The sequence below is a fragment of the Pseudocercospora fijiensis genome, assembly GCF_000340215.1.
Source record: "Pseudocercospora fijiensis CIRAD86 unplaced genomic scaffold MYCFIscaffold_2, whole genome shotgun sequence".
In the NCBI taxonomy this organism is placed as follows: Eukaryota; Fungi; Ascomycota; class Dothideomycetes; order Mycosphaerellales; family Mycosphaerellaceae; genus Pseudocercospora; species Pseudocercospora fijiensis.
Window position 1 is genome coordinate 4,186,911 of NW_006921533.1, and position 72,089 is coordinate 4,258,999.

General features: G+C 41.4%; 3 protein-coding genes across 3 annotated transcripts; 1 reads left to right on the top strand and 2 right to left on the bottom strand.

Annotated features, from left to right (window-relative positions):
• Positions 1 to 20,767: 20,767 nt before the first annotated feature.
• On the bottom strand, positions 20,768 to 32,279 carry MYCFIDRAFT_172028 (uncharacterized protein; the record flags this gene model as incomplete). Its single annotated transcript, XM_007925403.1, has 14 exons — positions 20,768 to 20,785; positions 26,113 to 26,163; positions 26,194 to 26,224; positions 26,252 to 26,448; positions 26,485 to 26,525; positions 26,556 to 26,580; positions 26,644 to 26,650; positions 26,681 to 26,759; positions 26,788 to 26,960; positions 27,003 to 27,113; positions 27,145 to 27,199; positions 27,239 to 27,334; positions 27,363 to 27,378; positions 32,274 to 32,279. 14 exons carry the CDS (start codon positions 32,277 to 32,279, stop codon positions 20,768 to 20,770), a joined length of 906 nt encoding a protein of 301 aa, XP_007923594.1.
• An 8,583-nt stretch (positions 32,280 to 40,862) lies between these two features.
• On the top strand, positions 40,863 to 42,629 carry MYCFIDRAFT_107425 (uncharacterized protein; the record flags this gene model as incomplete). The annotated part of the gene is made up of 1 exon (XM_007925404.1): positions 40,863 to 42,629. A coding segment is annotated over one exon (1,767 nt), but the record flags the coding sequence as incomplete, so codon positions are not given.
• Positions 42,630 to 43,826: 1,197 nt separating this feature from the next.
• On the bottom strand, positions 43,827 to 44,462 carry MYCFIDRAFT_82178 (uncharacterized protein; the record flags this gene model as incomplete). Its single annotated transcript, XM_007924649.1, has 1 exon — positions 43,827 to 44,462. One exon carries the CDS (start codon positions 44,460 to 44,462, stop codon positions 43,827 to 43,829), a length of 636 nt encoding a protein of 211 aa, XP_007922840.1.
• Between the last annotated feature and the right edge of the window lie 27,627 nt (positions 44,463 to 72,089).

A 72,089-nucleotide genomic window follows, 5' to 3' on the forward strand; every position in this document is an offset into this window, starting at 1 on the left:
GATATATATAGGACTAACTATAAGACTAAGGTTATACTAGATCTAGGAAATTTAGTTAGTACCCTTATTAGCTATCGCCTAGCTAAGCAATTAGACCTTCAACAACTGCCTAGGACTAACCTACTAACCCTTGCTTAGTTTAATAACGCTCGGCACTTAACCTATAGGGCCTACTATGTCTATATAGCCCTAAAGGACGACCTCGGCAATAAGCGCCTACTGAACTTTACTGCCTACGCGGTAGACATAGACAGCCTCCTATCTAACATTGTTATTAGCAACCCTGTTCTCAAGTACTATACTATAGTTATAGACTTAGGCAGCTAGCAATAGCGATTTAGAATCGCTCGGAAAGAGGATATTAAACACATCGATATTAGCGAATGTCCTAATAATATTAGGGTCCTGTTTATTAGTAACCTAACACTAGCCTCCGCCTTAGCTAATCTAACTGCCGACCTGCTCGGTAGTAATAACGATGAACCTATGCCCCCTAATAGCATAGACCCTAAACAGCTTAAGCGTATACCGGAGCCTATTCGAGAGACCTATATTAATGTGTTTAAACACTACTTAGCATCGACGTTGCCTATGTTTAAGGAGACGGATTATAAGATTGACATTATAGAGGGCAAGGAGGTTCCTTTTAGCCCCCTCTACAACCTTAGTGAACGAGAGCTTGCTATATTGCGTAAGTACCTAGAGGAAAACCTAGCTAATGGCCGGATACGGTATAGTAACAGCCCTGCTAGTGCCCCTATCCTGTTCGTACTAAAGAAGGATAGTAGCCTACGCCTCTGTGTCGATTATTATAGGCTTAATGCTGTTACTATTAAAGATCGCTGTCTACTTCCTCTTATTAATAAGACCCTCGATTGCCTTTCTAGTACCTACTACTATACTATATTAGACATCAAGGATGTATACTATCGCATCCGTATCCGTAAGGGTAATAAATAGAAAACAGCCTTCCGTACCCGCTATAGCTATTTCGAGTATCTAGTTATGCCATTTGGGCTAGCAAACGCCTCTGCAACATTCTAGTCCTATATTAATCGGGCCCTATTAGGCCTATTAGACTATCTCTATATAGTTTACCTAGATAACATCCTAGTTTATATACACTTACCTAACATTGCGGAGCACTAGGCTACAGTCCGTAAGGTACTCGATCGCCTACGAGCCTATAGACTATATTGCAAGCCTTCTAAATACACCTTTACTACTAAAGAGGTGTCCTTCCTTGGCTTCCTCGTATTAACCGAGGGTGTTAAGGCTAATCCTAATCGGATTAAGACTATTACTAAGTAGCCGACGCCTACTAGTATTAAAGAGCTTCAATTATTCCTAGGTTTTACTAACTTCTACCGTCGATTTATCGAAGGTTACTCGCGGCACGTAATGCTACTAACTAAGCTTACTAAAACCAAGGCCAACCCGACTAGAGAATTCAAATAGACTAATAGAGCACAAGCCGCTTTTAACGGTCTAAAGCGACGCTTTACTAAAGTCCCCTTGTTATACTATTTCGTACTAAACAAGCAGATCCGAATTGAGACTAACGCTTCACAGTTCGCTATATCGGCTATTATGTCCTAGCAATTAGATAATAACTATTACTAGTACCCGATTGCCTTCTTCTCGAGGAAGATAATTAATACAGAGCGTCGCTACGAGATATATAAGCAAGAGCTCCTAGCTATTATCGAGGCCTTTAAGCACTAGCGCTACTATCTCGATAGTGCTTAGCATACTATTTAGGTCTACACAGACTATAACAACCTCCGTAGCATTACCAAGGTTACTAGGGTTATAGGTCGATAGGCTAGATAGGCCGTCTACCTCGCTAGGTTTGATTTTAATATATTATACCGGCTAGGCGTAAGTAACCCTGCCGATAGCCTATCGAGGCGACCTAATTACGACAGCGAAACCTAACACATTAATTCTTTATTTCCAACCCTGCAGTATAAGATTGCTATAGCCCGTGTTGTTAATAAGCAAGCGTAGGATAAGCGGCTTACCGGACTCCGCGACGGCTTGAAGCATATTAATACTCTTGCTATATTAATAGTGCGTATTAAGGCAAGAGCCAAGGATACAGATAGGAGAAGTTATAATAACTCCCTAGTCGATATCGCTATATACAGTAATAGCGATTAAAGTACTAATATAGTTGATCCAGCTACTAGTGCTATTAGATGTATATAATGCGTACCTCGTTCGATAGCGAGGGTACTATTAAATGACCTTGCAAATAGGGATAGTTAATCGTTTATAGATAAGCTATTACGGGCTTAGTAGAGGGACGCCTTTGCTGCTAAACGTATAGACAAGCTTATAAGTAGGCGAAAGACTCGATCTAGTAAGAGTAATTAGTCGATCGACGACAAAGGTTACTTAAGGTTTAAGGGCAGATACTATATCCCCGCTAAACAATCGATTAGACAAGAACTTCTCAAGCGACACTATAATAGTAAGCTTGCCGGTTACTATAGCATAGAGAGGTCGCACGAGCTACTATCGCGTATATACTACTAGCTAAATAGTAAGCGGGATATAAAGGACTACGTAAATACGTATGCCGTGTATCAACGTGTTAAGGCACTAAAGCATTAGCCTTTTAGCGAGTTGTCCTTATTGCTAATCCCTTATAAACCATTTATAGAGCTTATAATGGATTTCATTATAGGTCTTCCCCCTACTAAGCGAAGAGGAAGCAAAGACATCTTTAACGCTATCCTAGTCGTTGTAGACCGGTTTACTAAGGGCGCTCGATACATCCCGGCGCGGAAAGATTAGACTGCTATTAATATAGCAGAAGCGCTATAGAACAATATCTTCTGTACCTATTAGGGGACCCCTAAAGGGATAGTCTCCGACCGAGGCTCGACATTTATATCTTATTATTAGAGTGAGATTTGCCTACAGCTAAGACTCAAGCATCGCCTATCTATAGCATTCTATTTATAAACAGATAGTTAGACCGAAAGGCAGAATGCTACGCTGCAGCAGTACCTACGCAGCTACATTAATAAGAACCCTAATAACTAGGTCAATCTCCTATAACTAGCCGAATTCGTATACAATAACAGTGTCTACTCATCTACTAAGGTGTTACCTTATTTCGCTATAATAGGAAGCAACCCTGCGCTGCTATAAGACCCCCTATCGCTCGAGGCCGAGCGTAAGGAAAGGGAAGCGCGTTAAGTACCCGAAACACTAGCGGCTATTAAGAGGGTTCAAAAGATACGAGAGATTCACGCTAAGTTGGCTAACAAACTAGCAAAGGCCTAGGCATATTAGAAGGCCTACTATAACAAACACTACACGCTAATAACTTTCAAGCAAGGCGATATAGTTATACTAAGCACTAAGAACCTCCGTATCCGTAAACACCTATTACCTAATAGCAAAACACGCCCTAAACTAGCACTAAGGTACATTAGTCTATTCCGCATTCGAGAAGTTAAGGGCTCCTCCGCATAGGCCTATTAGTTGTAGCTTCCTCCTTATTATACTATCTATAATACCTTCTATATATCCCTCCTTAAGCTATATTACCTACGCAAGGGGGATGAAGCCCCTACTAAATACGAAGACATACTAGCGGATAGTAAAGAGCTATAGTCTGTAGAACGTATCCTAGATTATCGGACTAGGCGAGGTAAGAAGGAGTACCTCCTAAGATAGCAAGGCTATTTACCTAAATAGGACTCGTAGGAGGCCGAAGACTCGTTTAAGGATATAACTAAGTTGTTAGATAAGTATTAGACTAGTATAAAGAATAAGAAGAAGGCTAAGGGCCTATAATGTCGCCTAGGAACAATACTACCCCCGGGGTGCTATTAGCTAACTAATTAGAGGCCGACAAACTAGGACAATAAGACTATACTAGGCGCGCTACGACGCGTCTATTAATTAATCGTATGCTCTTTTAAGGACTCCACCTCTTCGCTAACGCGCCCTATAGGTCCCCCTCTTATTCCCTTATTCTATCGGGGCCTCGAGGCCTAGGCAATCGGCGAAGACGACACGGCCGGCGCGGCTATGTTAGTAACGGTGTTACGGAGTGTATTATTAGTCGAAGAAGGAAATCGAAAGCAAGGTAAAGTTAGCGCTAAGACGACTAGTGCTACTATTGTCAACATTACTTGCTATTGTCGCTGCGCCTATAGATATAACCTTACCTATACTACGAGCCTAAGGCACCTTTAATCAAAACTTTGATTAAAGCTTTAAGCCTATTAAAGGTTTAATCAAAACTTTGAGGCTAAGTCAAAACTTTAACCAAGTTAAAAGATTAAGCGACTAATAGACTAACTAAGGGCAAAACTATAGAGCTAAGCTAGCTAGGGTCGATCTTGCGGACAATAGGTTACTCCTCGATCTATCTAACCCTTTAAGCGAGGCGAACCTCTACTACTGTACTTATAATAGCCTTTACCTATAGAAACCAGACGAGCTATGTTTTTTAAAAAGATAAGATAAGATTAACACTTGAAGGCTACTAAACCTAGCTAATTAGGGCTAGCGAAACTACGAACAATAAGAACAATAACCCTCGGAAGCGAATAAACCCTCGGGAGCGGACATTGCTAGGTCTTTTAAGAGTAGACGCAAAGAACTCGGTACGACATTACTTAGAGCGGAGGTAGGGCTGCAATACCTCGTACGTCTATCTATTATAGTAGGGAAGACGCGCTCGTATTATAATTAGTCGATAGCCCTTAATTCTTATAGCTTTATATCCCTTACTTTATTATATATAAGGATAGCGCAGTTAGAGTTGTATATTGTATTGTTTAGAGGTGAGGTTTGACATAGTTACATAATTAGGTAGTTAAGTGTTCAATTTAGCGCGGGCTAAGTAGCTTATTAGATCTGCTAAGTTAGTAGCAATAGAGGTTGAGACTAGGACAAAGACCGGCTACGAGGGCGCGGCCTTTAGAAGGGAAGCGTATATTAGGGCTAAAGAGGCTATACGTGATTGGCATGTAACTAGGCCGAGTGAAGCTAGGGTCTTAATGCCTTAGGCAGGGCTTGGCGCTTAGCGTTAGGCCAACTCTCCTACCTTCCTCCCTCTCCTCCTAGCTCCTTATCGAATACTACTCGTACCTACTACTACCCTATCTACCTACTAACATACCCTTCTTACAGGAGTAAGGAGCAAACGGATACATTCTAGAAGTTCTTTATAGAGGGGGCATTATACCGTTATACGACTTCTCGACTTAAAGGTTAACTAGTAATTATCTACAACTTCTACGGTTTAATCTTAAAATATCCGAAACTAGGGAATAGGAACTTATCGCCTACGAACTATCTCTATTCTAAACGGTATCGGGAATCTTAAGGAGAGAGGAGAGTTAATATAGATATAGCGTTCTAGAAAGAGGTACGTCTTCTAAAATGCCGGCTATAGCTGCCGGCTATAGCTACCGGCTATAGCTACCGGCTATAGATTCCGGCTACTTTAATTAACCGTAGAGATCTAGCTAATTATTATAGGCTACGCTTAAGGAAGCTCTAGGATTAAAGGCTACCGATTTCTCCCCTAAAGACTTTAAGTAACTAGTAAACGAAATGCTAGCTATAAACGGTCTTCCGGAAGACTTCTACGAAAGGGAGTCTATATAGAAGATATACCTATATCTTATAAACTACCTTCCCCTATTTCTCGGCGCGATAACCTAGCGTATTATATTCGAAAAGAATAAAAAGGCTACGTTAGACGATATTCGGGAGATCCTCCGTAATACTCGCCGAGTAGCTATTACTATCGATAGCTAGTTAAGCCGGACTATAAGAGCCTCCTTCCTCTCGATTATACTATACTTTATTAATTCGGATTAGAAACTCTAGGAACTTATAATCGGATTCCCTAAAATTCTAGGTTCCTATACTAGTAAGGATATAGCGAAGCTTGTCTATACGGTAATAGATAGGGTTAGCGTAACAACGAAACTAATCTCGATTACTACGGACAACGCTAGTAATAATCGAATATTGTATAAGGCGTTATATATACAATTCACTCGTATATATCTTTAAAATTACTAATTATATCGATAGGGTCGAGTACGTAGAGGAGATTATAAGGTCTACAATCTAGCTTAATCTTCCGAATATTAAGCTCGCTACGATTCTAGATACGTACGATAATACGTACGACGATAACGATAAAGAGGAGCCTAGTAATAGCCCTAGCCCTATTAAATCGGAGCCGACGTCGTTACTAGTTATATCCCTATAGAAGTTTCCCTACCTCGCTTATATAGTTCAAATCGCGATCCGAGCCCTCTTTAAGACGCTTAAAATTGTACTATTAAACGACGACTAATAGAAGATCCTAGATAAGGATAAAGCAAAGTCGAAAGTCGAGAAACTCGTTATAGTAATAAGATAGGATAAGGCAGAGAGCCTCGCTCTCGTTTTATATAAGGTATAACTTTTGTCCGTAGCCGGCACCTATAGCCGGCAACCTAGTATAGTTCTAACTCTTTTTCTCTAGCTTCGTCGTCTAGTAATATATACGAACTCGAGCTTATAGAGATATAACCGATTCGAGGCTATTTAAAAGAACCTAATCGAGCGCCCTAAAACCGATGCCTAGAATATCGTATAGAATAAGCGATAGCAAAAGCGGCCTCCTTAGCGCCTACTCCGTTTTACCTAAGACGTTAAGACCCGGTTCGATTCGACTTTCTATATAGTTACGAGGGGATATACTTTATATACCGCTCTCGAGATCTATTAGAGTTCTAAGGGTATTAAGTAGCTCGGCCTTACTACCGCCGAATAGCGCTAAGCAGAGTATCTTGTCGATATTAGTAAGCATTACGCGTAGGTTACTACTACGATTAGAAGAATCCGAGGACCGACGATCTACCTTATCTTTACGTACTATAACTAGCTCTTTAACGAGCTCGAGGAAACCGTAGCTAAGCTAGCTAAGAAGAGCGTTCTCTAGAAAGTAGCTATAACGAAAGCTATAGACAGCTCCTATACTAAGTTGTATAAATATTATAGTACTACCTTTAAGTCGTTCGGGGATATCTATAGCGTTGCGTACTTGCTTAACCCGGTAGAAAAGGATATATACTAATAGAGGCCGGAATAGAAGGCGGACGAGGTATAGCCGAAGCATTACTAGACTATTCTAGAAAAGATATTCTACGAGCGTCGGAAAGAAACTAGTCTAAATACAGCTCCTATAAAGAAAAAGAAGGTTTAGAAGGCTCCGATATTATACCTATTTCGTAGGTAGGAAGTAGAGGTAGAAGAGGAAGCAACTACTAAAGGGAATAAAGAAGAGTTCGATCTCTATCGGCGCGCGAGTAAGTATAAATCCGTAGGCTCGGAAAGAGGGCTAATAATCTCTAGATCTTACCGGTCTTCTAAACGAATTCGGAGACGATATTCTCGCTATATAGTAGCGGTTAGAGCCTAAGTTTCTAACGATAGCGTCGGTCGCTTAGGACGTCCTCGCTATCCCGAGCGTAGGTATAGGCTATAAGAGGTCTTTTAGTATCGCTCGTTACTAGGGCCGCTTTAATCGAATATACTCGCCTACTACCTTCGAATCTATTATAGTATTCCGATACTATCTCCTCTACTAGAGTCGCTAAGGTAGGTTACTAAAGATTATACTAAAGGAGTTAATCGAGGAATTAGAAAACCTTAAGATCGAAGAAATCTAGGAGCGCGAAGAGAATACGAAATTTAGTCTAAGCGAAACCCTAATTAGCGATAACGAAAAGGAGGAGGGCGGAGGTAGAAGGCGATACCGGGTCGAGAAGCGGAAACGTATATAGGCTTAGAGTAGCTTTAAGGAGACGAAGCGTTTACGTATAAGGTAATATAGCCGGCGTATATAGCCGGTATATATCCGAAATGTGTTTCGAATTCCTAGGACCTAAACAGACTAGTTGCTATAGCAACCGACCCCGCTTACTTACGGACTATTTCTAATTCTCTATTCGCTCTTCCTCTCCTTCTTCTCTTTCCCTATATTCTTAAAAACAAATATGCCTTAAGGATTCGGCTCTTCGGGCCTTCCTAAGCCGGCTACTTCCCCTTCTTTAAGCTACTATCCTTTATACGAATCTAACGATAACCTACTAAGGCGGTTTAATAGAGGACTATTTGTTCTAAAAGGTAAGAAGCATTAATATCTTCTTACGATTATATACTTATTAATTTTCTAGGTCCTATCGATATACCCTTATCGCCTAAACGCGTAGATAAATATCTTTAGAGGCTAAAGGGTAAGGGTAAAGTAAGCTAAGTATAGGGAGACCGTAGCGAGAACGAGATATCGGAAGAGTAAGGCTCTCCGTAGTATATACGAAGGAAGGAGGTTCCTCGGAAAACAGTACCGAAAAATAAGAAGGCTTTAGGTAGATAGGAGAAAGCTAAAAAGAGTAGGCGGACGAAGACTATCGCGAAGAAAAGTTATCTTTCTATTAAAAAAAAGGGAATAAGGTAGGACTCGACGACAAAGAAGCGGCGCTTTAAACTAGATACTATTACCCTTCGCTAGATCCGGCTTTTCTAAAATAAAAGAGGGACCGAGCTTTTAATCCCTAAGACTCCCTTCTAGCGACTTGTCCGAGAAATTATATTAGATTTTCGGTCTAGTATACGATTTACGGCTAAGGCGATTAGTACTCTTTAGGAAGCTACGGAGGCATTTCTCGTAACCGAGCTTAAGCTTTTAAACCTCCTTACTATCTATACGAAGCGGGTTACTCTTTAAAATAAAGATATATAGCTTCTAGCTAAAATTCGGCGTCGGTTTATAGCGGATTAGTTAGAAATTGTATTTAGTCGTTAGATTAACCTAGGAGGAGGCCTATTTTCGTATCCTTTTGCCGGCTATAGGTGCTAGCTACATTTCTAATTTTATCTCCGCGCCGTCCCTAAATCTAAGGTACGAAGTAGAAACCTAGCGCTCTATATTTACCCGGCTGTTATAGAGACGAGCTATATTTAGATTAGTTTCTTCGTATATCGCGACCTAGCGGGTAGTAAGCGAAAGGGCGATAGAACGTTTATAATACGTCTCTATTTAGACCTAAAATAGTATTAAAAATACAAAGGTCCTAAGGAGCCCTAGCATCCTAACTATAAGGAGATTCTTTAGTATTAGCACTTTGATCCTCTATACTACGAGGTAGATAGCAAGCCTACGAAAGGGCGATAGAACGTTTATAATACGTCTCTATTTAGACCTAAAATACAAAGGTCCTAAGGAGCCCTAGTATCTTAACTATAAGGAGATTCTTTAGCATTAGCACTTTGATCCTCTATACTATAAGGCAGATAGCAAGCCTACGAGAGAGAAACTTTAACGAGAAATTCTCTATAATGCGTAGCGCTATTATATAGCTATAGATACGTACTAAGTCCGGCAACTCGAAGAAGAATTAAGATAGCGTATTAGCGACCGAGGAGGAGATCGATAGTATACTAGTAGAGTCGAGGTCTTATAAGCGAAGTATAAGATAATATAGGCTCTTAGTCGTATAGAGTAACGTACTATATAAATAAGTTAAAATAACTAGGCGTGCTACTCTTATTTACTTACGACCTATATCCTAGGATACTCTTCTCGTACTTTTTATACTCTTTTCTAATACCTTACCTATAAGCGCTCCGCGACAACCGAGTAAATATAAGCTATAGGGTTTCCGCTCGGTACCTTAGCCTCCGAGATAGGGCGGAGTTAAATTTAGAGCGATAGCCGGCACTCGTAGCCGGTATATAGAGACGGTAGTAGGCCTTTTCCTACTAAATAACTAGCTTGTTTAGTATAGCCTACCTAATATTTCTTATATTTACTAGCAATAGGCCTAGGTTACTTATAAGATTACTATAGCTAGTAAAGGCATTACTAAAGAATATCTATACTATAGTAGGATACTATTATTATACCGGCTATTTATTAAAAGGAGGCTTTCGCCTATTACTATACCGGCTATATATGCCGGCTATATTTCAAAGTCTACCGTACCTGCCTTTTTTAGCCGTACCTACCTTTTTTAGCCGTACCTGCCTTCTTTCCTTACTCTAACGTTACTATAATATAGGCTTGCGCGAAGCTTACTCTATTGCCTAGCGATACCGCGATACTACCTCTCTCGCTATATTTAACCTTCGTATCGATATCTATACCTCTACGCTCTATATCTACTACCTCTGTAATACCCTCGCTCCGCGCGCGCCTTCGTATACCTTCGTAACGCACTTTTTTCCTTAATTCGACGACTTTTATAATAGCGAGTCTACTTAACTAAGTTACGACGCCTCGTAAGAAGGGACCTGCTACTTCTACGGGTCGCAACAAGATCGGAAATAATAGAACGAGTATAGTATATTAACGTAAGAGGGCTGCTACTACTGCCGCTAGCTCCGGTACTAGAAAGGGCGTCGCGAGTAAGGCTCCGCGTAAGACAACGGCGGGCAAGGCTCTACGTAAGACAACAACTAGCGCTTCTACTACTAGTAGTAATCGTACGAAGCTTCGATAGCGCCTAGGAAGTAAGTCCTATTTATAGCCGGCAGCGTAGCCGGTAGCGTAGCCGGTAGCGTAGCCGGTATTCTTACTATCTTTTTACTAATCCTTCTTTAGCCGTAGCCCTCCGTAAGATTCGGTAGTATTAGAAGAGTTCTAAGCTCCTAATCTATAAAGCTCCTTTCTAACGACTTATTCGCGAAATTGCCTAGGATTATAGAACGGACCTTCGCTTCTAAGCCTCCGCGATAGGCGCCCTTTAAGAGGCTATAGAAGCCTACCTAGTTCGTATCTTCGAATATATGTTTCTCTTCTACCTCTTTTCGGACTATACTAATACTATTTTAGCGGTCAACCTTATAGCTATCTACGCGAAGCGTATAACGATTATAGATAAGGATTTTAAAGCACTCGATCAGATTCTAAAAGGCTAGAATGTCTATATTCGAAATAGTACTAGATAGGATAGATATACTAGTAGGAAGGATATTCGTAGTATCGTCTATAAGCTTTTCTATATACGAAATAAGCCGCTATTATATAGCGCTGTATACCGCGCTCTAAATACTCTCTAAGTATACCTATATAGTATAGTATGCTTTATTAGCCGTATAGAATAGAAGTCTTCGAAAAACCCGTTAGTACTTAGGAGTAAAAAGGCCGACTACGCTGCCGGCTACGCTACCGGCTACGCTGCTAGGTCTTATAAAGAACTAAAAGAAGATAGACATTCTAGTTAATTTGTATTAGTTTGGATTTTTATAAAAAGAAAACAAGGAAAAAAGGAGGAAGATTAAAGAACCTAATACTTATAGTTATAGGCATTATCCCTGTTCTCTAGACTATATTATATACCTACTTTCGCAACTCTACCTAATACTCCTACTAAATATCCTTATACTCTACCTACTAGAAATTCAACTAGGTACCTAGACCTATAGCTACCTCTACATCTTTTACTATCTTCTATAGGTTAAAGGACTCCTCTATAGCAGCCTCTACTTCCTTATATAATACGAAGTTACTGCCTACCCTATCCTTAATATCTGCTAAATAACCTAGAGTTCTAAGGAACGAACTAGCATTCGGCCGTAGTATAGCGAGTAACTAGTAGAACGCCCTAATAGTTCGAACTAGCTACTTATATAGTTGCTTAGCAAACCAACCTAAACCAAACTAGAGTTTCGGCTTAGCAAACCAAACTAAACTAACCCGAACTACTGCGGGGTCTAGATTTAAAGCGCAGCTACTTCTAGTACTAACTAGAGGTTGCCTAAGTTTCTAAGAATACGGTAGCTACGCGAGAACGTAAGCTATCCGAAAGCGAAGCGAGTATTTAAAGTATTCGAAGCCTACTTAAAAACTTCTTCTTTTTCTAAGCGCTTCGAATACTACCTACCTACTTTCCGCCTACTCTTCCCTCGCGCCCTCCTAGTATTACTTAAAGATTTTTTCTTTTTTAAACATCTATTAAAAAAACATTACTAGTATATCTACCTCTACGTATACCGTAGGTAAGCGCGCTATAGGCGCTAGCCCTACGATACCTACTACGCCTACCTAGCGCCTCCTAAAAGTCCTAGAGGGCTATATCTGTTACTTTAAGTATATAACGGCTAACGGTACGTTTTCTCGCTACTTGCTACGCGTATACGCTTCGCAACTAACTCGCTTTAGTAGACCTAGTCGAGGTTTGTATAGGTAGCAATATAGACCCTACTACTAAGCGTAACTATAATCGCTACTATAGTAGCTATTATATCTATACTCCTATTACGGCCCGCTCGCTCGTATTGCTACTAGCGCGTATTCGCGCTATACGCGCTACGCGCGACTTATACGACCTAGATAGCTACGACTCTATCGAGGAGTTAGACGAGACCTTAGAGATACTCTAGGCCGAGCTAGACTCTATAGTCGTACGTATATTCCTTATACGCTTCGCTTACGCTTCGTATACTAATCTCGATATTAGTTATCCTATTTACGCTTAATGTCTTTTATACTAATAAGAATAAAGTAACCCTAGGCGGCAAAGCCCTAGCCCGTAAGAGGGCCGCTAGCGGGTCCCTTATAGACTTTAACCTACTTAGTACCCTCGAGTATATCGGTACTAACCTAGCCGGTCTAGTAGAAATTAGCCGTTAGGTATAGTTTTTCCTATAGCCTCGTTTTACTTACGCTTTGTATACTAACTATACTAGAACCTCGCCTAGCGCGTTAGCGCTAAGGCTATCGCTACTATCGATACTACTATAGGTATCGAGGAGGAGGAAGAAGCCTTAGATTCTAAGGATAAGTAGAGTAGGCGGCCCGCCGTCGCCGCGCCTACGCGGCGCTACTTTTATATATACTAGGCCGATAGGCCTTTTTTAGTAGTAAAACGAGTACGTATCTACTATTTTTTCTTAAGTTTTATTTTCTTTTGTTTTAATTACTGCCTACGCTTACGCTTCGCTTAAGCTTCGAACTCGTCTAATACTATAGAATCTTTAATATAAATAGCTAGTTCCTAAGTGTTATATTCTTTAGGCTACCTTCGCTACTTAATAAGGTTATACGCCTTCTACTTCTTTATTTTCTTAGCTACGATTGTTTCTACCTACTACTCGTTACTTTTAGCGATAGGTATACTTATCTTATACTCCTTACTATCGCGCCTATACTAAGGCTCGAAGAGGGAAATATAGAAAATATTGTAGATTTTCGTACTTAACAGTAGCGCTAGGTAGTACGCCTACGCTCCGACTACGTCGATAATACGAAAAGGCCCTATATATTTTAGGCTAAGTTTCTTCTTTAGGACATCTAAGCTAATATTCTTTGTCGATAGTAAGACTAGGTTACTTATACTATATATCTTAGTAGTATAGTATATATTATATTACTTAGCCTAGTATTCTACTGCTTTCTACTAGCGTTCTATAAGCGTTTTATATACTTTCTATAGTCGCTCTATAGCGTTGATAGCTACTAGTGCCCTTCCCTTAGTTAGCTCGTCCTAAGCTAGGAGTTTATTCGCTCTTAGTATTAAATTAGGATTAAAGCCGTAGAGTATCCTAAAGGGGCTTATATATAACGTAGGATAAACGCTATTATTATAGGCAAACTCCGCCTAAGGCAACAATTTAGCCTAATTATCCTAGTTCTTAGAGTAATAGTATCGTAGGTATTACTCGAGGGTCTAGTTCGCGCGTTTAGTTTACCTATTAGTCTAAGGATAGAAGGCTATACTAAGTCTGCGCTTTATATACGCTTCGAAGTAGAAGTCGCTCTAAAACTAGCTAGTAAAAAGCAATCTACGATCGCTAATAATACCTAATAGCACTCTAAAACGCCTAATTACCTCCCTTTAAAGGATATCTGTAAGTTCTACTACTATATACTTCTTCGTCGTTAGGATAAAAAGGCTTATTTTTATATAGCGGTCGACTATTATAAGGATCGTAGTATATATATAGGTACTAAGCTTACTCGGCGGGAGATCGGTAATAAAGTCTATCGTTAATTCTTGCTATAGTCGAGTTAGTATAGGTAGCGTAGCAAGCTCGCTATATAGGCGATAGCGCTTCGCCTTCGACTATTAATAAATCCTATAGATACGGATATAGGCTATAATATCCTCGGCTATCTTTAGCTAGAAGTACTTTCGGCGTATTAGGTCTATAGTCTTAGCTATACTAAAGTGTCTAGCTAAAGGGTCGTCGTAGTATATACGTATTAGTTATATACGTAATATATAGTCCTTAGGGATATATAGCGTATCGCTATAGTAAATAAGGTTACTATAACGAGAATAGCTAGGCGGGAGGTTAGAACTACTTAATAAGGCTAAGCTACCCGACGGTAAGCTTATCTCGTATAAGTCTCCTCCTCTCGCTTACTCTAGCTATTATAAAGCTATTAGGGCTAAAGAGGCTATACGTAATTGGCATGTAACTAGGCTAAGTAAAGCTAGGGTCTTAGTGCCTTAGGCAGGGCTTAGCGCTTAGCAATAGGCTAACTTGCCTGCCTTCCTCCCTCTCCTCCTAGCTTCTTATCGAATACTACCTATACCGACTACTACCCTATCTACCTACTAATATACCCTTATTATACAGTATTCGATCTACCCTTTAAGGGCAGTAGCTAGATAGTCCTTATTTCAAGCTTTTAGCGGTATAGCTACGAACAAGACTAATCTAACTATATTACGCCCGAAGAACGGGACCTATATATACTATTCTATCGAAACAACCGTACTAATTATTAAGCAAGGCCTTCTATACGGCCTATTACACTGAGTTAATCGTACTAGACTAATATCTACTAATTCCGCTATATCCGTATCTTAGGAGCTAACAATATATTATTAGTATTATCCCCTATTATAATAGCCGGCTTATTACGAAGCAATAACAACCGTGCTACCGCTAGTAGCGCTAGCAATAACAACGCTAGTAGTATAGTGCCTACTAAAGTGCCTACTAAAGCACCTGCTAAAGTGCCTTCTACCGAAGAGCCTGCTATAGGGCCTGCTAAAGAAGAACCTATAATTCTAGGTAATAATCTAGAATTGCCTATTAACGACATTCTTAACAATATTGTTAATCGACGATATAGCTAACTAGCCTTTAGCCCCTAACTAGTAGGGAGACTTTAAGAAGCTACTTAAAACAGGCTTACTGCCCTACGTTAAGAATAATAGCTAAAGGATAATCTCCTCGAAATTCGCCGCCTATAGGAAGCCCTAATAACTACTACTAGACTAGGACTAGTAGTAGGACCTTCTATTTAAAAGAAGGATGCTAAGCTTAAAGACTATACCGTATTACTATTTAATAGCTCTAGCCGCAAACAGTATAATAATTACATACGCGATTGTGAATTAAACTAGCGAAATGTACTAAGGGCCCTACTAGACGACTATTCGCTAGTCGTCTATACTATGCAGTACATTAATAGAGACCTAAAGCGTACCTAGGATAACTACTTTAACTCCCTTACTAATTAGACCGCTGTTTAGTAGCAAACCTACAAAACCATTATACTAGACACCCTTAGAAACCCTATACTAAGGCAATAATATACTTAGGACTAGTACCTTCGAGCTAAGCAAAAGACTAATTAATCGGCCCGCTTATTCGAGGCCTATTTAAAAACCCTTAAAGACGACCTTCCGCCTAAGACTAATTCTATATAGATCTCCGAGATACGCCTAAAACTTAGATAGGAGCTTATCCTCGAATTGGACCGTCGCCGTATATTCGAATAAGCTAATCTAATACGTATTCAATTTATAGTCGAAGTGGAAACAGCCGAACGGGCTATTTAGCTCTAATAACGACTAGAATTAAGGATCCGACTAACTAGTACTAACCGTAGCAACCGTAGCCGCGGAGGAAACTAAGGTTCCTACTAGGATAATAATGCTAATAGTAGGAATAGTAACAACGACCGTAGAAGAGGCCGTAGCCGGCGGCTATATAGAGGAGGCCGCGATAGGGGTCGTAGAAGGGGCTCGTATCCCTATAATACTAACCGCTCTACTAACAATAACAATAGCTACGGCAGTCTACTAACCGGATTAAAGTGCTTTAACTGTAACAGCACTAACTATCTACTAGGCTAATGCGACAAACCTAAGGACTAGGCCCGAATTGACCGTGCTTCCGCTAAATACCGAAAGCACCTCTTAGCGGCTAACGCTACCCCTATAGGCTAACCTTCGAAAAAAGAGTAAGCGCCGCACTAACTGTTAGCCTTATACGGCGTAAGACTATCGATATTGTGCTAGCTATTACACGTACCTGTCTCGTATCGGACTCGTATAGTACTAATTATAAAACTAAGGTTATACTAGACCTAGGAAATTCAGTTAGTGCCCTTATTAGCTATCGCCTAGCTAAGCAATTAGACCTTCGACAATTGCCTAGGACTAACCTACTAACCCTTGCTTGGTTTAATAACGCTCGGCATTTGACCTATAGAGCTTACTATGTCTATATAGCCCTAAGAGATAACCTCGGCAATAAGCGCCTACTAAACTTTACTACCTACGCGGTAGATATAGACAGCCTCCTATCCGATATTGTTATTAGCAACCCTGTTCTTAAGTACTACGCTATAGCTATAGACTTAGGCATTTAGAAGTAGCGATTTAGAATCGCTAGAAAAGAGGACATTAAACACATTAATATTAGCGAGTGCCCTAACGATATTAGGGTCCTATTTATTAGTAACCTAACACCCGCCTTAGCTAATGCGACTGCCGACCTACTCGGTAGTAATAACGATAAATCTATGCCCCCTAATAGCATAGACCCTAATTAGCTTGCTCGTATACTAGAGCCTATTCGAGAGACCTATATTAATATATTCAAATACTACTTGGCATCGATATTGCCTATATTTAAGGAGACGGATTATAAGATTAACATTATAGAGAGCAAAGAGGTTCCTTTTAGACTACTCTACAACCTTAGTAAGCGCGAGCTTGCTATATTGCGTAAGTACCTAGAGGAAAACCTAGCTAATAGCCGCATTCGGTATAGTAACAGCCCTGCTAGTATACCTATCCTATTCGTACCGAAGAAGGACGGTAGCCTATACCTATATGTCGACTATCGTAGGCTTAATGCTGTTACTATTAAAGACCGCTGTCTACTTCCTCTTATTAATAAGACCCTCGATCGCCTTTCTAGGGCCTACTTCTATACTATACTAGACATTAAGGATGCGTACTATCGTATCTGTATCCGTAAGGGCGATAAATAGAAGACAGCCTTCCGTACTCGCTATAGCTATTTCGAGTACTTAGTTATGCTATTTGGCTTAGCTAATGCCCCTATAATATTCTAGTCCTATATTAATCGGGCCCTTTCGGGCCTATTAGATTACCTCTATGTAGTTTACCTAGATAATATCCTAGTTTATATATACTCTCCTAATATTACGGAATACTAGGCTATAGTCCGCAAGGTACTCGATCGCCTAAGGACCTATAGACTATATTACAAGCCTTCTAAATGCACCTTCGCTACTAAGGAGGTAGCCTTCCTTAGTTTTATCGTATTAACTAATAGTGTTAAGGCTAATCCTAATCGGATTAAAACAATTACTAAATAGCCTATTCCTACGTCTATTAAGGAGCTTTAATCGTTCCTCGGCTTCGCTAATTTCTACCGCCGTTTTATTAAGGGCTATTCGAGGTATATAATGCTATTAACTAAGCTTACTAAGACTAAGGCAAACCCTTCTAGAGAGTTTAGGTAGACTAACAAAACACAAGCCGCTTTTAACGGTCTAAAGAAGCAATTTACTAAAGTCCCTTTGTTATACTATTTCGTACTAAGTAAGCAGATCCGAATTGAGACTAACGCTTTATAGTTCGCTATATTAGCTATTATATTACAATAGGCTAATAACACCTATTAGTACCCGATTGCCTTCTTTTTACGAAAAATAATCGATATAAAGCGTCGATACGAGACCTACGAGCAAGAGCTCTTAGCAATCGTAGAAGCCTTTAAGTATTAGCGCTACTATCTCGATAGTGCTTAGCATACAATTTAGGTCTATACGGACTATAACAACCTCCGTAGAATTACGAAGGTTACTAGGGTTATAGGTCGATAGGCTAGATAGGCCGTCTACCTCGCCGGGTTCGATTTTAATATATTATATCGGCTAGGCGTAAGCAACCCTACTAATAGCCTATCGAGGCGACCTAATTACGATAGCGAGACTTAGTATATCAATTTATTGTTTCTAACCCTATAGTATAAGATTGCTATAGCCCGTATTGTTAATAAGTAAGCGTAGGATAAGCGGACTTCCGGACCCCGCGGCGGCAATAAATACTATAGCGGAGTTGTCGTTCTTCTAGTATGCGTTAGAAAGGACGTAGATCGCTCGAGCTATAATAACTCGATTAAAGACATTACTATCTATAGTAATAGCCTATATAGCGATAGCACTATAGAAGAGGTTGTAGTAGTTCCGGCTGCTAGTGCTATTAGATATATATAATACGTACCTCGTTTAATAGTAAGGGTGCTATTAAATAACCTTGCAAATAGGGATAGTTAATCGTTTATAGATAAGCTATTACGGGCTTAGTAGAGGGACGCCTTTGCTATTAACCGTATTAATAGGCTTATAAGTAGGCGAACGACTCGATCTAGTAAGAGTAATTAGTCGATCGACGACAAAGGTTACTTAAAGTTTAAGGGTAGATACTATATCCCCGCTAAACAATCGATTAGATAAGAGCTTTTAAAGAGGCACTATAATAGTAAGCTCGCTAGTTACTATAGTATAGAGAGGTCGCACGAGTTACTATCGCGTATATACTACTAGCTAAATAGTAAGCGGTATATAAAGGAGTATATACAGACCTGTATAGTATACTAGCGAGTTAAAGCACTAAAGCCTATTAGATTACCTCTATGTAGTTTACCTAGATAATATCCTAGTTTATATATACTCTCCTAATATTACGGAATACTAGGCTATAGTCCGTAAGGTACTCGATCGCCTAAGGACCTATAGACTATATTACAAGCCTTCTAAATGCACCTTCGCTACTAAGGAGGTAGCCTTCCTTAGTTTTATCGTATTAACTAATAGTGTTAAGGCTAATCCTAATCGGATTAAAACAATTACTAAATAGCCTATTCCTACGTCTATTAAGGAGCTTTAATCGTTCCTCGGCTTCGCGATTCCTTTAGGAACTTTCTATTACTTTTACGCTATCCGGAGCTATCTATTATATAGATAAAAGCAAGGTACTTTATAGTATTATATATCTCGTAGGCGATATATAGGAGCGATAGTATAACGAAAACAGCCTTAAGGACCTATAGAATTATACCTACTAGGACTTTAAAACCTTCTATTAGAACTACGTCGGGGACCCTATAAACTATATACTAGATATAACCCTCGAGTATAAGGTAGCTCGTTAGCGTAAGGGATAGTTAGTATAGGCCTTCCTCCTACTAAGCGTAGGGGTAGCAAGGATATATATAATGCTATCCTTATTATAGTAGATCGATTTACTAAAGGCGCTCGATATATCCCGGCGCGCAAAGATTAGACTGCTATTAATATAGCGGAAGCGCTATAGACTAATATCTTCTATACCTATTAGGGAACCCCTAAGGGGATAGTGTCTAATCGTAGATCGACACTAATATCTTACTATTAGAGCGAGATTTGCTTACAGCTAAGACTAAAGCATCGGCTATTAATAGCCTTCTATCTATAGACTAACGGTCAAACAGAGAGGCAGAATGCTACCCTATAGCAGTACCTACGTAGCTACATTAATAAAAACCCCGAGGATTAGGTTAATCTCCTATAGCCTACGGAATTCGTATACAATAATAGCGTACACTTATCTACTAAGGTTTCACTATATATAGCTATAATAGGCTAGAATGCTGCTATACTACAAGACCTATTATCGCTCGAGGCTAAGCGTAAGGAAAGGGAAGCGCGTTAAGTACTAGAGATACTAGCGGTAATAGAACGTATCTAGAAGATGCGAGAAATCTATGCTAAGATAGCTAAGAAGCTAACAAAGGCTTAAGAGTATTAAAAGACCTATTACGACAAGCATTATACGCTAATAACCTTTAAGCAAGGCGACATAGTTATGCTTAGTACTAAGAACCTCCGCATCCGTAAACACCTATCGCCTAATAGTAAAACAAGGCCTAAGCTCGCACTAAGATATATTAGCCTATTCCGCATCCGAGAACCGAAGGGCAATAGCTAGGCCTACTAGTTATAGCTTCTATCTTATTATACTATCTATAACACCTTCTATATCTCCCTCCTTAAACTATATTACTAGCGCGAAGGCGATAAAGCGCCTGCTAAGTTAGAAGAAGTCTTAGCTAATAGTAAAGAGCTATAGTCTATAGAACGTATCCTAAAGCACCGGACTAGGTAAGGCAAGAAGGAGTACCTCCTAAGATAGCAAGGCTATTTACCTAAATAGGACTTATAGGAGGCTGAAGACTCCTTCGAGGATATAGCCGAGTTATTAGATAAGTATTAGACTAGCGTAAAGAATAAGAAGAAGGCTAAAAGCTTATAATATTACTATTAAGGCCTAGGATTAATGCTACCCCTAGGGTGCTATTAGCTAACTAATTAGAAGCCGGCAAACTAGGACAATAAGACTATACTAGGCGCGCTACGACGCGTTAATTAATTAGTTACTACTCTTTTAAGGACTCTACCTCTTATTCCTTTATTCTATCGAGACCTCGAGGCCTAGGCAATCGACGAGGATGCGCGCGCGCGTACGAATAACGGCGTATTAGAAGATAGCGCGCGCGCCTATATTAGTAATAGTATTACGGAGTGTATTGTTAGTCGAAGAAGGAAATCGAAAGCAAGGTAAAGTTAGCGCTAAGACGACTAGCGCCGCTATTGTTAATATTACTTGCTATTATTACTACGCCTACGGATACAACCTTACCTATACTACGAGCCTAAGGCACCTTTAATCAAAACTTTGATTAAAACTTTAAGACGCCTAAAAGATTAAGCGACTAATAGACTAACTAAGGGCAAAAACTATAGAGCTAAGCTAGCTAGGGTCGATCTTGCGGACAATAGGTTACTCCTCGATCTTTCCGACCCTTTAAGCGAAGCGAACCTCTACTACTATACTTATAATAGCCTTTACCTATAGAAACTAAAAGAACTGAGTTTTTTAAAAAGATATAATTAGTTAACACTTAAAGGCTGCTAAACCTAACTAATTAGGGCTAGTAAAACTACGATAGTAAATAATAGCCCTCGTAATAATAAGAGCAACCCTCGGAACGGACAAACCCTCGGAAGCGGACATTTCTAGGTCTTTTAGAGTAGACGCAAAGAACTCGGAACGACATTACTTAGAGCGGAGGTAGGGCTGCAATACCTCGTACGTCTACCTATTATAGTAGGGAAGACGCGCCCGTATTATAATTAGTCGATAGCCCTTAATTCTTATAGCTTTATATCCCTTTACTTTATTGTATATAAGGATAGCGTAGTTAGAGTTAGACATTGTATTAGAGGTAAGGTTTGACATAGTTACATAATTAGGTAGTTAAGTGTTTAATTTAGCGCGGGCTAAGCAGCTTATTAGACTTGCTAAGTTAGCGGTAATAGAGGTCGTAGAATATAGACAGGCTACGAGGGCGCGGCCTTTAGAAGGGAAGCGTATATTAGGGCTAAAGAGGCTATACGTGATTAGTATATAACTAGGCTAAGTAAAGCTAGGGTCTTAGTGCCTTAGGTAGGGCTTAGCGCTTAGCAATTGGCTAACTTGCCTGCCTTCCTCCCTCTCTTTCTAGCTCCTTATCGAATACTACCTATACCGACTACTACCCTATCTACCTGCTAATATACCCTTCTTATAAAAGCGTATACAAAACTAAGGATTATATTAGGCGTCTCGTAGTAGGGCCCGTTATTCCTAATAATAGTAGCCGCTACCTTTACGGGACTAATAATAAAACTCTTACGTTCCGCTAGCGCTATACTAGCGTCTCGTATCCCTATATATATAATAGAGATGCGATTTATAATTAGCTCGATATCCTCAGGCAGATTTAACTATAAAGCTAGTTTCGACTATAATATAGAAAGAAGGTTGTTTACCGCCTACGACTCGCTCTTATAGTCGCTACGTCGCGAAGGTACGTTAGCTAGATTTCGTTTACTAGCCCGATACTTAATAGTAAAGTTAAAAGATATAAGGAAGGTTGCCTATCTTGCCTACCTTCTAACGAGCTACTTTATCTTTATAAAGCCCTTAAGATTAGCGTAGTCGATAACTATATAGATCGTATACTAGGCGCTATCGAGATACGGGCGCTAATACTTAAAGGACTCGATAACCGCTAGGAGTTCCTAGTTATAGGTCTTATAATTAATCTCTATAGGGATTATTTTTCGTAACTAGAAGGCTAGGGGGTACTAGTTCCTATCTTTACTTTATTATAATATAATCCCTACTAAGGCGAACGTAGAGGTATTAGTTTCGATATATAGGAGCTTCGTAGGATTATAGTATCGCAATATCGAAGCTAAGCTAAAGGCAGCCTTTAGCTAGTAGAACGCTTGCTCCTCGCTTTCGCCCTACGGGACCTACTCTAGCTTTTAGCTATTTACGGCTGCTTTTAATAGGGCGGTTAGTAGTATAACGATCCGGGAGTAATTAGGGATAAACCTCCGATAGAAGTTATAGAATCCGAGGAAGGATTAGACCTCCTTTAGCGTTAATAGGCGAGGCTATTCGTTAATAGCGTTTACCCTACGCTAATCTATCGATACGCCTTTAGTACTAACGATAAACCCTAGGAATTCGACTTCTTTCTTCTAGAAGGAACATTTCTTCCTATTTATATATAGTACAAACTTTCTAAGCCGCGTAAGGATAGCGCGTATATCTCGTACGTAGTCCTCTTACGTTTTGCTATAGATAAGGATATCGTTAAAGTAAACGATATAGCAAATATTAACTAGGCTAGCTAACGCCCTATTAATATATCCTTAAAACGTAGTAGGAGTATTAATATTAACTAGGCTAGCTAACGCCCTATTAATATATCCTTAAAACGTAGTAGGAGTATTAGTAAGCCTAAAAGGCATTACCTTATACTCGAAGTGCCCGTACCGCGTACGGAACGTAGTCTTCTACTCGTCGCCTCGCTTAATATAGATATAGTAATACGTATCCTAGAGGTCTAAAGACGTATACTATTCGGCGTCCTTAAGCCTATTAAGCGTTTTGCTAATAAGAGGTAGGGGATAACGATTTTTAATAGTAATCTCGTTTAGCCCCCTATAATCGACGTAGAGTCTTAGACTACTATCCTTCTTTAGTACGAATAGGATTAGCGTACCTACCTCGCTTATACTAAGCTAGATCTAATTATTCTCTAAGGCTAAGCTTAGGTAATTATAAAGGTCGCTAAGCTCTCTTCCTAAAGAATAGTAGAGAGGTTTATATAGCGGCTTCGTTCCGGGGATTAGGTCGATCGTATACTCTACGTCTTCGGGGAGCTTACGTCGCGCTTTAGATATTATAGTAAAGACGTCTTCGAAGTCTTTAAATTCTTCTAGTAAAAAGGAACCCTTAGCGATATCGCGGAGCTAGCGAACGCTAATCGTATATACGTATAGAGCGTTACGTATATCCTTCTAGAATTCCTATAGTTCCCGTATACGTATCGTACGCGCTACGGCTTCGTTCCTATAGGTCTAGGTATCCGTCGAGCTATCGATAATTACCTTTTAATTGCGCCTCTAAGGCCTACTAAGAATAATATTAGGGAGGGGTATTTCGAAAGCGTAGAATACTCCGGTAGTAATACGTTCTTAGCCTATAGAGTCGGCGATCCGTAAGCGTAGATAATACGCTCTATAGTAGTATCCTCGGTTACTCTAGAAACTATCGGTACTAGGTAGTATAGTATTAATAATCCGCTAAGGCTAGTATCGTAGAACGAATTCTTACGATACTATATTAATATTAGCGGTATTATCTAGTAAGTATTCGATAGCGACTTCCCCTTCTTATATAATAATTGCTCCGCGTACGCGTCCCGTAGGTACTACTACTACTAAGCTACTTAGTTAAGATTCTATACCTATCCCTAGCTCTTAGGAGGTGCCTTATCTTTTCCCTTAGCCTTCGGGTCGTTCTTCTTTTCCTTAGCGTTAGCGGCGACCTTACGTACCGTAGGGTTATTGTCTTTCTAGAAGTAGCGGTTAGGGTATACGTTCTTATAATAGCCTTTCTAGCGATAGCTATAATATTCGACCTTACTAATATCGTATCCGCCTTATAAGTTATCGTTCTTCGAATGCTTCCCGCCTACTCCGCGGTCGCGATTTAACTATAGCTTATAGGCGTAACTATTAAATCGACGCTTCTTACCGTTACTACCTCTAGTTTTATCGTAGTTACGATCCTTGCGTTTACTAGATAGCTTATTAGGGGTCTCGATACGCGTCGTAAGCTCTACGAGTTTGTAACGCGTCGTTAGTACCGTATAGTATTTAATAATCGCGCTACGAATCGTTAGCTAGAGTTTAACGAGGAGATAGCGGATCCTATATTCCTCGCTATAGTCGCTAAGTTAGTCTTCGAGTACTATAAGCTTAAGGGTAAAGCTTTAAACTAACTATCCCTTACGCTAACGAGCTACCTTATACTCGAGGGTTATATCTAGTATATAGTTTATAGGGTCCCCGACGTAGTTCTAATAGAAGGTTTTAAAGTCCTAGTAGGTATAATTCTATAGGTCCTTAAGGCTGTTTTCGTTATACTATCGCTCCTATATATCGCCTACGAGATATATAATACTATAAAGTACCTTGCTTTTATCTATATAATAGATAGCTCCGGATAGCGTAAAAGTAATAGAAAGTTCCTAAAGGAATCGCCTCGATTCCTTAATCGTATCGCCTTTAAAGGGCTTAGGTTCCTTTAAGCGAGGCTTAATAGCCGTAAAACTAGCGACTACGTAGCTTATACTAGGTATAGTAGCTATACTTAGCGTACTTCTAAAAAGAGGTAGTCGATACGAGAGGGATTTAGCTCTTTAGAATTTAGGCCTTTAAATCGACTCGTCCGCTAATTCTACTTTGTCCTTACTATCGTCGTTATTACCTAAGAGAGGGGTTATTATAGGACCTCCGCCGGCGGTACCGCTACTCGGAGCCGGTATATCGCCTATATCTCTAAGAGTATAGAAACGCGTATTTTCTCGCTTAGCTTCTTAAGCCTATACTTCTAGCCTAAGTACTTCTTACTTAGCTAGAAATCGTTCGAGCCGTAGGCGGGTCGCTTTTTAATACGCCTAATATTCGGCCTCGTATTATTATATCGCCGTATTGTTTTCTAATACTACCGGCGCTCCTAGTATATTATTTTACGCAGTTTCCGCGCCCGGTATATTTAGGTTGCTTACGTTTATCTTTTAGAGTTCTATAGGCCGCTATAAAGAGTAGATAGGTTAGAACTATTAGAAAATAGGTATATAGCAACGTATAGAATACTCTCTACTAATCTTAGTAGTAGATAGTAGAACTAAACCGTACCTTTCTAAGAATAGGGTAGAGCGTTTACTATTAACTAGGCTACGTATAGATAGTATATCTACCGAGCCGGTAACCGAGTATATCCGTATAAGCGACCGAGCTTTTCTACGTATATACTAAGTAGGCTCTACGCTAGCGGGATAGTACCGTAGTATACGTAATAATATTATATAATTATTATATAGGCTTACTAAGGTAGGATAGAAGACTTTACTTACTTAGGTTCTTATAGGCGCTCTAGCGACTACGGTTTAGTTAAGTATATCTATAGCAATAATAGTCTATATAATATTCTATATTCTATAGTAATAATAGTCTCTTCTAAAGCTAGATAGACCTAAACTTCCTTCTTAGATTAGCGGTATTTAGCCCTATTATTACTAATAACTACGTCTTATTATCTACAGTTACTAGTAGTGTTGCTAACGTTACTAACAACAGGTTTTACTAACATAATTACACCCCCAGGTATAGCACTGTATACTGTACCGTAACACTTGAGGAGCAGTGGAGTGGAGCGCTGAGTGGAGATCGCCTGGCCCATGCTCCTGCACCTGCACCTGCACCTGCGCCTGCACCTGCACCTGCATCTGCATCTCCATAGAACTACTGGATATACATCGCAAATGGCCGCACCGCTGCTCACGCTCACGCTGTGTGCAGTTGATTTGATCGCGCGCTCCCGCATGGCGCATGGCGGAGTCCTCCGTGGGCCTGTCACGCAGCCTTCTGTGCACGGCCATACCCATACCCATACCCATAGTTCTACCCATACCCTCCCGCAGTGCAGAGAGCAGATCGGCGCCAGCCTGTGCCCCGTGAGCCGATCGCATCTAGTGGCACACAATCCCCGCGTCTAATCCGATTACTTGGTAGAGCTGGATCTGCATCATCTCAGTCTGCTTCAACCCTCATCAAGCGTTGGCAATGCACAATGCACCGGCAGAGCTGCCGCTGTCGCCGGTCTATGTGGGACTCTGCGTCCGCATAGTCCTATTCGTCGGCATAGATCTGCAAAAAGATGCAACATGCAGCCTGTGCCGGCTGGGACATGTCGCTAAAGACCTCTTCATCCTCCACTCAACACTCTCGACTCTCGAGATTACATCTTCCAGGGCACGAGAGTCTAGCTGGATGGGAACACCTTGGAGACAAGATTGTGGGAAGAAGACCTTGTAGATTCGATGTCTTGATGTGAAGACGCTGCTTCGTTCTGGAACTCATTCCGCTTTCCCTTCGGAGGCCGGCCCCTGGTAACGTGTCTGTACTTCTAGTGGTCAAAGTAGTGGCGAAATTTGGCCAGTCGACTTGAAAGGGCCAAGGCAGGCTTTCATACACTTGCATGCTGGTCGTCTTGCGCCAAAGAGGCAGTTCGTGCTATCGATACTGCGTCCCGTATGATCCGACTCGCCCTTGAACCGTTGAGCACTGACCGATGACATCCATGATGGCATGGCATGGCATGGCTGGCGAGATTAAGTATTTTGCCGAGACCAGCCTTTCGGAGCTCTCGTGTCGTTTCGCGTCACGACTTCAGACTTCTTGCTCTCCCGATCCCCTTAACGAAGGCCGTGGTTATCTCCGCTGAACACCCACCCTGGCAGTCCCCCTGCTCGGTTCCACATCTGATGCTAAATTCAGTGTGGCCCCATACAAACCTGCATCGCCCCTCGAACTGCGAGGCTGTCCGATTGGGTCTCGGATTCAGCCGTAGTAGAGCTGAAGGTTAAGAAGCCGACACCTTCACGAGTCGTCCTTTGCAGCTAAAGGCTCTACAGCCAAACCTTAGCAAGTGAAGGAATACAATGCCGCTAAGTATACTAAGTAGAAAGGTATATAGACTGCTTCTATAGATATAGTTAAATATAGACTAATATATATAATAAGGGACCGGTCCGCTTCCGCTTAAGGGAAGAGTTAAAACAGCGCCGTAGACTACGGTTAAAAGGTATAGAATTGATAGTAGAAGAGGTCTATAACTTAGTGCTACTAGCGAGTCTATTAAAGCTGCACTTATCTACTAAGAGTAAGCGCTAGAGGGCACTTATTAAGCGTCTCTCGAAGCTCGAGTTAACGGTAAAGGACTTAAGGGTAGACCTAAACCTAGTAAGCTAGTAATAGGCGGAGTTAGCGCGTACTAAAGGTCTAAAGGATAAAGAAGGCTCTTATAGCGACGAGGAGGTTATTAGGGTAGCTAAGTTTAATAGCCTATAGAAGGAAGTAAGTAAGCTAAAGAACGAGGTTGTTAAGTTAAAGTCGGCGCTATAGAGCCTATTAAAGGCTTAAGTGAAGGTGTTACAGAGCCTAGCGTAGAAGCCGCTTCCGGTTAAGGTTGAAGTCTAGTAAAGAAGGCGTATAAATCCGGCTAGTAGTGCTATATAGGCTTATAAGTATTGTAGATAGCAATAGGACTATAATATCGACAAGCCTTAGTCGTCTAGTGCTCTTGCCTGCTATTAATAGGCTAATATTTGAACCCCTAAGCGGTCCTTACGTACTTATAGAGATAGTAACGTTAGCGTAGAAGAACAGCCTTTATTTAGTAGACGGCTTTGCTACTACGCTCGAGACGACGGAGGTTCTTAGCTATAGGTAAGCTATCGCCTTTCCTAATCTAATGTCGCCGAGATCGAGGTCTACTACTATTATAGGTGTAACCTAAGATAAATTAACTATAGCTTCGAGGAGGTAGCGGAGTCGGTATACGTAGAGCCCTTATAGCGGCCTCTGTTGCTTCTATCTTATTAAGCTCTTACTATCCGAGTTAGACTATTTGCTATGCTAGCGATATACGGAAGTCGCGCTAGTAAGTAAGTCGCTAGTCTTTAGTCTACTTCTTATCGCTACGGACGAGAACGAATAAGTTAATTACTATAGCATCTAGTAGGAAGTAGAATAGTAGATGCTAGCCCTTCCTTAACTTATACTAGGTTAAGCAATAATAGCGTAGCTAGTTATAGATGTTAATACTACCTATATAGTTATTATATAAGGCGGCAACCTCTAGAAGGTCCTTCTCTTCTTTGCTATCTGTCTTCTAGTATATTCGTACGTATTTGTCGATGTATGCGTTGTTTCCTACTCGAGGGCACCCTCGAAGCCGTCGTAATCGCTCGAATAGACGACTCGTCTAGACCTCGCAGTAGTTCGGTTTCCGAACTACCAAACGTATATAGTTTGGTTTCTTAGCGGCGAACTAGCTCCCTAGTTCCGGTTTAGTTTTTTCGAACTATATAGATTCCTAGTTTAAACTAGAGACTATATTAGTTTTACTATAAGGACACTCTTATTCGACTACCGGCTACGATTGCCGGCTATAATAGTAACTCTGTTACATTTACTACGCTCTTTTGCCGTTACTAGGGCGTAGTTGCTGTTGCTAGGGCGTAGTTGCCGTTACTAGGGCGTGGTTTTGCTATAAGGACACTCTTATTCGACTGCCGGCTACGATTGCCGGCTATAATAGTTACTAGGTTGTATTTACTACGCTTTATTACCGTTACTAGGGCGTGGTTGCCGTTGCTAGGGCGTAGTTGCCGTTGCTAGGGCGTAGTTGCTATTGCTAGGGCGTAGTTACCGTAGTTGCGAAAGCTTACCTATATAACGTTACATAGGCGGCAATAATTAGGGCTTTGCGACATTCTTATACTTTTAACTTCTTCCTCTATACCTATACCGATAACAACTACTATACGCTGCGCCCCCGCCCCTTTCCCTTATAATAGTAAGAGAGAAGCGCGCCGCGCGCTAAACAGAAGATAGAACTAAAGACCGCGAGTTTGTTTTGCCTAAGCGTCTAACTAAAAAGCGTAAGACTAAAGAGGAGTACTCTATAAAGAAGAATTCCGTACGAGACCGCGAGAGAAAGGACAAGATAGATAAGGATAAAAGAGCTAAGGATAAGAGAAGAAAGGCGCGGAATAAGGCATTCTATCGATAGCTAGCGCCTATAGAAAAAAGTAAAGGTTGGAATAAGAAGACAACCTAAGAGAAGGCTAAGAGGAGGAAAGAATTGCGGCTAGTTTTCGAGCGTAAAGTTCTAGTAGCGTAAGTTAATCTAGCTAGCGGCCGTAGCTAGCAGCTATAGCCGGCAGCCGTAGCCGGTAGCTATAGCCGGCATATTTTTCTTTAATACGTTAACTAATAGCATTCAGACCTATAGCCGCTACCTCTATCGATACGACCGATAGTAACGGAGATGTTTAGATAGCCGAGAACAACAATGCTAAAGTTTAGGATACCGCGATAGAGCTTAATACTACGAATAAAGGAACTAAAAAAAGCGAGGAGATACTATACGTCGATCTAGTAATAGGTACAGTCTTAGGGCCTAACGCTATAGACGATAAGCGCTAGGAGTAGATCGAGTATAGTTAAAGAGACGAGATACTAGTAAAGGGCTAAGGCATAAGTCCTATCAATCTAGAAAATTATAGTTAAAGCTACTACGAAAAGCTAGCAAGGATTGGAATCGAGACTAGTCGTCTTTATATCCTCGATATAGAGTAGAAGTTTCTTTATTAGTATTAGAGCGAAGCCTTTGCGTCTATAAAGGCAAAGTAGCTTGCGATTAATACGATCGGGGCTAGGTATCTAGGGACGGTAGAAGTGTTACTATAGGAGGAAGGGGTATAGGTAATTATTCTATACTCGGCATATATAGCCGGCGTTCGTAGCCGGCAGATACTAACAGTTAAATAGAAAGCGTTTCTCGAAGGCAGAGTGCTACTGCTATATAAAATCTTTACTAAGGCAGAGAGGGCTTATATCCGGAATCTAAGCTACTAGTAGGATAGGTTGGCGTTAGAATTCTCTAAATCTCTATATAAGCCTCCGAAGGATTACCTATTTTAGCGATACGGCTTTATCTCGACTACTCCGTAGGCACCTAAAGAAGCTCGAGCGCTCTTTAAGGTCTTTACTAAGAAGCGGAAGGAGTTCGAGGATTAGGATTAGTTAATAGAGCTATTAGTTAGTCTTAGGTTTCGTAGTTAGACTCGGCCTAAGCATTTGCTTATCGAGTGTCTTATACCGAAAGAGGATAGATTAAGACTAAAAACGAGCTTAGATTCGTTAGGTATAGTAGCTCGGTTCCGTTAGTAGGAGAGAGCCGCCGTATAGAAGGCAAAATTCAGGTAGTTAGGGTAGCTAGGAAAGAAATTCTAGTAGTTAGGCTAGCTAGGGTAGCTAGGAAAAAAAATCTAGTAGTTAGGTAGCTAGGAAACAAAAAAAAAAGGTAGCTAGCTATTTACTGCCTAGCTGTTCCTAACGATACGATGCTATAAAAGAAAGGGTGTTTCTCTATAGCTACTAGTATATATCTACTACTCCTAAGTCCTTACCTTACCGTACGAGACCTTAAAACATACCGACCGACATTGTATATATACTAGGCGCTATACTAGGAAGGGTAACAACGAGACGACAGTCGAAACAGTCTAGTATACGAGCGAGATTGCGATAACGTCGAGAGGAGGTCGTATACTTACCTTCGAGCCTATCGAGTCCTAGACTACGATTAGGGCTAGATTTATCCTCTCCGAATCCTAGTAGTAGGAATTCATTATAGGGTACTACTACCTAGTCCTTACCTTTACGGAGTCTAAGTAGAAGGTTGTTCGGAGATATAAGAATATCGAGTATTAATCCGGAAATCTTCGAAAAGGCTAGCTAGGCGTATCTTTAGAAACCCGAGTATATAGAGCAGTTTAATTAATAGGTCTATAAGATATAGTTCCCTTTATACTTACGTTCGAAGGAGTATAAACTCTAGAAGTACTCGATGCGATAGGGGAGTAAGGAGCGAACGGATACATTCTAGAAGTTCTTTATAGAGGGGGCATTATACCGTTATACGACTTCTCGACTTAAAGGTTAACTAGTAATTGTCTGTAACTTCTACGGTTTAATCTTGAAATACCCGAAACTAGGGGATAGGAACTTATCGCCTACGAACTATCTCTATTCTAAACGGTATCGGGAATCTTAAGAAGAGAGGAGAGTTAATATAGATATAGCGTTCTAGAAAGAGGTATATCTTCTAAAATGCCGGCTATAGCTACCGGCTATAGCTACCGGCTACAGATTCCGGCTACCTAAATCAACCGTAGAGATCTAGCTAATTATTATAGGCTACGCTTAAGGAAGCTCTAGGATTGAAGGCTACCGATTTCTCCCCCGAAGACTTTAAGCAACTAGCAAACGAAATACTAGCTATAAACGGTCTTCCGGAAGACTTCTACGAAAGGGAGTCTATATAGAAGACATACCTATATCTTATAAACTACCCTCCCCTATTTCTCGGCGCGATAACCTAGCGTATTATATTCGAAAAGAATAAAGAGGCTGCGTTAGACGACATTCGGGAGATCCTCCGTAATACTCGCTAAGTAGCTATTGCTATCGATAGCTAGTTAAGCCAGACTATAAGAGCCTCCTTCCTCTCGATTATGCTATACTTTATCAATTCGGATTAGAAACTCTAGGAACTTATAATCGGATTCCCTGAAATTCTAGGTTCCTATACTAGTAAGGATATAGCGAAGCTTGTCTATACGGCAATAGATAGGGTTAGCGTAACAACGAAACTAATCTCGATTACTGCGGACAACGCTAGTAATAATCGAACATTGTATAAGGCGTTGTATATACAATTCACTCGCATATGTCTTTAAAATTACTAATTGTATCGATAGGGTCGAGTACGTAGAGGAGATTATAAGGTCTACAATCTAGCTTAATCTTCCGAATATTAAGCTCGCTACGATTCCGGATACGTACGACAATACGCACGATAATAACGATAAAGAGGAGCCTATTAATAGCCCTAGCCCTATTAAATCGGAGCCGACGTCGTTGCTAGTTGCATCCCTATAGAAGTTTCCCTACCTCGCTTATATAGTTTAAATCGCGATCCGAGCCCTCTTTAAGACGCTTAAAATTGTACTATTAAACGACGACTAATAGAAGATCCTAGATAAGGATAAAGCAAAGTTGAAAGTCGAGAAACTTATTATAGTAATAAGACGGGATAAGGCAGAGAGCCTCGCTCTCGTTTTATATAAGGTATAACTTTTGTCCGTAGCCGGTACCTATAGCCGGCAACCTAGTATAGTTCTAACTCTTTTTCTCTAGCTTCGTCGTCTAGTAATATATACGAACTCGAGCTTATAGAGATATAACCGATTCGAGGCTATTTAAAAGAACCTAATCGAGCGCCCTAAAACCGATGCCTAGAATATCGTATAGAATAAGCGATAGCAAAAGCGGCCTCCTTAGCGCCTACTCCGTTTTACCTAAGACGTTAAGACCCGGTTCGATTCGACTTTCTATATAGTTACGAGGGGATATACTTTACGTACCGCTCTCGAGATCTATTAGAGTTCCGAGGGTATTAAGTAGCTCGGCCTTACCGCCGCCGAATAGCGCTAAGCAGAGTATCTCGTCGATATTAGTAAGCATTACGCGAAGGTTACTGCTACGATTAGAAGAACCCGAGGACCGACGATCTACCTTATCTTTGCGTACTATAACTAGCTCTTTAACGAGCTCGAGGAAACCGCAGCTAAGCTAGCTAAGAAGAGCGTTCCCTAGAAAGTAGCTATAACGAAAGCTATAGACACCTCCTATACTAAGTTGCATAAATATTACAGTGCTACCTTTAACTCGTTCGGGGATATCTATAGCGTTGCGTGCTTACTTAACCCGGTAGAAAAGGATATATACTAGTAGAGGCTAGAATAGAAGGCGGACGAGGTATAGCCGAAGTATTACTAGACTATTCTAGAAAAGATGTTCTACGAGCGTCGGAAAGAAACTAGTCTAAATGCAGCTCCTATAAAGAAAAAGAAGGTTTAGAAGGCTCCGATATTATACCTGTTTCGTAGGTAGGAAGTAGAGGCAGAAGAGGAAGCAACTACTAAAGTAAATAAAGAAGAGTTCGATCTCTATCGGCGCGCGAGTAAGTATAAACCCGTAGGCTCGGAAAGAGGGCTAATAATCTCTAGATCTTACCGGTCTTCTAGACGAATTCGGAGACGATATTCTCGCTATATAGCAGCGGTTAGAGCCTAAGTTTCTAACGATAGCGTCGGTCGCTCGGGACGTCCTCGCTATCCCGAGCGTAGGTATAGGCTATAAGAGGTCTTTTAGTATCGCTCGTTACTAGGGCCGCTTTAATCGAACATACTCGCCTACTACCTTCGAATCTATTATAGTATTCCGATACTATCTCCTCTACTAGAATCGCTAAGGTAGGTTACTAAAGATTATACTAAAGGAGTTAATCGAGGAATTAGAAAACCTTAAGATCGAAGAAACCTAGGAGCGCGAAGAGAATACGAAATTTAGTCTAAGCGAAACCCTAATTAGCGATAACGAAGAGGAGGAGGGCGGAGGTAGAAGGCGATACCGGGTCGAGAAGCGGAAACGTATATAGGCTTAGAGCAGCTTTAAGGAGACGAAGCGTTTACGTATAAGGTAATATAGCCGGCGTATATAGCCGGCATATGTCCGAAATGTGTTTCGAATTCCTAGGACCTAAACAGACTAGTTGCTATAGCAACCGACCCCGCTTACCTACGGACTATTTCTAATTCTCTATTCGCTCTTCCTCTCCTTCTTCCCTTTCCCTATATTCTTAAAGACAAACATGCCTTAAGGATTCGGCTCTTCGGGCCTTCCTAAGCCGGCTGCCTCCCCTTCCTTAAGCTACTATCCTTTATTCGAATCTAACGATAACCTAATAAGGCGGTTTAATAGAAGACTATTTGTTCTAGAAGGCAAGAAGCATTAATGTCTCCTTACGATTATATGCTTATTAATTTCTAGGTCCTACCGATATGCCCTCGTCGCCTAAACGCGCAGATAAATATCTTTAGAGGCTAAAGGGCAAGGGTAAAGTAAGCTAAGTATAGGGAGACCGTAGCGAGAACGAGATATCGGAAGAGCAAGGCTCTCCGTAGTATATACGAAGGAAGGGGGTTCCTCGGAAAATAGTACCGAAAAATAAGAAGGCTATAGGTAGATAGGAGAAGGCTAAAAAGAGTAGGCGGACAAAGACTATCGCGAAGAAAAGTTATCTTTCTATTAAAAGAAAGGGAATAAGGCAGGACTCGACGATAAAGAAGCGGCGCTTTAAACTAGGTACTATTACCCTTCGCTAGATCCGGCTTTTCTAAAACAAAAGAGGGACCGAGCTTTTAATCCCTAAGACTCCCTTCTAGCGACTCGTCCGAGAAATTACATTAGATTTTCGGTCTAGTATGCGATTTACGGCTAAAGCGATTAGTGCTTTTTAGGAAGCTACGGAGGCATTTCTCGTAACCGAGCTTAAGCTTTTAAACCTCCTTACTATCTATACGAAGCGGGTTACTCTTTAAAATAAAGATATACAGCTTCTAGCTAAAATTCGGCGTCGGTTTATAGCGGATTAGTTAGAAATTGTATTTAGTCGTTAGATTAACCTAGGAGGAGGCCTATTTTCGCATCGTTTTGCCGGCTATAGGTACCGGCTACATTTCTAATTTTATCTCCGCGCCGTCCCTAAATCTAAGGTACGAAGTAGAAACCTAGCGCTCTATATTTACCCGGCTATTACAGAGACGAGCTATATTTAGATTAGTTTCTTCGCATATCGCGACCTAGCGGGTAGTAAGCGAAAGGGCGATAGAACGTTTATAATACGTCTCTATTTAGACCTAAAACACAAAGGTCCTAAGGAGCCCTAGCATCCTAACTATAAGGAGATTCTTTAGTATTAGCACTTTAATCCTCTATACTACGAGGCAGATAGCAAGCCTACGAGAGAGAAACTTTAACGAGAAATTCTCTATAATACGTAGCGCTATTGCATAGCTATAGATGCGCACTAAGTCCGGCAACTCGAAGAAGAATTAAGACAGCGTATTAGCGACCGAGGAGGAGATCGATAGTATACTAGTAGAGTCGAGGTCTTATAAGCGAAGCATAAGATAATATAGGCTCTTAGTCGTATAGAGTAACGTACTATATAAATAACTAGGCGTACTACTCTTATTTACTTACGACCTATATCCTAGGATGCTCTTCTCGTACTTTTTATACTCTTTTCTAATACCTTACCTATAAGCGCTCCGCGACAACCGAGTAAATATAAGCTGTCGGGTTTCCGCTCGGTACCTTAGCCTTCGAGATACGGCGGAGTTGATTCTCTATAATACGTAGCGCTATTATATAGCTATAGATGCGCACTAAGTCCGGTAACTCGAAGAAGAATTAAGACAGCGTATTAGCGACCGAGGAGGAGATCGATAGTATACTAGTAGAGTCGAGGTCTTATAAGCGAAGTATAAGATAATATAGGCTCTTAGTCGTATAGAGTAACGTACTATATAAATAACTAGGCGTGCTACTCTTATTCACTTACGACCTATATCCTAGGATACTCTTCTCGTACTTTTTATACTCTTTTCTAATACCTTACCTATAAGCGCTCCGCGACAACCGAGTGAATATAAGCTATAGGGTTTCCGCTCGGTACCTTAGCCTCCGAGATAGGGCGGAGTTGAATTTAGAGCGATAGTCGGCACCCGTAGCCGGCATATAGAGACGGTAGTAGGCCTTTTTCTGCTAAATAACTAGCTTGTTTAGTATAGCCTACCTGATATTTCTTATATTTACTAGCAATAGGCCTAGGTTACTTATAAGATTACTATAGCTAGTAAAGGCATTACTAAAGAATATCTATACTATAGTAGGATACTATTATCACGCCGGCTATTTATTAAAAGGAGGCTTTCGCCTATTACTATGCCGGCTACATATACCGGCTATATTTCAAAGTCTGCCGTACCTGCCTTTTTTAGCCGTGCCTGCCTTCTTTCCTTGCTCTAACGTTACTATAATATAGGCTTACGCGAAGCTTACTCTGTTACCTAGCGATACCGCGATACTACCTCTCTCGCTATATTCAACCTTCGTATCGATACCTATACCTCTACGCTCTATATCTACTACCTCCGTAATACCCTCGCTCCGCGCGCGCCTTCGCATACCTTCGTAACGTACTTTTTTCCTCAATTCGACGACTTTTATAATAGCGAATCTACTTAACTAAGTTACGACGCCTCGTAAGAAGGGACCTGCTACTTCTACGGGTCGTAACAAGATCGGAAATAAAGGAACGAGTATAGTACATTAACGTAAGATAGCTACTACTACTGCCGCTAGCTCCGGTACTAGAAAGGGCGTCGCGAGCAAGGCTCCGCGTAAAACAACGGCGGGCAAGGCTCTACGTAAGACGACAACTAGCGCTTCTACTACTAGTAGTAATCGTACGAAGCGTCGATAGCGCCTAGGAAGTAAGTCCTATTTATAGCCGGCAGCGTAGCCGGCAGCGTAGCCGGCAGCGTAGCCGGCATTCTTACTGTCTTTTTACTAATCCTTCTTTAGCCGTAGCCCTCCGTAAGATTCGGTAGTATTAGAAGAGTTCTAAGCTCCTAATCCGCAAAACTCCTTTCTAACGACTTGTTCGCGAAATTGTCTAGGATTATAGAATAGACCTTCGCTTCTAAGCCTCCGCGATAGGCGCCCTTTAAGAGGCTATAGAAGCCTACCTAGTTCGTATCTTCGAATATATATTTCTCTTCTACCTCTTTTCGGACTATACTAATACTATTTTAGCGGTTAACCTTATAGCTATCTACGCGAAGCGTATAACGATTATAGACAAGGATTTCAAAGCACTCGATTAGATCCTAAAAGGCTAGAATATCTACATTCGAGATAGTGCTAGATAGGATAGATATACTAATAGGAAGGATATTCGTAGTGTCGTCTGCAAGCTTTTCTATATACGAAATAAGCCGCTATTATACGGCGCTGCATACCGCGCTCTAAATACTCTCTAAGCATATATATATAGTATAGTATACTTTATTGGCCGTACGGAATAGAAGTCTCCGAAAATCCCGTTAGTACTAAGGAGTAAAAAGGCCGGCTACGCTGCCGGCTACGCTGCCGGCTACGCTGCTAGCTACGCTGCTAGGTTTTTTAAAGAACTAAAAGAAGATAGACATTCCGGTTAATTTGTATTAGTTTAGATTTTTATAAAAAGAAAATAGGGAAAAATAAGGAAGGTTAAAGAGCCTAATAGTCATAGTTATAGGCACTATCCCTGTTTTCTAGAGCATATTATATACCTGCCTTCGCAACTCTACCTAATACTCCCTCTAAATATCCTTATACTCTACCTACTAGAAATTCAACTAGGTACCTAGACCTGTAGCTGCCTCTATATCTTTTACTATCTTCTATAGGTTGAAGGCCTCTTCTATAGCAGCCTCTACCTCCTTATATAATACGAAGTTACTACCTGCCCTACCCTTTATATCTCCTAAATAACTAAGAGTTCTAAGGAACGAACTAGCATTCGGCCTTAGTATAGCGAGTAACTAGTGGAACGTTCTATAGAGCTGCCTTATAGCTCTTTTATATACTATGCCGATACCGAGGGAGGAGCTATCCTAGTACTTAATATTATCGAATAGTTCGGTAGGAAAGTATATAAACTTCTTAAGGAGGAGGACTTCTAGGGAAATCGATAAGTTCTACCTAGATCTAGATAAAGACATTCTACTAAGCAGTTAGGGAATTGAACCGTAAACGAAAGGATAAAATTTATACCTAAGGAGTGCAGTTTCCGAACTAAACTATAATGCCTTATATATATATATGTGCTTTTAATTAGTTAGTGCCCTTAGCTAATTATCTATAGATTTAAGGTTATATAAGTACCTTTATACAACTACGTAGCCTAAGTAGGATTCGAAAATTCTATAAGTACTAAGGACTAAAAATGCCGGCTACGCTACCGGCTACACTACTAAGTCTTACAAAGGGCTTGCTTGAAGCTACGTATACATTCGTATACTTCTTAAAAACCGATAAATTATATAGTTCGAACCAGCTACTTATATAGTTGCTTAGCAAACCAACCTAAACCAAACTAGAGTTTCGGCTTAGCAAACTAAACCAAACTAACCCGAACTACTACGGGGTCTATAGACGACACCCGGTTGTAAGGAACTAAATAAGGTTCCTATCCTGCTAGATAACCGCCGCTATACCGTAGATTGCCTTACAAAGTAGTATATCGTAGGGAAACCGCGTACTCTTCCGATTAAGGGTCGGGAAGGTCGAATTCTTCCTTATACTATCTCGTTTTAGTATCCCTAGTTTCTCGAAGGTTTTGCCGCGCTATAGCTAAGAAAGTGAGCTAGATCGTACGGTACTAGTCGCCGCGATGCCTAAGTACCTTAAGACTGCAAACAATAGTACGTTATTAAATAGATTATCTATATAAATATAGAAGAAGTATTATAGGAAAGGAAGTTGTAGGATTAGTCGAAGAATAGCCTGCCTAAGCGAGCTTAGCTTAGAGCTAAGCGAGACGGTAGGCGACACGATTAGGCTTTCGGGTATCTCGGTAGCGCGGTCCGCGCGGTCGGTACGGGCCGTAGTAGTGTAACTTTCCTTTCTTACTTGCTATACTAAATACAGTCCTGTATTCAATCCGCAACTAACACTACTAGGACTACGGTTCTTACGCTCGCGACGCTTCTTATTACTCTCCTTCTACCGCTCCTTCTTCTTAGCGTCCGTAAGAACCTTTAGAGTTACTACCGGGTGCTAAGCGACCGTCGAAGCGATAGAATCCGCATCTTCTACCTCCTACTTATATGCCTTCCGAGGGCTCGAGAATAAGAAGGAATATAGGTACCTATCCTTATATAGATATAATACATAATATCCGATAGGCGTTAGCTTGCCTCTTATTATAATTATATGCCTAGATTTGCCTATAAACCGGACTATGCTCTCGTTAATCGATACGTTAGTACTAGGCACGACAATCTCGCGGAATTTGCTACGCAATATATTAGTAAGCGGTAGTATCTAGGTCTAGGTAGGTAAACCTCTTCTACTTAACGAGAGCGCGTTATTCCGGTACTATAAAGCGGCCTTAATCTGCTTAAATCGCTACTCCTTTATATACTTAGCAATACTATGCCTTAGCTAGTATCTATCTTCGCGCTAGTAATCGGCCTTATCGGACATCTAGATTACGGATATATATATAATCAATTTAACGAAGATCCGCATTGTTAGCTTATCTACCGGCTTCTAATTATAGCCGGAAATAATAATCTTATTATCCTTCTTAAATTGCGGCTTATTGCTAGTATACTCGTTAGTGTACTCGATAAGGCGGTTTATAACCTTATTAGTCTAGAAGAGTATAAAGAAGCGATATTAGACGTCGTCTAGTAACGATAGGTTACTATATAGGTCTATAGGCAAATTGACCTTCCGCTAGTAAGAGGTGCTAGTTAGTAGCTCGTAGCGACCTTCTATTCTATCTCCTTCCGCTAGATAGTATAATCCGCCTACCCTACTATCTCTGCCTATGCCTTCGACGTCGTTATCTCCTTCTACGACTACTAAACCCTTATTATCTACGCTACTTAGTATAGGGTCTCCTGCCTTCTTAAAAATCGGCTCTCTTCCTTTAGCTAACTAGTTAGTATTTAACTTATCGTTATCTATTAAACTAGCGGATATATCTAGCTAATTGTTACCCTTATCGTCGTTATAAGCCTCTTCTACAAAGGCCTAGAAGCTCGCTATTGTTATATGCTTCTTAGTAGAATTAAGTTTAGAAATATAAAGGCAATTAAGTCGTATATAGAGGCCGACAGCGGCGGCAATAGCTAAGCTACTCGAAGGGGTTTAACGCACCTATAACCGAGTCCAATTGAGGCCTGTTCATTTATATACAGAGCGGCTTCTATATGCTAACTAAGTGGACACTGTAGGGGTTGATGCCTGTTTTGCCGACGAACGCTCCGAGGCGACGAGTTTTTACAGGGGATATGACAGCTCTTATCGCCGGCATCTGAGCACCCACAGGACAGGGCAGGACAGCCACACGCGAGCAGGCTGGCAAGCGCAAGCGTAAGCGCAAGCGCACGCAGGTCGGGGCACGACGACGCGCATATTACCATTACGGAGTTGACTCGCGAATGGTCCGGATGTCGACGTGCTGCTTGCGCTTCTGGCCAACGTCAACGCCACGTCCGGTGCGACCTTCGCTACCGCCGCCGCCGCCGCCGCCCCTCCACGGGCGATGACCCATGACAGCATGACTGGGACGTCGAAGAATAGCCGGCCAGGCCACCACGATGCACCGACTACAAAGCGCGGCCGCCCATGCGACGCTTGCAGACGACGTAAATCTAAGTGTGTCACCGAGGACGGCAGCGCCATCTGCGTCCTGTGCAAGTTCCATGGCCAGCAGTGCACTTACCTGGAAGCACCGCAGCCCAGGAAGCGCTCTGCCAATCCGAGCAGTGCAGCAGAAGTGCAGGTGCAGTCGCCCACCAAGCGGAGATTCCTCAACCTCAAGCCCGGAACCGGTGTGGAAGAATACCATACGCTCCCCGGACCCTCGCTCCTCAAACACACTCTCGGATTGCAGAACCGTCACCACACGGAATACCTCGGACTCAACGCAATCCCAGACGTCTACGGTGGCCAAATCCTCGACCCAAGCGACTGCGCGAGCTCCCATACCAAGAATGCGCTGCACGACGACGTGAGGTTTGTCCATCCACATCATGCATTTCGCCTTCTGCAGGACAGCCAAACCGAGGGCTACCGCCAGGAGCAATCTGACGTAGATGAGATTGAAGCTACAGCCTCTGGACACGGTCCGCATCTCGTGCAACTGTACTTCCGTATTGTACACCCGAGCTTTCCAATTCTACACAAGCATGTATTCCTGGAGAAATACGCACGCTCGCACCGCGAATTTGCCCCGCCTTTATTAGCTGCAGTGTATCTGCTCGCGTCCGGATACTGGTCTTACGATGAGAAATTGGCCAAGAGTCGCAGGATAGACACCGCGGCCCTCCAAAATCTAGCCTTCAGTGCGCTGCAAAATACTATGCGGAGACCAAAGCTGTCCACCATTCAGGCCGGTCTACTGCTCTCTCAATGGCAAAAGGCCTTCATGGGCTCGCCATACGAGCAGCGCGATCGTCTGACCGTGCAGCTCGTCAATCTCTCACATGGCCTTGGTCTCCATTTGGACTGCTCGTACTGGGACATCCCTGATTGGGAGATTGGCCTGAGGAGACGTATTGGTTGGGCGCTGTATATGCAAGACAAGTGGACAGCGCTATTGGAAAGTCGCCCATCACTTATCAGTCAAGATGAATGGGACGTGGAAGAACTGTCAGAAATCGACTTCCCTGACACTACCGAGGACGACCAGGAAGGCAGTAGCGAGGTCGAGCGCGGCCGCTTGGTCTTTCAGCACATGGCTCGCCTGTCCGTAATACTAGGTGAGATTCTGAGAACCATTTTCTCGGCAAGAGCGAGAAAGGTTCTCGACGCTGCGCCTAACAGGCTTGAGCATCTGTTGGAATGGATCAAACCGGTTCAGATCAGGTTGAAGGAATGGTTTCTGACATTGCCTGACTCGCTCAAGATGGATACAGCAGCTTCTATGAAGCTCTCCTCCGTCGGCTATCTCCGTTTGTCCTACCTCACTGTGGAAGTTTGCATGCATAAGAACCTTATCCGAGCCCTCGTGGCCACAGACCACCCTGCTCCAACAGTTACGCAAGTCTGCAGAAGCGCTGCCAACGAACGCTTCACTAATGCTACCGACTTCATTCAGCGACTTCAGGCGCAGCATTTGCACTCATTCTGGTACTTTGCCTCCGCTAAATGTTGTGCGCTGATCCATTCATTTGGTCAGATCCTGGCCTCCACTGCTCTCGCTGAAGAAGAGCAGGTCTTGTACTCACGCAAGCTGAAGGAATTCAAATGGGCATTGAAAGTCAACAGTGAGGCAGGAGCAAGCTTTATGAAGCAAGCCTTGATCTTGATCAACCACTCGGTCCGTCTAATACAGCAAGGACCCGAGAATGGGACGACGAACACAAGCCCCGCGTCGGTTGGATTTCAGATGCCCGGCCAGGAGATGCAGTCGCCCGAACAGCAGAGCCAATGGCTACCACATCACCCGGTGCAGAATGGCGGGATGCACTACGACGCTTACCACGCCGAGTACCCTTCGATCGATCAGGCAACATTTCACGATGATAATATGTTTGGTAATTTTCCGGAAGAATTGAATGGTGCCTGGATGCACGACATGAGATGATCAAAATGTACAAGTCTCACAACGGAATTGGTAACGGCCTTTGATCACGCCCGGACTTGTGTTGCGATTTAGCTTTCGCGAGATGATGCTACATGCGATGCCTCCCAGACCACATGCTGACTGCGAGTCCGCCTTCTTGACCATAGCCCGTCAAGATTGCATCGTGCTTCATAGCGAGTATCCAGAAAGTACGACCGCATTTCCGAGGGACTTTCGTGGCCTGCCAGACAAGTTAGCCGGCATGCCGCTCTTCTTCGAGTCCAAAGCCTCGGTTGCAACTGATCTTGATCAGACATTCGATCCTCAATCACGGGTATTAGGTTGGACCTGGATGCGCGGTGGCTACATTACCGATAGCACGCCGCAGGAGTTTGCAAAGCTCGCAAGAAGAGAATGGCTTTTGGAAGATGGCGGACGCTGTCACATAAGAATTGCGTTGAGCGCAAGGGCTTGTAATGGCGGCAGTTCCGGTTGGATAGTGTTCGACTCGCAGGCTTGTCAAGTTGATTCTGACAGATTTCTCTATGAGACCTGTCCTTCTCGAAGTATATCCATAGACAGTAGCTACGATGATACCCAATTCAGTCGCCTTGCCACATTGATACGGTCGTTCGGAGCTGCCTATGGAGCCAGTCTTGTTACAACACGCGGTCGCCTACACGCCTGAAGCACCTGGAAATTCTCACATGCTCCGCGAGCGATCGCGATGAATCGGTTGCCAAAATGGTCACGTTGGTCCACGGATGTCCAAATTCCAACTTGTTGCTCCAACCCAAAGGCGGTGGTTGACACTTTGCTCCAGATGGGCCTCGATGAGTGGAGCTTGGTCAAGGGTTTCTTCAGCATGAACGATGTATTGACTGACGTTCACGAACTCACGCCAGCTGAAAAAATGTCAATGCTGCACACTGCGCCAGCCCTTATACTGATGAGACGGCCGAGAGCGCAGAGGGGTCGCGAGTTGGTGTTAGTGGTCGACTCAATTAGGGTAGTGCTGCTCTAAAGCAAAAGGCTGCCGAGGAGAAGACCGAATGCGGCCGCAAGAGATCCTCCATCTCGTAACGACGCCGCACTGCTGGAGCTAGTCGTAGCCGCTGATTCTGTTGCAGTGCCCGCAGTTCCGCTCATTTCTGTAACACTTGCAGTCGTCTGGCTAGCATTCGATCCGGTGCTGGCAGTGGATGTTGCACTCTCACTGCCTCCCCCAGTGGTCGTAGCGCCTCCGCTCCCCAATTTATCCGCGCCGGCAGTGACAGTGACTGGCAGACTTGCAACATCACTAGCATCGTACGTGGTCACGCTTGAACCTGGGAAGTTGGCCTCACTGCCTCCGTTGCTCTCGGTGCAGACTGTTGCGCTGCATTGCTGTGTTCCGGTAAAGGCGCCGTCTGGAGCGGACATGAACATGTTGTAAGTCGAGGGTCCGACTATTAGAGTCTGGGATGGGAAGAGGCCGCAGTCGCTTCCATCTGTGTTGTCTGGGCATGCGAGTTGGAGGGTTGTGATCTGGTTGCTGACGGCAACGACGGAGCCGACGATGGATTGCTGGTCGTAGCTGTAGAATGGAAGAGTGAGTGTGCTGGTCTGCGCGAGAGTCACGCCCAGGAGGGCAGAGATGGCGAATAGAGATGCCATTTTCGTGGGTTTCTTGGGATGAAAGAATTTTCCCAGTGTTGGTAAGAAGCGAAGAGAAATTGAGGTCAAAGGGGCTCGTAGTGAAGTAATAATGGAGTCTTACGCTCTTATGGGCTGAACACAGATATTTATAAAGACATTGGCGCACCTGAACGTTTCAAGAGAGTCGTTCTTGTGGAATTTTCGGTTGCTGTGGCGTGTATAAGGGGCTTCTATTGCGGATCTCATTGGGCGACATCGAACAATTACGGGAAGGATGCGATGCCAAGCTTTCTCATGCCTCAGAAACCGATTTTTTTCTGGAAAGTAGTCCTCCGCGCCACTTCATCGCGAAACGCTCAGAGTAGTATTTTGTGACTCTCGAGTCAGCAGTGGTGCGAATTCACAATCCACAATGAGGGCAAATCCGCCTTGGGCCTACTTCATGGCGAGCTCATAAACAGCTTCAACATATCTTTGGATAATTCGGCGTACCCGATCCCGTGGTAGGATTCCATCCCTCAACTGCTTTGAATCTGGAGCTGCCACAATCCGGGTTGAAGCCATTCACGATATCATTCAAGATCCAAGGATTGGCGTAGAGAGTTGGATTTATAAAGCCAACAGGACCTTTTACCCGCGAGAACACCGGCATGTAACCTCCATTCGCTGAAATATATGGATATCCTCGACCTGCGCGATTGTAAATGCCGCCTCCAGCACCAATGTTTGTGGCATTGGCGTTTACAGTGTAGCAGGGATGGCCAGGGTCGTGCTTTGCAAAATACTCATCTATCGCAGGTTGTTGGTACGATACAGTCGCAAAATAATTGAAGAAGCCATCAGCTGTGGAAAAGTAGGGTATGCAATGCATTAGCCCTCCCTGGCCGCCAAAGATCGACCGGCATAGCGCTCTCCTTGTCGAGGACCGTCTGATTCGAATAAAGCGGAGTTGCACCGACGGTCGTGATCCACGGGCACCAGGCGCATTACCGAAGTCATGGTCGGAGCTTGAGACAGAACTTGTGTGGCCTTGCAAGCCTAACTTCATGAACTCGATGCATTGACGAAGCATATAGTTCTTTGGGAAGTCTTTCTCGGATTCTTCATATGACGCGGATATGACCCGAGTCGGCTTGTATGCGCCGCATTGCAATTGGCCCTTATATCCGTTTGATGTGCTATCGGGATATATTGGATCGATACCAGGACTGCTGCCGGTGATGCCATACGCAGTGTAATTGCAATACGGTCCGTCCAGAGCATCCAGGTCACAGCGATTCGAAGTGGCTATAAATATCCACCACGACAAAATCCTGCATTGTCCAAGATTTGCGACTGGGGCAAGGAGATTTGGAGGTTCATAGCCATAGAAGGAAGCAGCTGAGGGGACTGGCCAGGTGCGCCTCTTTGGAGGCGAAGACATGGCCGATGTTCAAGGGCATCTGGCTTTATTGCTGTATTCAAAATGATGCGCCATGCTGCGGAGATCTCGGACTTTCTGCGTACCCTCGGTTTTTCCGTAGACCTACTCGCACTATATAAAATTGGTAGCGATCTAGGCACGGAACGAAAGCCTTTCTTACTTCTGTCCACTTAGGTCCTCTAGTAACGATCCGGGTTAAGAACGAGGCCAATTCGGAAGCTATTAACAAGCCGTCGCTATACTAAGAGCTTCTAAGCGAGTATAGAAGCCTTCTTCTAAGAAGAAGGAAGCCCTTGCTATATAACAACTAGCCGCTAATGTTAATCGAGCTACTAAGAGACTACGCCGAGAGCCGACTATTAAGTTAAGTAAAGGACTAATAGACGACGAGTTACTAGCTAAGACCTAGTAAACGCAGCCTTCCGGAGTAGATAATAACGATAATATATTAGCTAAAGAAGAAGATAAAGCTATAGAATAAGAGCGAGAGGTCTTCGAATACGTATTATAGTAGATAATAGTTAATCTAGCTAATCTACGGTTGCTACTATCGACTAAGTACTATCCTCGCGAGACAACCGATAATAGCGAGTCCTATAGCGAAGATGTCTACGACTAGTACGCTAACTAGCTCGTAACTAGCTCTAACGACGACGACTAGAAGTTAGCTAGCTTAGAGATAGTAGCCTTAGCGGATAAGATTAAGAGTAAACACTACTTCTATAGTACTAGTATTAAGAAGGGCAATTTCTAACGTACGTACGATATACTATATTCTTAGCATTCTTAAGGCAAGAAGGGCCTTAGATTGGACTTTAAGTTGTTAGTTAAGCGCCGTAAGACAGTAACTATTAAAGAGCCGCCGGTCCGTAGTATAGGTAGAGCCTTATAGAGCCGTTATAACCGGCAAACTAGACCTCGTATAACAGCTACTTAGCAACAACTAGACGCTCTATATACGAGCTAGGCCGAAGTTAAGGGTTAATCTAATAGCTCGGAAGCTAAAGCTAACGATAATAATGCCGCTTTAGTTAGCTTACTATCCGATTAACGATACGAGTTAGCAAAGCGATAGCCGTATAAGAACAGATACTACTAGAACAAGGGTAGTTTGTACTAGTTTAGCGGTCCGGATAGAGCGGAAGATTACTATAAGATCTACCCTAAGATTGCCTCTCGGTAGGTTAGAGGTATAAGAGATAGTCGCCTATCGATTAACGATCTAGGCTCCGCACTAGTATTAAAGATATAGAAGAACAGAGGCAGATAGCTTGTCAATCCGTTTAAGACTCTACAGACAACTAGAACAGCCGCTGTTAGCTCTACAACCCCTATAGTAATCTACAACTACTATAGGGAGCAATAGCCGGCTCCGTAGAAGCGTTCTCGTAAGTCTAGTCCGCTAGCGGCTTCTAGTCTAACTATTAGACTGCTATTAAGTCTAATTCTAGGTTTAATCGCTTCCTATTAATCGTATATAGCGGATATAGAATTAATAAGCTTCTTTAGCTAGTTGCGTAAAGAATTAAGTAGTAGCTAGACCGAGAGATACGTAGATATATCTAATATTAAGCGTATCTTCGCTAAAGAGGGTGACTTCTTACTTAAGCAGCTAAGGAGGGTCAAATTAACTCGCTAGGTTACTGCTAGACTTAAAGAAGGGCAATACGATCGCTTTATTAATGCGGTAAAGCGATATATAGTTATCTAAGTCCGTAAGCAGCGTCTTAATCGCATTAATAAGTCGTCTAACGGCCTGTTCTGTCGTTAGCTATAGAAGCGCTATTTTAGTATAGAAGCGAGGTTAGGGGTAGATTTCTAGTTATAGGACGGCGGTTTAATAGCTAAACTTTAGCTTAACTATTGTCGCTTGCTATTCTACTAATACTACGTATTTTTGTATAGTATAAATTAGAGGTATATTAGATAGATATAGTCTCGGCTCTCTATACTTATAAGAATAAAAAACAATGCGTTGTAGTATTGCGCTAGTATCGAGTTAAAGTCGTTAAATTCAGCTCTTCAAATCCGGACCCGCAAAGCTAAACCGCCGAGCGGAAGCCGAAATTTCGGCTATCTCGGCGTAGAGTAAGCGCTAAGAAGTCGCAAACTTCTAATATATTGCTAGCGCTATATCTTTATAACAACTGTATATTTTTTAAAACAGACAATAGGAGGTTGTTTAGCAGCATCGATAGTGCTATTTCCTACCGAAGAGATAATATAGATATATTGTAGTAGTATTATAGTAATGCCCTATTAGTCGTTATAGATTCGGGCTTTATAAGCGGGTACTCTCCGGATTGCGACTCGATCGCGACTCGATCGCGATACGAATATAGCGATATACTAACGGCGCTAGTTTAAATAGTCTTAAGGTGCCGCTAGCGATTAAAATAATTCCGAAACTACTAAATTCTAGGCTCTTCTGTCGCAATAGCTACCCGTAGCGTATTAGAGGTATGCCGATTAGGTATCTTTATAGATTTAACTAATTTCGAGTAGATTACGGACAGTTAAGGCGACGAGGAGATTGTTACTATACTACCGCCGAGAGGTATAGAAGGGTATATCGATACTTCTACTATATCGCCGTCGTTAGCTTATTCGAGAAGCTTATCGCTATAGCTAGCATTACCTAATCTATAGTATATTAAAGCTATTATAAAGGACTATACTACTAATACTGCGCGTGCTATAGTAGAAGAAATAAAACAAGAAATAGAAGACTTAAAGAGCCGTATTGCTAAGCTAGAGATAGTCGTTAGTATAAGCGAGTCTATAAAGGATTAAGTATAATTAATGTCTCTAACCTACCTTCTAAAACTACGCTTCTACGTTGTCTTCTATATTCAACTCGTTTACTACGTGTCTTATAAACTGTCCGAAGTCTATAAAGCAGTTAGCCTCGTAGATGTTCTTCTTAACCTACGCCTTTAGCGACGAGAACGATAACTTAATAGGATTAAAGTTAGGTAAATAGGGCGGTAGCATCTTTAGGTAGATATCTACTTATCGATATAGTTCTCGTACGCCGTTAGTACGGTAGATTAACGCGTTATCTATTACTAATACTATACTAGGCTCTATTTGTAGCAAGACCGTATTCTTAAGCTAGCTCTCGAACATAGCGCTAGTAATAGAACCTTAGTATATAAGCGTGCCTCGAAGATATCTATTTACGCCGATAGTAGGCAATACACTCTACCTCTTCGAACGCACTATCGAGCCCTCTTTATAGACCGGACGGTTAATAGGACTGTATCTATATTTCCGCTATCTAGTGCGCTTATTTAACGCGCTCTCGTCGACAGTTATAACTCTTTCCGTAGATACACCTATTTACTATATTCTAAAGTTGTCGCGCAACTCGCTATTCTACTCGTAGGCGATATAGAAGGCCTTCTTTCTCGTCTAGTTACGAGCCTTTAGTACTCGAGAAATCGTCGGTTAGCTTATAACTACGCTAAACTCGTCCTATAAGTACTATATTACCTTATCTTAATATACTGTCGGTCGATCTATAAGGAACTCGAAGATGCGCTATAGTAAGAGCTAGATTAGTTATACGCGACTTTATAAGAGCCGGAAATACATACATCTTTATAGATTAGCAAAAGCCTTCGAGGGCGGCCTAATTTAGCTAAATCGCTAATATAGAATACACTAAACAGCTTATAATTGTTATAGAGCTTGTCGACAGTCCTTCTAGCGATATTTAGGACCTCGGAAATAGCGACATTAGATAGCGAGCCGTCGTTAAAGAAGCGCTTAATCTTATTAAGTTAATCGTCTAGTAGGCGCGCTATTAGCAATACCTTAGATAGCTCTATACTATTGAAAATGCGATAACATAGTTTATATAGTATTTAGATATAGTAGTAGAGATCTACGAGTGCTAAGAATACCGGGTTGCTAACTAATTATAGTAACAGCTAGTAGGAAACTAAAACTCGGCTCTCTAACGATATAGCGTATTATTTTAAATACTATAATACTAATCGGATAAAACGGTCCAATCTAGATACAGACCGTAGCTGCACTGCTTTTAAGGCTAGCCTATTACGTTCTTAATCTCCCTTAGCGCTATAAGTTATTTAGCGGCTAATAATGTTCGTCCTTAAGATATTAACTAACAGATCTACGAAAACTCCTACGGGGAATGCGTATCGATAGCACCTCGATAGGCAGACCCTATAAGCCTAAGGCTGCCAATTTCTATATCGGGAGTTTGCTTTAGCCTCCTACTAAGTGCGAGTAGATTAACCTAGAAAGTAAATTCGAGGTAGCTCTAGTATACCCTATAGGTTCCGTACTACCCTATAGAGTGCCCTATAACTACTAAAATTAGTATACAAATCGGGATATTGCAAACACCCCTTATGTAACCTAATTACCTTAGATTTCTACCGTTCCGAACAGCTATAATCGCTCGAAAACGACTAAGTCTACGCCTGCACCTTAGTACTACCGCTTCTACCGCTTAGAAGCGACAACCTCTCCTTAGATCCGTCGTTTTAGTAGTCTAATTAGTATAGGAGATAGTATACGAGAGGATTGATCTATCCGGTACGGTTTAGGTAGTATACCTACGTATAACCTTCTACGAGCGCGTTTCGAAGGTATTATAGGCTTACTAATTAAAGGCTTCTAACGACGAGGTTTATAAGAGCTACCTAATAGCTATAGTAGATCAATTAAACTGTCTTTACTAGGTAACTATATAGGTAATAAATGTAGAGCTATAGATAGTGCTATAGTAGGTTGCTCTATAGTAGAAGGTAGCTCTATAGTAGAAGGTAGCTCTACCGTAGAAGGTAGTAGATTACGAGGTAGAAATAGCTTACTTAGTAAGGGCAAATCGTCTAGTAAGGAGGATAGCAACGGCTATTAATGCCTTAATGCCTCGTCGTTATCGTATTAATCACTTTTACTAGCGTCCTTTAGTAAAGATAGCGGCAATCGACTAATTAGCGTTAATTGTAGAAGGTCTATATCTAAGAGGCTATTAAATAGGTTATCCTTAACCTCGTATAGTACGTCTTCTTTACTGTCTTCGACCTAAGCAATAAAGCCGTTCTTATTAGGTAGACCGTAGACTAGCAAAGAATAGCCTTCGACAATAATACGAGGCCTACATGTATCTAGAAGGTTAGTATTAGTTAAGGCAACTAATAGAGGCGGAGGTAGCAATACGGCCGTATAGAAGACTAGTTGCCGCAACGGCCTATCGTTAACACCTCGCTACTTAGAAGCACGATAAGGTATTAATTTAGCCTCTTTAGCGCTACGTTTAAACTAGTCGTTTATGTAATCGTTTATTAACTTCTAGTTTATTAAGGCGTAGTTAGTTACCTACTATAGGAGGGCCTCGTATTGCTAAGCGTCGTTTAGATTAGAAGCCTACGTATCGTAGAAGCGGAAGAAGGCCTATATAACTGCTTCTTATATAGAATAGAAGTATTCCTTAACTCGGCGCTTTCGTAACACTCCTAGAGCCTTATTAATATTAACGTAGGTCGCTTTATCTAACTAGTTGTCGTTATCGATAACAAGCCTAGTATTATACTACTTAGGGTATACAAGATTGCTGTTTGGACCTTAAAAGCGGCTCTTATATAACTAACAACGTCGTAGCGTAAGAATACTCGCACTAGTAATATAGAAGCGCTAGATATACTTGCAAGGCAGGTAATAGCTATACTAGAAGTAGTAGAAGCATTTAGTATATACGTCGTCGTATAAAGCAGGTAGAGCTATCCGCTAAGTAGGCTTGTTATTATCCACATCCTTACAACACTATATAAGCTTATTAGCTATCTTCTTCTGCACCGAAAGTAGTAGGTGTTTAAAGGCTAGAGTGTTGTATTTCCGCTATATTAGTAGCTAACCGTAGGTGTCGATAATACCGTTTTGTCGTACGCGCTCGCGGATATAATCGTCGAGTTAGAATAGGTGCATTATAAGGCCTAGAAACAGTTAGTTGTTGTTAGTAGTTGTAGTATAGAAGGGAAGAAGAATATAGTCGAAGGAGCCGTTCTAAGGAATTCTAGCTATTCTAAAAAATGTAGAAGAGGGCTTCTTTTATATAAATTCGGATAACATTGCAAATAGGGGACGAATACGCACCTCGTAAGCTCTATTTGCGTATCTAACGCTTATCTCGGCGCTTTAAGTGTGCGTAATAGCCCTCTAGTAGACTAGTTGTTCGAACGGCTATTAAAAGGGGATCTCCGAGCCGTACCTAAGTCGCCTATCGATCGCTCTTAGAAGCTATCTACTTCTTCTTTAAATAGTCTAATTTCTCGACCGCCTTTAGTATATTATAGCTTAGTAGGTCGCTCTATATAGTCTTAATAAACTGCTAGTATTCTTCTTAGTCTCTTGCAATAAATAATGCGTTAGTTATAGCCTTAAAGGTAGTTAGAAAGCGCTTAAAGTGCTTCTCGAGGGTTTTAATAAGATAGCGTTAGTAGAGGCGCTAAATAATACTACAATCTATAAGGCCTTAAATTATACCGAGTTACTTACTCGCTAAGTCGTTAGTAATCAACTATAGCGGTATCTAAGAAGACTGTTTAGTCTAGTTCAAATCGTCTTAATCTTTAGCTTTACTAGAATAGCCGTCGTTAACGTAGAAGTGCTTCCTATATCTATCGTATTCGCTAACCTTCTTAATCTAGTCGGATTGAGCTATTTCTCGAAGGGTTAAGATTGCTATCTTAATTAGGTATGCCTACTCGTAGTCTAGAAGGAAGTAAGCCGCTAGAAGCTATTTAAGGTAGTTATTACGGACGTAAACTATCGATAGAGGCTATTTTAGCTTATTCGTATAATAGGTCGAGTCTAATAGAAACAAAGACCTATAGTTACGAAGGGCTCGAAGTTGCTAGTTAGAAGCCTAAATAAGGCCTCTATATAGCTTTCTATTAAGTCTACGAGACTTAATTATTCGTACGAGGCCTCGTCTACTACTAAATTTAGCGCTTAAGTAGTCGTATGCCTACTAAAGTTAGGCTATAACCCCTATTTCCGCACTATCTCTTCGCTTATTACTTAATCGATAAAGGACTTCTCGATTAGCGGTACTAACGCGGTATAAGGCGGAAGCCGAGGAGGCTTAGCGCTAAGTACGTAGCGACCCTAGCCTATAAGTGCGCCCGAGATCTACGCTTAGTAAGCGCGGATACTTCTAATCTTTTGTCGCGGCGTAAGACGCTAGTAAACGGGCGTACTAGTGCAGCGGTCTAATATAGTATCCGCGCTTTACGGTCTATAGGTTAAGGTCGCGCGTTCGATTCTCGGCGTGCGTTCTTAGCCGACTAGGCTAATCCTTAGCAGACGCGGCTTCGGAGGTGCCTAATTGCCTTAGGCGCGCGACTCGGCTATAGGCGCACCTGCCTTAGAGGGGTTAGCTTATAGGCTTGTTTGTTTGTTAGATTGCGACGCAATTCTAATTAGATACTTAGCTACACGTTCGGGTACGGGGCATTAGATTTTATTAGCTCGGCTATACGTTCGGGTACGGGGTATTAGAAGATTTTATTAGCTGCTCGGCTATACGTACGGGTGCGGGGTATGCTAAGGCTAACTAGCTATAGGGCCGCAGCTAAGAAAAGGGAAGCGCGTATAAGGCGGAAGCCGAGGAGGCTTAGCGCTAAGTATATAGCGACCCTAGCCTATAAGTGCGCCCGAGATCTACGCTTAGTAAGCGCGGATACTTCCGATCTTTTGTCGCGGCGTAAGACGCTAGTAAACGGGCGCACTAGTATAGCGGTCTAATACGCGGTTTCGAGTAATTACTACGGCGCTAGCGTCGTACTATACTTGCTTCTATTTAGGCCGTCTTATTTCTTCTACTAACTAAGCGACTAACGTTAAGCCTAGAAACAGGTTAATATAAGGCCTATAAGGTACTAAGAATCTACTTACTAGCTCGAAAATCGAGTATCTCTTTCTATACGGCCTTTATACTATTATTAACTACTAGACTATCGACAAACTCGAGACTATACGAATAGCACTTATTTAGCGGCAAAAGCATTACGTAAGCCGGTCTTACGACCGTTAAACTATTAGGTAGACTACGTAGCACGCAGTTATCGAGAAACTCGCTAAATTCGGCTCTTAGTCGCTTCTCGTAGACCTCGATAATAGTTAACTTCGCGCGATAGTCGAAATAAGGCTTCGTATATGCTATACGCTTCCGCTAAGGCCTCTTACGTATCTAAGTAGTTATAACGACTTCTAGAGCCATTTCCGCGCGCTAATAGTCTATATAGCGCTTATAGATACGATACTTAAAGCTAAGTCGTCGATATAGTCGCCTATTACTATTATTCGATAGGTAGTTCGGCCGGTTCTTATAGTACTATACGTTCGATACGAAATAGCGGTATTCGTCGTATTCGAAGCCTTCTATTCGAATGCCCTTATTACTACTAGTAGGGTAGAAGAATAGGCGCCTTCGATCGTATAGATTTAGTAGAAATAGGCTCTTAAACTATAATAATACGCTTAGTACGAGATTATTACGGTTTACGAGATATACGTACCGGCCGCTTAACTTCTAGCTTACTAAGCAACAACTCTATATCCTTAGGCGATAGGTGTTTAGCGTACGAAGGCTTATATATAATAAAGAGCGTAGAATTAGCGATAGTAAGGTTAAAACAAAGGCGGTACGTAATACGAGGAAGAGGTAGAATAGGTCGATAAACAAATAGGTAGAAATAGTCTCTAGATAAGGTCTAGTTTAGCTTTATTATAAGCAGGCCTATACTATGCTATTATAAGGCTTCAAATTAGCTCGAAATTAGACCTCTTAGCGGTCTATATATAGCCTATTAATAACTATAGAAGTAGACAAGCGCTATAGCAAACCTAGCCGCCGTAGCGGCGCGATCTATACCCTTGTTTAGGTTAATATACTTATATCTCCTCCTACTTATTAGTAGTTATAAATCTTATAATCTAATAACAAGGTTGCAGAGATCGAGTTTAGATCTAGATATATTATAGGGGTAGATATATAGCCGGTATAACCGTAGTCTTCCGTATAGTCGATCCCTTCTTCCTACAATTACGTATAGATAGAACAGTTAGGTAGTGTCCCGATAGACATCGTAGGCCTATATCTAAGGCGCGACTATTCGTAAATTAGCTCCGGCTATTTATAAATTAACGGACCTAGGGCCGCTCCGGTCTCGGTAAGACTATATTGTTAGTAATCTATATAGAACAACATCGTATAAAGACCTATAATGCCTATACTAGCTGTTTAGTAGAATAATAACGTAGGAAAGAAGAATTAAGTAAATTAAGTAAATAATAGACGTAGAATTCGACACTATAGCTAATCCTAACTGTTCTAGGCATACTGCCTGCCTAGCAAATAAGGTTCTACGACCCTCGCATTAACGTATAGCTCCTACTATACGATCTTAGTGTATTCTAGCATTACTACTAGCGCTGTAGGTACTAGTAGAGCCCTCGGAGCGGGCGGAGGTCCTTCCTAAGTAGGTAAATAAGTAGATACAGGGTTTCTATCGCACTACCTATACCTATAATAGCTAGAGTAGTAGTCTACGTTATCTTTAACGCACTTGCACCTCCTGTAGGCCGTTTTGCATATGCAGCCCTTGCGTAAACGTTCTCGTAGTGCTAGTAGCGGTAGAATAGGCCTCCCCGGCTTAGCCTGTCTTATCGCTTCTTGCTAGTTAATAGCGGCCTGTCTAGCGGCCTGTCTAGCGGCCTGTCTAGCGGCCTGTCTAGCGGCCTGTCTAGCGGCCTATTTAATTAGCTTAGGTCTAGTTGCCTTACGCCGAGTCGACCGTGCAAGCCGCTTATTAATCCGCTTAAGTAGCTCTAAGGTACGGTAAGTGCTAGTCTCGTTGCTATTGTAATTAGTCCTTAGTATTCGCTAGTGCTTCTCGAATATACGAATAGTAAGAATGCCGGTTATAGACTCCTTAAGTGCTAGCATCTAGTATATACAATTCAAGCTATAAACCCTTCGATAATACTAGGTGCAATCTAATAGCGTATAACTATTAGACTTCCGCTTCTCGAGCTCGGCGCGTACGAGAGCCCTTCGCTCGGCCGCTTTACGTAGAGCGAAGGTACTAATATAGCTAACAACTTCGGTATAGAAGGGGTCGTTAAAGAATACTGTTACTAGTCGTATAATCTCGAGTCTAACTATTGCCTTATAGCGGTTAACCTAATAGTAGAAATAGGGTACTATTCGGTTAACAAAGCTATAGATATCGTTCCTATAGGTCGTTAACTATGCCTTAATACTAGTATAGCAACCTTTAACCGGCGACGTTGTTATATTGCTAAAATAGCGTATTCTATCGATCTAGTATTTAATACACTATTCTCGATAGATCTACTAAGTATCGGCTACGTATTAATATAGTATATACTACGCCTCGTTGTCTAAGTAGTTACGAGCTAGTTTACTATTGCTAGCGGCAATCTTGCCCTCCTTAAGATGCCGATAGTTGCTAGTAAACGAGTCGATAGACTAAGAGTCGATAGCAGCGCTAAATAGGTCTATAAAGTCCTATACCGCTTAACTTAATAGCCTACGCCTTGTTAATAGATTAGGAGGTCTAGTACTAAGGAAGGCCTTCGCATTAGCTTCTACTGCGCGTTTAATATGCTAGCGACAGAGCTAAGTACGTAGGTAAAGCTAGTCGCTTGCTAAGGCCTTTATTAATGCCCTATTACGGTCGTAGATAACAAGACGAGGCTCTTCTACGCCGTATTCTAATAACAACTCCTATGTGTAGCCTGCCTCTAATTAGGCTCTTATACGATCCTTTAAGTGCTACCTTCTACCTTCTACCTTCTACCTTCTACCTTCTACCTTCTACCTTCTACCTTCTACCTTCTACCTTCTACCTTCTACCTTCTATCTTCTCCTTTCTACCCCTAATTAGCGTTATTCGGATATCTCGGGTTCTATATATAGTACACTTGAAGGCTTCGTAAAGAGCCTAAAGCATAATCGCAAACCCCGGGCGTTTCTGCAGTTAGGTTATATACTTTATAAAGATGTATTCTATTACTATACAATACCTATATTATATCTCTAAAATCGGGTAAAACGGTTCCTAGAAATTACTGCACTCGACAATATAAGCACAATTTGAAGTATATTAATTAAGAGATGCGCTCTAGATAATCCGAAAACATAAAAGTCATTTTTGTATCTAGCTACTTATATCCGGATGCTGTATATAGACCTATAACACTACGCTTTCTCGATAAAACTAGATAAGCGAAATCCTTTAGAATTGGCCGCTAAGAACCCTCTAGCTATCCGCGTAATTATATGTGTTGTAGTTTACTAGTGCTCGCACTCCTCCGCCGAAAGCCCGAAATTTCAATCTGTATATAAAACAAGCTAACTAAACCTCTGCAGCTAGTACGCTAGTGTCGGGATTGAATGTAATAATATTGTTAGCTATGTTTATGTATTCTAGGGTGCTCTAGGGTATTCTAGGGTATATAGAAGTGCTATCGTAGTCGGATATATACAGCTTTTTATAGTAGTATTAAGGCGACAAACGCGACTCCGCCTATATAGAAGGGTCGTGTTCTGTATTGTGTATACTAGTTATAATTGTATAGGCCTATCTAACGAGGCCCTTGCCTTAAGTCTTGTATACTATCTTAGCACTACCGAAAACGAGGCTTTAAAGAGTATAACTAAGACCGCCGAAGTCCTTCGAGATACGCTCGAGGCGTATGCTATAGCTAAGGTCCTAGTAGGCTGTCTAATCGAGGTCGCGCAGCCTAAGTATAAAGAAGATAGAGTAGAAGACGCGATATAATGCGTATATATGTCCGTATACCTATATATGTATATACCCGTACATTTACTAGTCCTATTTAAGCGATTCTAGCAAATACGTAGCGTATTCGAAACATGCCGCTTCTACGGTCTTCTAGAGTTACCCTCCGCCTATAATATCGCTTAATACGACTAACCGCGCGCTATCGCAGATCTCGCTTTGAATTAGCGTAGACAATCTACTAATAATCCGCAAATACCGCCGACGTACTATAACTATAGCAGACGATAATATCGAGATGCCTAATGCCGATAAGCTGCCCCTACTAATATTAGATCTACCTAATAACTTCGACTAGCAGCTCTAGTAGGCTATAGAACAACTTACTTCTTCGAGTCTCTAAGAGCTTTCGAAGGCAGACGTCGACCTTGCTATAGCGTAACAAGTATACGCCGATATCGAGCGGCGCCTCGCTATAATCTAAGAAGATAAAGAAGACGGAGAAGATAACCTGCTCGAGCAACTAGCGGCTTCGCTTTAGCTTATCGAGGACTGTATTCTTTAGGTTGTTAAGCCTAGTAAGGTAATTCTTTTTAGTAACCTTCTCGACTGTCTCCTCGGGGAACTAGAATAGTATTCGGTTGTACCTAAGACTGTCTAGGCGGCTATTAATAGTATCGATGAGCTTAGTATACGTAGACGCGATAGTAGACGCCCTACTATTCGGCGCGACTTTATAGAGTCTAGAAATAAAGAGTCGGAAGAGTCGGAAGAGTTAGATAGTAATCTAAGCGACGACGATCTTAAGTAGAAACAGACAACGAATACTATACCGAGTGCATTTAACTAGGATTTAGAAAGCGAGGATAAAGAGATCGCAGAGTAGATAGCTATCGCCGAGGGTGCCTAGAGCTAGCGACAGACTCGTAAAAGTACCTAAGAGCAGACTACTACCTCTATCGCTACGGTAGCCGCCGCGGAAGAGGTTAAAGGTTAACCGATCGGTTAATAAGGTATACTAGAAGATTAGCTAGAAGATGAGCTAGCATAAGCAATAGAGCGTAAGAGCCGCGCCTAGAAGTATGCTTACATCCGTAGCCTTATAAGCTAGTATCGATACCCGCCGGTCTAGTTTAATACAGATTACTTTAGTTAGCCTAGCAATAAGATATATCGCCGCCGCGTCGATAAGACTATACGAGTCGCCTTACTATATAAGCGATTCGTAAGCACTCGTTTGCTCCGCTCCTAACTTAAGCGTCTTATTATAGGTCGCCGTGCTTAGTTCTTTAAGCAGTACGACCTATCTAAGAGTATAGAGCCTATAGACCTTATATATATAGGCTAAGAGATTAGGGCATTCGCTCTAGTATAGTACAAGTTGCTCTAGGATCTATTGCTAAACTAGCGCGTACGTCCGATCGAATAGAATGTTGCTAAGGTTGTTCCCGACAAGCGCGAGAAGATATAGAAGCGTATTATTGCTATTACTGCGATCGTAACTCGGTCTATCGCCTTAAAGAAGTCCAATCGGTTTGCGAATGTATTTAGCGTATACCTTATTACGAGTAGTACTAAGTTCTATATTATAAGTGCCCTAAATAATATAAACCTATACCTATCGCGCAAGGTATTATAGAAGATTATTCGAAAGAATGCCGATAAGTAAGAGAAGAAGTCTCGAGAAATAGCTCGTAATAAGTAGGTATATATCGATATCGATAACATCTCCCGTCTAAAGAACAAGTATACGGATTAGGGTATTAGTACTGCGACTGAGTTCTAGAATATAACTAGTTCCTATATCGCTAAGAATCTATACATCCTAGAGACCGGACTAAAGAAGGATATACTATACTAGGACGTTAAGCTCGAGCCGATCGATATTATTAAGGGTGTTATAAATAACAAGTATCGGAGGGCGACATCTCTCTACTATATCGACTAGGCCCTATAGTCTATCTTTCCTTAGATTACCGAGATCTTTAAGGCAGCCAACTTCGACTTTAGTATATATAGCGGTATATATGCCTATAGCGGTAGAGCTAATAAGCGCTTTCCGTAGCCTAAGCTTAATATACTAACTAAGATAACCTATACGCTAACTAATCTACTACCGCTCGATATTAGTATATACGACGAGGTCTCGATTGCGGGTATATATATAGTGTAGGAGGACATCTTCGTTAACAAGCTTAAGCTAGATAAGGAGAAGGACTTCGACGAGCGTCTATAGATACTAGTTAGCGACTAGTTAACTATTAAGCGATAGTTAAATACCCTACGCGAGAGTACCGAGAACCGGAGGCCGTTCGATAAGCGAGATTAGATAGTCGCTAATCCTGCCTAGTTCTATATTAGTATAAACAAGTTATATACTCCTCTCCGTACCTATTAGGCTACTAATAGCGAAGGTAAGCAACTAGCTTATTCTCTAAGAGCCGATGCCTCCTTCTTTACTATTAAGGGTCTTAGTAATACTTCGCTAAAGTTCTTTATTAATCTATGTCTCCTTATCCGCTCGTATCGCTCTCGAATCGTAGCCTTAATATAGCAAGAGATGCTCGACCTTAAATTAATTCGGGAAGAAGAGGTTAACGCTACTAACGGAGATATATAGGAGGATAAAGGCTCTCCTATAGCCTCTAAGTTTACGGCAAACAGCCGTATTAAGAAGTTCGAGAAGGCTATCTCTTAATTAATACCGTCGCGGTATCTTAGCATTGTATAGCGTATCTATACTAAGATCTTTACTTAGGCTACTTAGTATAGTAAGGATAGCGATAGCAATGTTATCGATCCTAACTTTACTACGATATATCGGCTTCTAAAGGAGATTGAGGATCTACTAACTATTCGAACGGCTATTCGCAAGATAGATATCGGGCACCTAGAACGCATCCTACTATACCTTATAACCGGGTTCCTCGGATCTAGCTAGTATAACTACGGACGAGAGACGTTATAGTTAAGCTAGCTATTAAAGGCATCCGATCTAGCGCTAAAGGAGTCTCTGCTTGCTATAGCAGTAGTAAATAAGTCTAGTAAGCTAGGTAAGGGCATTGCTTCCGATAAGATAATTAAGCTTATTAATCGAGAGCTATCCGAAGATATTACTACTATTAGCAATTCTACCTACGATATCGCTGCTACTATGCGACTTAAAGCCCTTAACCGCCGCGCCGCACGTATAATAAAGGACACCTTTGCGACCTACTTTAGCGTAGAGAGCACTAACTATTATACTAATAAGAAGGCTAAAATTAATATTTGTAGCTACGCAAACAAGATCCTAGTAGATAGCCTAGCGAAGCAGCATCGTATCGAGAATAATAAGCGTGCCTTATCGGATAATATCTAGAAGATCGGTACTAAACGGATAGCTTCTAGTATCGATAAGTTAAATGCCGCGAATGCTCTAATCTATAGTAGCATTGTACGTAACGCCGATAAGACTGCCGCTAATAGCGTCGATATAATCGATAGCGCTAATACTCGGGCTTGTACTAGACTTGCAGATCGTAGACTATAGGAGGCGGCTATTATTAATAGTGTAGATGTCGATATCTATAATAATGTCGCTAGAATTCTATAGGCTAATAGCTTTATACGCCTTATCGATATAGTCGATCTAAGTGCTATCGTATAGGGCATACTAGCTACTTCGATCGTACCGAGTATTAGGATCTAGGTCGAGCTAATAAGGCTCTTATAATAGCAATAGCAATAGCAATAGCAATAGCAATAGCAATAGCTAGGATATTACAGCTACCGAGGATTGAATAAGACTATAGTAGCTTTGTATTCGGTACGTTCGGTATCTAGGTATATAGCAATCTAAGGTACTATATCTATTATTTAGCTCTCGTTAATAGCTTCTAGTCGCTAGCCTAGCCTTAGGCACTAAACTAGTAGCGGGCGGCTATTACGTTAAAAGTGCGATAATATATAGCCGTTATTATTGCCTACTATTATCGCAACGAATAGCGCAATACTATTAGTAGAGGCAAACTTTACCTATGCGGCGTATATCGACCTCCGCTTTCTAGTTTAACTTCTTCTTCTTCTATATATATACACATATACACTAATATACTAACACCCCTAGCAACATACTAGCTATCGGCGTATATAACAGTATCGATACCTCTTTGTCGCATATAGGTAGCTCTATAGCGATTAATACTATCTCCTAACTAGTCCTACGGCTTGCTACCGATAGAACCGCTTAAGTTAGTTAAGGTTCCTCGACAGGTAGAGTTTGTTTAGTCCTTCCTTCGAGGTTAGTCTCCGATAGGCTTTGCCGACGCAAAACGTTACAAAAGCAACTCTCCTAGCGAGTAGGTGTACTATGCTATAGCTTAACGGGCGCTAACCGCGCACTTAACCGAATAAGTATTAGTTTCTAGTTATTAGATCGCAGTCTTGTCTTAGTACAACAAACTACGGGTCTCGGGTAGATTAGCGGAGGTAAAAGCTCTTTAGTAAGGTATACCTATAAAGCAGCTAAGGGGTTGACTTTAGAAGGTAGAAACTCTTTAGCGAGGTATACCGACAAAGTAGCGATCCGAGGCGCTCTCCTACTAAGTAGATAGGTTCGTAGCATTACTATAGGCTTCCTACGTTCGGATTCTTTATAGGATAATATACGCGCATCTAGTTAAGTCGGCGTAACGCCTTCGTTAGGACTATTAGTTATAATAACCTTAGTCGTTGCGTAAGGGCCTCTAGTATACTTAAGCCTAAAGGCGCTTAGTCTTTACTGCTATACGACTGCAGCACTGCTACACGACTACAGCCCTTTATATATTAAGACTGCTATTCGACTATAGTGCGCCTCCTCTTCTAGCAAGCGTATTAATATTGCTATACGACTGTAACGCGCTCGACAACCCTTTTCTACGGTGTCTCTAATACTAAGGGCGCGGTTACACTCTATTATTATCTAGGTACTAATAAGTGTCGCTTTAGCGAATAAGCTGTTATTGTTTCGCTTAATAAGTCCCGTCCTATATACCTTGTCTTCGGTTATACGTGCTATAGTTAGTAATAGAATGCGTTAATTGTTACGTATTGCGCGTAGTATATAGGCTATGTGTAATTCTAGTATGCTTCGGAGTGTATACTTCTATAGCCGCTTAGTACCGCTAGTTAATTAGATCCCCGGACGCTACTACTCGTTCTTCTCTACCTCGTATAGTAACTAGTTATCGGAATAATCGTTCTAGGAGAGTCTAAGCAATAGAGGGCGTTAACGTAAGAGGGCTGTCGTAGCTTCTCGAAGAGTGCTTGCGCTCGATATATATTATCGCCCTACGTATCTATCCTTGCTATATATATTATAGTGCCTATAAGAGTATGCGGTATAATAAGTATAGTACTAGTCTCGCTAGTCTCGCTAGTCTCGCTAGTCTCGCTAGTCTCGCTAGTCTCGCTAGTCTCGCTAGTAACTTCTCGCTAGTAACTTCTCGCTAGTAACTTCTCGCTAGTAACTTCTCGCTAGTAACTTCTCGCTAGTAACTTCTCGGGTTTCGGAGGCGGTTCTTAGTGCCTAAGGCGGCCGTCGTTATCGTATTAGACACTTTTGTTAGCGCTATTTGCTAGAAACGCGCTAAATCGACGTATCTCGCTATACTAGTAATACTATTATAAAAGTCGTAAAAGTCGGTATTGTAAATGCGCGGAAGGAAGTAGCTATAACGTTTAATCCTACTAATTAAGCGCTCTACTATACTAAATCCGGGGTCTTAGCGGGACTCGGTATCCTTGTCGCTTCCTCGAATTTACGCTCCTCGACTAGCTCCTATATGCGATTTAACTATCGATATCTACGACTATCGATACCTACGACTATTTACAAGCCCTTATCGGCAAGCGCGTTAATAGTTAAGGCAATATACTCGACTACGGGGGTAAACATGCTTAGCGAGCCTACAAGGATATAATAGACCTATAAGGACATAATAGAAGGGTAGTAAAGAGCCTATATAGCGAGCGTATAAGGACATAATAGAAGGGTAGCCTAACTAGGTATTATACGCTAACTCTCGCAAAAGTAGCTTAACTAGCACTCGCAAAAGTAGCTTAACTAGTACTCGTAGAAGCAGCTTAACTAGTACTTATAGAAGTAGCTTAACTAGGCATTATACGCTAGCTCTCGCAAAAGCAGCTTAATAGCTCTCGTAGAAGTAGCTTAACTACGATACCTACGACTATTTATAAGCCCTTATCGGCAAGCACGTTAACAGTTAAGGCAATGTGCTCGACTACAAGGGCAAATATGCTTAGCGAGCCTATAAGGATATAAAGGGTAGTAAGGAAGGACCTTATTAAATGCCAATTCTAATGCTATTCTAGCGCCAATTCTAATGCCAATTCTAATGCTAATACTAATGCTAATGCTAATGCTAATGCTAATACCAATTCCAGCGCCAATTCTAGCGCTAATTCTAATGCTAATTCTAGTAAAGGCAAAGGTATTATATACCGCTATCGACTATCTAACCGGGTTCTTACTAGTGTTCCTCTTACGCTAGCTACGAACTGGACTCTTATCTCGATCCTAGTATACTAATATATAGTCTAGATTAAGAGAGCGGTCTGTCTAGAGCTAGCTCTAGAGCTTACGGGCCTCTTAGAGTCGAGCAGATAGTGTTATGCTACGGCCGCTACGACGGATAGTAGATTAAGCGGCAGACATAGCGGCCTCTATAGTATTAGCATTAAATAGGGTGCTATAATCCTCGCGAACGCTACTACGACTATAGTCGGGTGTAATAGGCTCTTAATTAAAGCTAGACACTCTACGGTTGCTAGTCTAGCTAGTACCCCCTGCTTCCGCGCTTGCTACTACTAATATTTTACGATAGGTGCGCTTCTATATACGTCTACTTAGGCCCTCTCCTAGATCTTCGGTATCTTCTGTATTATTTACAGTTATACTACTACGGCTACGACTACGACTACGACCGATACTAGCAGCACCTCGACCGCGCTTAGTCTTTAATAGCCGACTAGCACTACGTCTACGGCTCGATAGTCCTCGTAAAGGAGGTAGAGCCTACGATTGCGACTAGCTCTAATAGTTCGCACGCTAGAGGGTCGCCTATCTCTACTACTTAGCTCGTATCTGTATCGCTACTCGAGCGGAGTTAGCGCCGATCTCTATCTCGCGAGTATACCGCTCTTCGGCGGTCGCTAGTAGGAGGTCGATAGCTAGCTAATTTCTAGTAGCCTGCTTCTTAGCGGCCTGCTTCTTCGTACGCTCTCCGTAGTATACAGTATAAGCTCTATACACTTATAGAGCAATTTCCGTAATAAACTTAGCAAGCTTAGAAACCGGAAACTAGGTACGTCGCTTTAGGTCTACTATATGCTACTCTGCAAATAGCTTAGCTGCCTCCTTTAGCTTACTAGAGGTTAAGTCTAGGTCGTATTCCGGATCTTCGAGTAAGACATAGCGAATAGCGTTGTATACATCCTATATATACTTCTCTTCGACTAGTATATTATACGGAATAGTATAGAGAAGGTTGTCTTCCTCGTTAGTATTACTAATAATACTATTAGCTTTCTTAGTAAACTATTCCTCGATATATAGCAATGCGAAGCGCTGCTTAGATCCGATAGCAGGCATCGTTAGCGGCTTTAGTACCTCTAGCGGTAACTAGTCCTACTTAACTAGCATATTAAGGTCTAGGTTATAGGTATTATAATAGTTACGGGCGGCGACATGCTACTTCTAATCTAGATATAGGTCCTCGGTCTCGTTATAATAGTCGTTTAGAACATCTCGAACGTACTATAGAGTCGGCAAATACTTGCTATTTACTAACAGACGGAAGATATTTAGGACCGCATTACGCTTCTTTATATCTTCCTTAGTCTAGTTCGTTATCTTCTTTAGCTGCACTAGCTACACTAGCTGCTAGTCTTCCCTACTTCCTTCCTCGTTAATACGACTACGCTCGATCTCTTCTATAGTACGAAGGCGTACGATAACATTATCCTCGTTATCGCTAAGCTCGATCGTGCTAAAGTCCTCGCCTAGGCGCTCTATATTAGGCAAGCCGCTTAGACGGATAGCTTTATACGCAACTAGACAAGTCTGATCTTCCTAATATGCATTTGCGTTACGTTAGCCTCGGTCGCGCGAGACGACTAATATATAATCGGAGCCTTCTAGTACTAGCTTTAGTATATTATCGAGCTATCTAGGGAAGAAGAAGACGACGATAGCACGACTATTAGCTTCGAGTAGATCGCGGCTAGCACGTCTACCCTTCTACGTTACATTATCGATGTCCTTTGTAATCGGAAGGTCCTAGAGGAAGATATACTTAATATCCGGAACATTCGTGCCTATACCTATTGCAGGCGTCGCAATTATAATACAGATCTTAGAGTTGCGCTTCTTATACTCCTCGTAGCGATTACTCTTATCGTTCTAGGAGATACGAGCGGTATAAAAGGCAATAACCTTACGGACGTCGATACTACCGTTCTAGCTATACTATATATACTACTTAGTCGGATCCTAGACATTCTCTGTTATCTTAACCGCCTAGCTACGGAATTAGGTAACGTAGCTATCGACCTTATTACGACTATCGATAAAGATTAATGTCTTCGGTATAAGATGCGGCGTAGCCTCTCTATACTTATTCGTAGCAAGCTTTAGCGCTAGATATATCGTATCGAAGTTAGTATTTATATTAATGTTAGTAGGCATAAGCTTCGTAATATACGAGATATCGGTACGGTCGATACTGCTTCGGATAACTCGAGTTATAAATAGACTATCTCCCTCTTCGCGGAAGCTACCGTTTAGAAGAATATAAGGCTTACTCTCGCGAGACAACGTCGCGGTAGCGCCGAGCTAGGCTGTATCGGTACGTAGGATTATCCGTAATTTATAGAGTTATACGAACTCTAGACGGAATTCGTACTACTTATATACGAAGTGTACCTCGTTAATAACAACGAGGCTAATACGATTAGTAATAGCCCGGAAGGCCTTACGAGCGGTAGGAGATAAAGCTTGCTTAGGACTACAGATAATATACTAGTAATCGCCGTTCTTAATGTTTATAAACATATCCGGATTATTAGCCTTAGTCTTAGCTGTTATAAGATAGACCTTTATAAGATCGCCTGCAGTAATACTCTAGGCTATAGCCTCGATATCGGCCTACTACTCTTCGCCGATACGATTTAATAGAATAATCTAGATCGTAACTGTCCTAGTTAGAAGTATGTACGCCTAGTAGACCAAGCTCTTGCTAGCGCCTGTCTTAGCGACTATTACTATATCCTAGTATACGAAGATAAGTACGTAGAGCACGTCGATTTGTAACTAAGTCGTAATAAAGCTACGACCTAGATAGAATACATTTAGAATCTAGTTTAAGCTAGCCTTAACGATGTCCTTTTAGAACTGTTCTGTCTTAGTACATAGCCTAGCATCCTAGACTAGTATCTAGATCTCCTCGAGTTTAGTAATAGACGCGATGCTATTTAGTCGATCTTAGAAGTACTATATTAGGACCGGTGTCCCTTAACTATATAGTATATTAGGGCGAGTAACATTGTCCGACTAGATAGGCTCCTTACGACTAAGTGCCTTACGACTAGGCAGACGAGGAATGTACTAACAGGTCTACTTCTTGTTCTTGTTCTTGTTCTAGTTCTAGTTCTTCCTACGATTGCGGTCTTTAGTAGAGCTATATATATACGACGGAAAGGCGCGATCGCCTATAATAGCAAGAGGCGATACTAGCGGTAATGCTAGCGGTAATGCTAGCGGTAATACTAGCGGTAATACTAGCGGCGATGCTAGCGGTAATGCTAGCGGTAATGCTAGCGGTAATGCTAGCAGTAATGCTAGCGGAAACGGATATATTAGCGGCAAGTATTAAAACTAATAGGTTAGAGGCAAATGCTAACGGGAGGTGTACGTTTAATAATAGCGAGAGCGATACGCTAAGAGGCTAGACTAAAGGTTAGTGCTTTGCCTATAGCTAATAGACCTACTTAGTAGTAAATAACTTACTTATTCTAGCCTCGAAGCTTCGCTTAACTTTAACTTTAACCTCTTTAAGGTTAGCGATATTAACACTAATAGGTCCTTCTACGCGAGCACAATACGTCAAATTCTGCTTACCGACGCGTGCACAATACTACGAGCCAGATACGTATATACAAATATCCGCTTTTATATAGGTATCCTCGGCAAACTCGTATTTTAAGCATTATATACTCGCTAGCATCGGATTCATTAATGTTTAGCGCTTTAGTAGAGTTATACGCTATTAAATCATCTATCTAGCAGTATTTATACTGCACTATCCGGAGATTCAGCTAGCTAGCTAAGTAACCTCCGACGTATGTATAATACGTAATACTGCAACCCTCTACTAACTTAAGCCTTATACTAGAATAGTTAATAAATACATGTTCTACAACCTCCTAGTATTGCTTTATCGAAATTCGAACATCGCACTTTAATAGTTTCTATCGATCGGCTAGTATATCCGTAAGACGAATTTCCGCGAAGATATAGCTTATACAAACAATATACTATCCTTTACGCTCTATAACCTCTAAGTCTTATTTTCCTATATCCTTTGTATTGAAATTCGAGTGCTTCTACCGCTCGCTAAGTTCTTACTAAGCTGAATCTAACCGGATCGAGTACCTTTAGGAAATCTGTTGTTTCTCGATATGTAGGCGTCGCATATATAAGATTTTTACTTCGCTAAACTCGCAATTGCGTACGCTATAAGATGCACTACTTAGTCTATCGATATCTACGCTAGTTGCTAAGATTATATATTCTTAGTGCAATTCTGCCTCGATAGCGCGATTTAATCTTAGACCCTTGCTAGCGCAAGGAGGTTAGTATAGTTTGGTATAGGTCTTAGTTAGGGTAGTATGGGTTAGAGGTCTAAATATAGATAAAGGAAAGAGCCTATAGTACTACCGACAAGAGCGCACTACCGACTAGAAGAGCCTACCTACTATATAAAAACCTCCTTGCGCTATAAGCAAAGGGTCTAACTAGAGACAGTGTGCAGCTAATAGCTACTAAATACTGTTTAGTAGCCTGTCTAGGCATGAATATAAGCGCTAAGGGGAAGGTCTAGTTAAATTAATTAAGTAAGGCGATTATAAGCAGCGGTATACTATAATCGTTAGTCTTATAGGTGCAATCTATAACTATAATATCCGGACAATTCTTATAGATACTAATCATCTTAGGGTGCGAGAAATACAGCTATTCTAGCTGTTACTTACCGCTTAGTCTAGTGCCGATAGCCTTCTGTACGAAGTAGTTCTATTATAGGAGGTCCTCGATCGTTTTATCTACTACTAACTTGCTAGCGAGTCTTAATTTCTTAGCCTTTTGCTAGGCATTTAAGATGTTTCGTAAAGTAGCTAGTACGACTGCCGAATTCAGCCCTCCGCTCGAGAAACGAGCCTTAATAGCCGTCTTAATCTGTCGATTAGAAGTATTAGCGGCTCGTAGATTAAGTATCTCTTAGACAATCTCCGTAGTATAGTAACGGCGTCGGTAGTTAGCTAGTACTATAGGATTGACGGCTAGATAGTTATAGCTATTGCTATTAAATGTTACGGTCTATTAGCAGTTGCTAGGATTAGTCGAGTCTTTAGCTATTATTGTTACGGACTATAGACAATCGTATAACTTAGAGCGCCCTTTACGCTACTTTGCTATTAGATTGAGCCGTCTTCGCTCTTCTAATTTATCTCTCTTAGCTTATCGTAGAGCAGGTATTAAATACCTAGTATAGCGGCGTTAGAAGGTCTATATAATATAGTCTATATTAAGTCGGTTGCCTTGCTTCTTCGTCTCGAAGCCCTTTTCTAGGGCAAACGTATCTATATACTCTTTAGCATTAATAATACTATTAAATACCTAGTTCTTAGGGTTCTTAATAGTTGCGTATAGTCTAGGTTCGTAGGCCTCGGTTTCTAACTCGCTCTAGTTACTATATTCGTCGTTATTACTAAAGTTATAGACCGGTTAAGTATCGACCTATTAAGTCTTAATTTCTAGAAGAGGTTACTATTCTTACTAACTAACCCCGCTAGTACCGCTAGCACCGCTAGCACCGCTAGCACCGCCTTTACCGTTATTACTGCTACTATTACTGCTTAGCGGTATTAACAGCGGCGGCAACCTCTTACTACGTACGCCGCGTAGTATAAAACGAATAGCAGTATAGCCTGCCTTATACTAAGCTAGCAAATTATCGAGAAACGGTAGTATTAGGTTTAGTATCTTAAAACTAGCATCTAGCTTACTAGATAACTAGGTATCGAGACTATCGTATCTAGCCCTATACTCGAAGCTAATATACCGCTAGTAATACGAGCGCTCGCTTTCCGCTATATCTTCCTAGAAGTCTAAGAGAAACTGCGTTAAACAGCGGCGATCGATACTATAGAAGTACTTGTAGCCTACTATATCCTTAGGTCTATATACCGTCTCGGAACTAATTATATCTTTTCATATATATCTACGGATAGTAAAATGGCAGCGAACAATCAGAGACGAAGGGAAGACAGTTAAGAAGGAAGGGAGGACGAATAGAAAGCACTATATACTAGGGCAGAGGAGGTACTAAAGGCGGAAGATAGAAGAACCCCTAAGAGGGCATACAGAATAATAATCTTAGAACTCCTTAGAGGACTAAAAGCAATCCACAACTAGGCAAGCTACGTTATTACAAAGGTAGCTAATATAGTCGCAGCAAAGATTACGAAGAAATAATAGGAGATAAGCCTAAACTACCGCACCTAGGCAGTAGTAGCTAGTTAGGAGGCGCTAAAACCCCCGAGGACAGTAGTTAGAGTCTATATTACGGACCTATAGGAGTAAAAGGAAATCTAAGGACTTTTAGGGAAAGAGATTATAGAAAGAATTACAGTTAAAGAGGTAATTAGGGCTAGGAACGAAGGTAAAGGGGTAATCAAGCTATTTATAGCATAAGAGTAGGACAAAAAGAAGCTAGAAATACAAAAAGAATAGACAACTAAGATAGGGAAAACAGCAAAGGTCTCCTAACAGCAATTTATAATTATAGCCTATAGTATAACAAGAAGCTTTAAGGAAGAACAGGATATTAAGAGCCTATAGAGACAAAACTAAGCTACATACCTAGGCCTTAAGATTACAAAAGTGGTATAGATTAAAAGGAAAATCGAAGAGACTAAGAAGCAGTCTTCCCTAATTATCTAGATAGGGAGTGTAAAGCAAGCTAATATAGTACTAGACTAGGGGTTGTTCTAGGACTTTAAAAGATTAGAAACAGAGATATATAGAAGCAACTATAGGATAATATAGTACTTCAAATATCAACACTATAGACACTTAGCAGCTAAGTGTATAAAAACAACTAACACCTGCTCCTATTATATAGGGGATTACTAGGTCAAAGAATGCAAAGCATATAAGGGAGAAGCAAGATATATATACTGCACTAAAAGACACCCCTTTTAGGCGAAGGAATGCCTAGTAAGAATACAGGCAGCTAGGAAGGCAAAGGAAGCTAGAATCAATACACTAAAAAGATATATAATAAGCTAGGGTAGCTAGGTGCAGAAGCAACCTAGCTAAGTGCTACAAAAGAGGTCTAGATAAGATAATAGGTTTATATTTAGGGCCTTACTAGTACAAGAGAGTTACTAGCAACTAGAGAGACTAAGATACCTTAACATTATAGGAAAGGAAGCAAGGTAGACAAAGCTTAGTCAAATATTAGTCTAAAGTAAGGGAAGACTAAAGGAAAACCTATAGGGAAATAATATAGATAAAACTTAATAAACATTGCAATATTACTAAACATTATACAGTACAATGTTAATAAGAGCAAAGATAAGGTATAGAGGAGCTTCCTTTAAGCACTAAACCTAAAAGAACATTATATTATTGCAATCTAAGAGCCCTAGCTCAACCTATATATAAAGAGACTAGTAACAGTCAAAGACCTAAGATACTACCTAATTATCTACAACTAGGGAGCCCTAAGGATATACATCTACATTAGTAAGGAGATAGATACAGAAACCTAGTAGACTATACTATAGGAGGATAGGGACCTAACATTAGTTTAAGTAGAGACATCCTAAGGTATACTCTAAGTCTACTATATATACAACCTACTACTAGACTTAAGAAGTAGTACCTAACTAAAAACCCTAGAAAGACTACCTAGAGTTATCTAGGGGAATACCTACTAAATCCTACTTAGGGATTTCAACCTCTACTACCCCCTCTAGGGCTTAGACTTTACCCTAGCTTACCACTTCCTAGTAGGAAGACTAATTGATATATTAGAGAGGGAAGGAATAGAAATTGTTACCCTAAAGGGACTAATTACTTAGGAGGCA